Consider the following 69,710-nt stretch of genomic DNA (forward strand, 5'->3'; position numbering starts at 1 on the left):
GGCATTGGAGGCAAAGGCAATGAATCTTTTCCATGTGATGCAATTGATTTGGTGTCAAAGACACTTATCAATTCTTTTAAAAAATTGGATATAGGTTAGCCGGAATAAACTAGATTAGAAACGAATATTTGATTCCCCGAATGTTTTCACTCGCCCCTTCTGGCCAAGTGAATAGAGCGAGTGTGTCAGGCCGAGTGGATCAAGTCTAGTCAACTGCTTTGAACATCTATTTATACTTATCAAAAATATATGTTTATAATGGATCTGATAAGGCCCTTACAAATTAAAGAAAGGCTCACTGACCCAATAAAACAAAAGGCCCATACTAATATAAAAACGAGAGAGAGAGACAAAATTAGTGGAGCCAAACAGATATGTCGTAATTCAGGATTAGGTTTACTCTCTCTCCAAACTCTGCCCAATCTCTCTCCGCGCGTGCAACTGTAACCGGCTAACGGTACTCTGTTTCTTACTCTCATCTTCTTCTTTGTTGTACTTAGAGGAGAGAGCTAAGAAGATGAGTGGTCAAGAGGAGAAGAGAAACACAAGAAGTTGACCGCCTGACCGGTTTTCAAACACTCCCTCGAGTAGTGATGATGTTGAGGCAGATGCATCAGAGAGGCAAGAGGATGGAACCAATGGTGAGGTGAAAGAAATGAATGACGACACTAATAATCCTCAAACTTCAGAGTCCAATGCACGTCGTATTATAATCAGCTCTAATATAACCGATCCATGGAAGTCTGTGTCTGACGAGGTACTTGGACTAAATATTAACTTCCTTTTATTTCAAATCCTTTTCTCATACTAGTCTGTTGAAACCAAATATCGTACATTCAGGGTCGAATTTCTTCCAAGATCTCTTCTCCAAAGAGGTAGTACCGCAATGTTTTACATATCGAGAAGAACACGGAGAGGAGGAACAACAACAACAACAACAACAACAACAACAACAACAACAACAACAACAAATATACCCAATGGCACTTGATCTTAACTTCACAGCTCAGTTAACTCCTGTGATGATCAAGAGGAGAAGAGAAACACAGGATTTCTCAGAATCGGATTGGATGCTTCAAAGCTAATAAGTAGAGGAAGAACAACAGGTTTCAAACCATACAAAAGATGTTCCATGGAAGCCAAAGAAAGTGGAATCCTCAACAGCAATCCTATCATTCATGTGGAACAGAAAGACCCCAAACGGATGCGGCTGAAAACTCAAGCTTCGACATGAAACTCTATTTTCATCTCTTCTGTTTGTACTCTGTTTTTAAATTTTCAAGATCATTAGTACATTTTCTTTGTCTTTTGAGGCCTTTGTATTTGTTTCCTTGTCCATAGTCATCCTGAAACATGTGACTCTATTATCAACAAATCATAAACTGTTTAAACTTTTTGTCCAACTTTCTTTAAAATCTTTTGACACTAAAATCAAAATTTTGGTTGGTATATTGGGAAATGTGACACAATTCTATTCTTCTTGTTTTAGAGCTCTCCTAATCGCAACATGGAACTTCACTAAAAGGGCAGGAAAGGAGAAGACTTGTAGAAGTAAGAACTCATGTCGATATATGCAAATGACAGTATTCAAAATTATGATAATCAAATGCACCCAAAGTCAGATCTACAGTTTCACCCCTCATTAATTGATAAAGTGACAATCAGGAAAAGATTAGGTTAAATACTTTCTTGGAAAGTTGTAGACACTAAAGCATAGGGACAATAACAAACAAGGGCTTTTCTTTTCAATTGTTAACCCTCAAAACTAGGCCTGGGCATATGGGTAACCCGTTCGGGTTCGGGTAAAACCCGTTCGGGTTGAATGGGTAATGAATTTATGGTCCATTCGGGTATTCTTATGGTTTCGGTTCCGGTCCGGTTCGGGTATTGTCGGGTTCGGGTCGGTTTGGGTAATACCCGAAGTTTAAAATCACTTTACATACTCAAATGATCAAATAAAGAAAATAGAACATCAAACATGACATTTAAATACTAAATCCAATCCAAAATAACAAAGATGACTATTTCACTCTTAAGTGTTAAGAGTAGATTCTAATTATCTATATACATATATAAACATATGTGTATTGCATATATATAAGTATATATATAAGTATATAACTATATAAGACTATATATCTAATTATCTATATACATATATAAACTCAAATGTCAAAAGTCACAAAACCTAAAACCTAGGACATACATATAAGTATATAACTATATAAGACTATATATCTAATTATCTATATACATATATAAACATGTGTATTTCTTCGGATTTGTGGGTACCCTAAATGGGTAACGGGTAATCCCCGACCCGACCTGATACCCACGGGTAATCCAATACTCTACCCAATGAGGTAATTTTCTAATACCCTAACCCGCCCCAACCCGATTTTTTCGGTCCGGGTATCGGTTCGGGTATCGGGTCCGGGTTTTTTGCCCAGGCCTACTCAAAACAACGATAGTCATTAGGTTAGTTTCAAAAATCTACAGGGTAATTCACTCTGCTCGGGCATATCACTGATCAAATTAACTTCACCCTGCTTCTCTACAATATCCAACTTGTTCAAAGAATGAGAATGTATAACAAACCGCTTATAATGATCCTCACTATTGTTCCAAACGGTTAAACTCAAAAGGGAAGGCACATCAATGGTGAAAGTCTCCACATTGTCGTCCTTACAACAGTCTACCCACAAATCTTCAAGCACAGGGGAAGCGGAGATAAGCCTGATGAAAGATTCCTCGTCTGGGTACCTCACAGACATAAGCATCAACTTCTTGAGGGAATGAAAGCTAACACGAGAAGGAACTTCCAAAAAAGTCACATTGATGAGTTTCAAGGTCTCGAGTGTTTCACATCTAAACAGTATACTCGGCAATCTTATAAGGCAATGGTAATCGAGATAGCTAAAATCTATCTTCAGACAACGCACAAAACGATCAACTGCAAATCGAACCCAAAACTCGATCTGCAACAGCAACGTGGGAAAGATGAAATCCGAAGACAACGTGCGTAGAATTCTATTCGAATGGTGATCATCCACCCAGCGATCTTCAAAGTTAAGCCGTGGCAACAATGTCCAAAGAGACAGCCATCTTTTAGACAAAAGGCTCGTAGTAACGGCATCTTTGATTGGGACAAAGGACAAGATTTTGATGAGCAAATCATCAGTCAACTGAGTAAAGCTGTCGTCCATATGAATTTTCACAAAGAAGTTAAAAGCTTTGCTTTTTAACAAGTTTCACAAATCTGCAGGTGTAGATTTGAACAAGCAGAAGAAACAGAGATGGTAAGGAAGACAATGAGAAATAGCTATAGCATTCAGATTCCAAACTTGTAAACGAACGAAGAATCGAGAGAACCCCTAACCTTTCGAAGCCGAGAGAAATCTTCAGTAGAAGAAGAATCGCTCTCTCACTTCCTCTTTCGCTCTCTCACTCCTGCAGTGTTGTCTTTTCGGTATGAGGAAGAAAGACCTAGGTTGGTTTGATGGGCCTAAGCCCAAAATTGTTATGTTGCAATTTTTTCAATTGCTTTCCTTCTTAAAAAGTCAAAAACGAAATTTTTTAAAAAATTAACTTAACCAAAATGTTTGTAATTCAAGATTTTACCAACATAACTAGGATCGGACCCGCGGTCCACCGCGGGAGAATAGTGGTTTACATACATTGATTTTAATATTGTGCGTGTTTTAAGTAGAGCGAATCGTGTAGTGTACATATAAATATTCATAATAACGAATTATAGAGAAAATGTTAAATTGTTTATAATTAAACCGATCATATTAATTATGATTACAAAATGGAATTTTATGTTTTAGAATTCTAAAATTAGTCGATTCAGAGGAACTAGAGCAGTCAAAATAGGTCAAAAACCGTGGGTCGAGCCCAAATCATCTCACTATGGGACAGATTTGGGAAAATATATTAAACCCGTAAATAAACGGGCCACATGGATTGATTCGCAGTGGATCATAGGTTTTAATCGGTTTTCGTCCCCGGGTTGGCGGATCAGCCCGCATGTTAGTATTTATTGATAAAAATATAATTTATTCAATATTTGGTAATTTAAAAAACTTTTAATAAATGAAATTATAATATTTATAAATATAATGATATATAAAATTATTTTCTCTAAATTTTCTTTTATTTATTTATTTTAGTAGTATTTTAAATTTACGTTACTTTAAAATTAATTAAACAAAATCCACGGACAACCCCGCAAATCAGCATACATTTGCGGGACGGGTTTGTGTTTCATATATGCTACCCGCGGGTCGTGTGGACCGACTAACTATATGTCAAAATATATTTTGCCTATCACAAAACGGGCTTAACGGGACGAATCAACTCGCTTTGACAGCTCTAATGGGAATATTATTTAGTCATACAACAAAATAGAGTTTGGACATAGGAATAATAGAACCTGTATCTTATTTGTTAGATGAGAGATTGAAACTTTGAAAGGTGAAATATAATGATTAAAAATTAATTATTATTTTTGATGATTCACAAAATTTAATAAATATTTATCATCTTGTTGAATAATTCTAAAAATCATCTTAGCGAAATAGGTTTTGGAAAATATTGGTTTATATTGTTGGCAATATAAAATCCACATTATTAGTATCCATATTTAAAGATCTTACGGTAGATTTGCTTGTTAATGGTATAATTTAAAGGAATACTTTATTAGTATATGCATTTAATGGTTAATCAAGTAATTAAGAAGATACCATATAAGTCGAGATTGTTTTGATTGTTTAAATATTTAATTTTCTAATCGGTATCCGATTGTATTTATTGCGAAACAATAGTATCCGTTATTAGTCGAGGTTTAATTTTGGGTCAGTTTAAAAAAGTTAATTATACTCAAAGATCCATTTGCTTTAATTTCGGGTCAATTTGTGTTAATTTTTCAATTTAACCCGACCCAATTCAAAATGAATTCAATTTGTACTTCTCTTTTAATAGTATAGAGATTGAAGCTGTTGTATGAATCATGTAATCATCATCGGCTAAGGGGTACTATTTTATTAAACCGGAACTAAACCGGAATCTATAGCTCAAGTTGTTCATCGAAATCTCCAACAATATCTTGAACAATAAAAGTCATCTTCTCCCATATTAAATATATCATGAGAGATGGTTAATTTCTCTTTGTCTCATGTTCTAAAAGGCGGTCGCTTAGACCCCGCCTAGGCGCTAGACGCCCTTGTGACGCCTAGACGACTGTTTCGGATGTCTAAAATCGCATAAGTTTTGTTTCAGTGTATTTTTCTAATTTCCAACTACATAAATATTTAAATTATAAGTTTTAACTTCATATATATTGTTTGATATGAATTAAATAAATATTATTTTTTAACTTTTGTTTACAATTTAATATTTTTATTTTATAATAGATAGTTTTATATGATTTTTAGCTATAATATCATATTTCTAATGTGTTATGTTGTAAACGCCTAAACCGTCTAAAATTGCCTAGTCCCCGATTAAACGTTTTAGGCGCTAGGCATTGGTCACCGCCCGCTTAGCGCCAAACGCTTTCTTGAACACTCAACTGATGCATATTCTCTGTCTATTATTGAGTCTTTACACCAATGGCTTAATTATAGTAAGGAATCTAAGGATAGTAGGATACACATATTTTGATATTATTTTTTTTTATTTTTTTGGTGAGTTATTTTGATACTATTTATTCGTACATTGTTTAATTTAATTTATAATTTATAATTTTATTTTCAATTAAAAATATATGTTTAAAATGGATCTAATAAGGCCCTTATAAATTAAAGAAAGGCTCACTGACCCAATAAAACAAAAGGCCCATACTATATAAAAACCAGAAGTAGAGAGAGACGAAACAGTAAAGCCAAACAGATAATGTCGTAATTCAGGATTAGGTTTACTCTCTCTCCCAAACTCCGCCCAATCTCTCTCCCTCTCTCCGCCGCGTGCAACTGTAACCGCTAACGGTACTCTGTTTCTTACTCTCATCGTCTTCGTCTTCGTTTTGCTTAGAGGAGAGAGCTAAGAATAAGATGAGTGGTCAAATCACTTGCAATGATCGAACAAGAACGTATTGGACTCCAACAATGGAACGATTCTTTATAGATCTTATGTTAGAGCATTTACACAGAGGAAACAGAACCGGTCACACTTTCAACAAGCAAGCTTGGAACGAGATGCTTAGTGTTTTCAATTCTAAATTCGGGTCACAGTACGATAAAGACGTGTTGAAAAGCCGGTATACGAATCTTTGGAAACAGTATAATGATGTCAAGTGTCTTCTTGATCATGGTGGTTTTGTTTGGGATCAGACTCATCAAACTGTGATTGGTGATGAGAGCTTATGGAGTTTGTATCTTAAGGTTTAAAAAATCAGATTTTTCTATGTTTTAGTTTGGATTTGGTTTATATGATTTTGACTGGTGGTTTGTGGTTTTTATAGGCTCATCCGGAGGCGCGTGTTTATAAGACGAAACCGGTGTTGAATTTTAGTGATTTGTGTTTGATTTATGGGTATACGGTTGCTGATGGGAGATATAGTATGTCAAGTCATGATTTAGAGGTTGAAGATGAGATCAATGGTGTGTTTTTTTGTTCTTTTGTTTATGCATACTTAGTTGTTGGATTGGTTAGTTACAATGTGGGTTTTTTTTGTAGGTGAAAGTAGTGGAAGTGTTGTTATATCGGGTAAAGAAAGCTCGAAAACTGAGTGGACTACGGAAATGGATCAATACTTTATTGAGATTATGGTTGATCAAATTGGAAGAGGTAACAAGACTGGTAATGCTTTTAGTAAACAAGCATGGACAGATATGCTTGTTTTGTTTAATGCTAGATTTAGTGGTCAATATGGGAAAAGGGTTTTAAGGCACCGGTACAATAAGTTGTTGAAGTACTATAAGGATATGGAAGCTATTTTAAAAGAAGACGGGTTTTCGTGGGATGAAACTCAGCTAATGATAGCTGCGGATGATGCCTTTTGGGATTCTTACATCAAGGTTTGAATTCTTAGGCTATTAGTTCCTAACTTGAATAATCTTTTGATCTTCATTCCATTAGTTTGAATCTAGATGTGATGAGACAGGACCACCCACTTGCGAGAACGTATAGGATGAAATCTTTACCGAGTTACAACGATTTGGACACAATATTTGCCTGTCCAGCTGAGCAAGGGACTATGCCTCATCCAGTCCAAGGCAAAGATCACAGAGATGATGGTTCGGCTGCCCAAACAAGTGACTTAAATCGTTTTCGATTAATCCGATTCTGATAGATGCCTAAATTTTACTTCTGCAGGTGAGACTAAGGCCAACCAAGTGCATAATTCTGACCGGACAAGGACATTTTGGACTCCGCCAATGGACTACTATCTAATTGAGTTATTAGTGGACCAAGTGAACAATGGGAATAGAGTAGGGCAGACTTTCATAACGAGTGCTTGGAATGAAATGGTTACAGCTTTCAATACCAAATTCGGGTCTCAACACAACAAAGACGTTCTAAAGAATCGGTACAAACACTTGAGGAGGCTGTACAACGACATAAAGTTTCTTCTCGAGCAAAATGGCTTCTCATGGGATACAAGAAGAGATATGGTGCTTGCAGATGATGATACTTGGAATACCTATATACAGGCATGCCACATTCTTTTCTTTTAAAGATCTCAGTTATATGGTTATGCTTGCTTACAAATGAAGCATGTGCAGGCACATCCAGAAGCTAGATCATATCGAGTTAAAACTATTCCAAGCTATCCAAATCTTTGCTTCATTTTTGGGAAGGAAACGTCGGATGGGAGATACACACGTTTGGCTCAAGCTTTTGATCCCATACCGGCAGAAACTGTGCAGATGATCGGTAAGCTTCTCTTTAGCATTGTCTTTGAGATTCGATAAAAGGTAAAGCTAATCTGATTATATTGGCTCTATCTAAGTTTTATAGTTGTAACGTTGTGCTCTCCATCTCCTTTTGATTCATTAAGCTGTGAATGTGAGACTTGCGATATAGACGCGATTGACAAATGATCCTTTTGTATGTAATGAATCCTTCTCAGAAAGTGGAAGCACAGATGTATTTAAAGATACTCTGGGAGAAACTCACGGTATCCAGATGGTGGTTTATACCAGCAATGAGAAAAATGATTACACCTGTAGTAATATCGGTCCTCCCTGTATAGAATGGACACGGGTCATGGACCGCTGTCTTATTGATCTTATGCTAGAGCAGGTGAATAGAGGAAATAAGATTGGTGAGACATTCACAGAGCAAGCTTGGGCTGACATGGCAGAATCCTTCAATGCAAAGTTCGGGTTGGAGACTGACATGTTCATGTTGGAGAATCGTTACATATTGATGATGAAAGAGCGTGACGACATCAACAATATCCTCAACCTTGATGGCTTTACTTGGGATGAAGAGAAGCAAACCATTGTTGCAGAAGATGAATATTGGGAAGCATATATCAAGGTAAAAATATTAAACTGAACACTATACAGATGTTTTCTTATAAAGTCATTCTAAGTGATTAGTGTCTGATTTTGTAGGAGCATCCAGATGCAACCATATACAAAGGTAAAACATTGGATAGTTACGGCAATTTGTGCAAGCTAAATGACCATCTCTCCCAAGAAAGTTTCAATTGTGAGAATCTCATGATCGAGTTGGAAAATTATGGCAATGAGATGGAAATAGTTGATGACTTGAGTTCACTCCACAAGCAGCAGAATAAGCGAACCAACCCAATAACTCCACCTTTGGGGCTAGTTGTATGTAAGGCTCAGAAAACCGGAGTAGAGATGAGGAAGTCTTTGTGTGAAACAGATGGTGACAATGATTGTACCAAGCCCATGCCTCCGAACGAAATGTACTCAAGAATAGGAAGTGCCCTTGATGCATTGCAAGCTTTGCCTGACATGGATGATGAACTTCTACTGGATGCTTGTGATCTTTTGGAAGACGAGAGGAAAGCAAAGATATTCTTGGCTTTGGATGTCTCATTACGTAGGAAATGGCTTGTTAGAAAGCTCCGTCCTTCGGCTAATTTTTAAGCCAATGTGTCTCTCTTTCAAGCCAAACAAGACCAAGATAAAACCAAGTTTTTAGCACAATAGAAATATAGTTTCTGTAAGGGATTGTAAAATTATGTAATGATCTTAGATACAAAATCTAAAGCACAATTTCGATTTTATGCAGATTTTGGTCTGAACATAACCATAAACATGAACATCCTCAATTGGTATGAACAATAGCTGAGAAAAGCATCTTATTGATGTCTTCTTTATCTGCCTCCTCTATCTCTCCCACTGCATCAGAAACAAGAGAAGCATCATTTAGGAATATAACACAAACACTACAGCAGATTCAAGAGCTTGATCTGCAAGAATTGCAATACATATCACAGTTTCTTTTAAATGAGCAATACCTGCTCTGGATCTAACTTGCATTGTCCACTCGTCGATGATCTGTTGACAAACAAGAAACGAAAAGCTAAGGAAACACGGAAAGTGTTTTTTAAGACTCATTATCTCAATGTTCTTGCCATTATCTAAATAGTATCACTAGGATATTGCACTAGCTCGTCAAAGCACTGAACAATATGACAAACATTTCAAGCCAAAAAGACGCTAGATTGCATTACCAATGAAGAAAAAGAGCGCGAACCTGATTAAAATCAGCCAATGCATCATCGGCCTCACCATTTGTTGATTCTCCCAAAGATACATTCATTTTCTGAATAAGGTTGCAATTTCCAACAAGTGTAGTCTGTGCCTTATCTATCAAATCCTGTTACAACAAATACACAAATCACTTCTATAACTATCAGAATCAGATGTTACAAAACCTTAGCAGATCTAAACCCTTGATTGCAGTAACCTTTCTTCTTAGCAATCGATAAAAACTCATCCTTTGGTTCAAATTACAGAGATTTAACAACTTGGAATCATTAATCGATCTAAACCAAAGCTTATTCAAATAACCGTTTCGAGACACGAACCTGTTTGGCGGACAATAGCTCAAGACATTGGTCTTTAAGAAGAGTCACATCTTCCTGCAACTTCTTGATTCTCTGAATCAGCTTCATCGGATTCGCCTACGATTCAAAGTATTGAACTTTAAGAAATTCGTAATTTCAGATTTTAGACTGGAATCGAATTTTGCTTACATTATCAGGATAAAGCTGCTGAAACTCCTTGTCGAGCTTGGAATGAACAACAGTAAGATCATGAGAAGCTCTCGCGAAAACATTTATCAGATTATCAACAGCTTGATGATGATGATTATGACTCATCTCTTTCACTCTCTCCTTCTTCTCTCTCGCTCTCTCAATTCCAGTTCTTTATCTCTTTTAGGGTTTATCTAATTTTCCCGCCTCTTTTCTACCCAAAGAAGCGAGCGGCTTAAAACGGCAGGGAGTTCTTGCGTTAACTTAAATAACAACATGATGTGTGTGAGTGAAAACCGGACCGACCGAATTTCAATTTGGAAAACCAAACCGAAATTTAGATACAAAGTAAATTTTGTAAAAACGAATTAAATATAATAAATCAAATTTTAAAATTTTAAAAGTAATACTATGAAATTTTTATTAGTAATACTATGAAAATATTGAGTAATGACATGGCTTTATTTAATTAGATGTTTAACATGATGATGTGGACACATTAAGAGGAGAGAAAACTCTCCCATTATTAAAAGTGTGTAAAAATAAATTTCTAAAACTTAGAAAGATAATGCATATGACTAAGGTAAATTCTATGAGATCTCATTCATTATGTGAAACGAATGAGTTCTTAGAAAAATACATAATATACATTATGAAACAGATTATTAGATTCAAAGTTGGACTTTACCGTTTGATCATGTAATCATGGAAAGTGAGATAAGATAGACACATTGATAACTTAGGGCCTGACTGGTTTAAACGCAGCAGTTGCGGTTGCGGTTGCGGGAGTTTGCGGAAGCGGGCGGTTGCGGCTTCAAGCGTTATCAAGCGTTTTGAACGACTGGTTTAGCGTTTGAAAATGGGTGCGTTTGCGGGAGTTTTATGACTGGTAAACCAGCGGGTGCGATAGCAGTTAAATAAAAAAATGACCAAAATAAATAAAAAATATTACAAAAAAAAAGAAATAAAAACACCAATATATTATTATGATAATATTAGAAAAATTGAACATGCTTAATAATTAAAACCATAAATAAAGTACTAAATAATTATTCAAAAATAAATAAATTTTGTAACAAGATAGTACTTTATGCATCTCGTTTAACATCAAGTAATGGGACAAATTGTAAATAACGTTGAGTTCAATCAAAAAGCAAGTGAGTTTCTATTCGAGAAAACAAATCGAAACATATATTCAATCAAAAAGCAAAGCAATACGTAATGAAAAGAAAAAAAACGATGCCATGAAAAATATTCAAAAAGTTACACATGAGGTGATGAATGAATAAAAGGATATATGATACTTACGTTTGGTTATTGATTTTCATCAGTTTGGATGGAAGACATTGAGAGAAATAGGGTTTCAAAATATTATTAGGGTTTCTGATGAAAACGTGATACAAACATGAAAGATTTATATATGATAAATATATATTATAATAATTATAAGTAAACGTTTGATTTTTTTTTTTTTTAAATCCAACCTCATGCCTTTTGCGACCCCCAATCGAGTCCTTAAACGGTCGCTAATTGCTGTTTTGCGACTTCTTTGCGACTGCACACGTTGGTCGCTAAAAAATGGTCGCTAATTACAATGGTCGCATTGTCGTCGCAAATTTGTGACGCTGTTAAGACTGCTTGTGATGGTCGCAGATTAGTGACGCGATAGAGACGGACTGTAGGGGTCGTAAATTTACGACGTATTAGCTACACCTATTTCACTACAAGAAAACTGGGTTTTAGTGACTACACTTAAAGTCGCTAAATAGTTGTAAATGCGACCATGATTTTATTTATACAAATCACACAAAATGAAATTAAAACTAATTTTATTTTTCATATATATATTTATTTCGTGACAAGATTTTTTTTAAATTAATAAATATATATATATATTAATAAACCACCCAAACCGGGAATGGTTAAGAGTTACAATTGAATCAGTTACAAAATCCTGGTTGAACCGGATGCTAAAAACACACAAAAAAAAACCCTAAACACGTAACAGAGCCGCCGCCCAAGTCTTCAGCCGCCGCCCGAGTCTTCAGCCGGATTTCGTTTGCCGACGAGTCCAGTTGCCGGCTGCAACCTACCCGATGGAGGGTAAGAACCGGCAGTCCACTCGCGGTACAAGCCTTTTGCTCCGCCACCGTCTTCTTTAGAACTCTCCCGTCGCCGGATTTCTTTTTTCGTCTTCAACCCTAGTGGTGACTTTCACGGCATGTTTCGGCTAAGTAGTGGAGGCGGTCATGTGCGTCCGTCGATGTTCACCCTCGTCGTTGACACAAGGGATTGTTCTCCCACTCCTCCTGATTCCGGTAACAAGGCGAACATCCGCCGAGCATTGAATGAAGCCGATGGTAAAGATGCCATTCGAACGGAGAGAAACTGGACGACGAGAGGTATAAGTGAAAGCACTAAAGCAGCCATGGCTAAGAGAGAGGAGGGATACCAAAGATCTCGTAGAGATGTGTAATCTCGAGGAAGACGAGGAGATAAAGATGTTTAGAGGTAGAGAAGTGAGAGAAGTAAATCTGTCCGTTGATTTTACTGTTATCAACGGTGGATATCAAATGAGGTGAGATCCTCACCTTTAAGAATTAGCCAATCAGAAACAAGTCTGTTTATTTGTATTTTAATAGTTTTTTCTTCTGTTATTTTTTCTAATTAGTAAATTAATTTTTAGTATTAAGTGATAAAAGATAAACTAGAGTATATTCATATATCTATTTACAAATAATTTGATGATATATCTCATAATCAAATTCATTTGCAAAATAATTATATTTTGATTTTATAATTTTTCTTTTAATTTTTATGTATCAATGTCAAGTTTAAAGGTTATGATTCATAATTTAGGGGTTGGATTTTAGGTTTTAATCTTAGAGTTTTGAGTTTAGAATTTTGAAAGTGGTTAAATTCATTAGTAAATTTATATTTATATTCTTTAATAACACTAAAAATATATATGTATATATTAAATCATATACTCTTATACCCAATACCCTAAACTCTAAACTCTATACCCTAAATCTCAAACCTCAAACCCTATACCCTAAATGTTAAATTAAAGATCATGATTTTATTATTTTGTAAATTAAATCTTAGTTATTGGTTGTGTATTCTTTCTATTTTGTAAATCTAAATCTTATTTAATTTTTTTTTTTTTTTGGGGTTAAGTTTTGATTAAAACAAATAAGATTTTGAAAACTATAACGGGTTGCACAAACTATAACGGGTTGAAAAATAAGATTTTGAAAACTATAACGGGTTGCAAAAGTCGTCGCAAGTTAGTCACAAACAAGAACAAATGTAAAAAATAATAATGTTGTGGCAGAATGGTCGCAAAATACGTAACAAAGTTGTCACTAAAGAGTAGCACATTAGTTGTAAAATTAAACAGTGGCAAATTAATCGCAAAGAGATACGCTTTTGCGACGTTCGTGTATGAGTCACAAATCAACATTTAAGATTTTTGAACTTTAAGATCTAAATACATTGATATAAGGATTATGTAACACTCCATAGTCCATTTGTGAAGTAAATCATTCATTTTAAGAGGCAAAACAATGATTTGGTAAGTTTATTTTCAAACATACTTAGATTAAGATTAAAACTATATGTAACATCTTCCACATGATAGGTTTTTACAAAGATTAAGTTGTAAACATGTAAAATTAAAACATTAACAAGTAATCTTTCAATGTATTAGTTCAAATCAATGCAAAATATAGTTACTTAACATATTAAACATTCTATTTTATACAATTTCAATTTTAAAACAGAACGAGTCTCTAAAGAGTACCAGAACGGTCGCAAAATAGGTAACAAAGTCGTCACAAACGAGTAGCACATTAGTTGTAACATTAGACAGTGGCAAAGTAATCGCAAAGAGATACGCTTTTGCGACGTTCGCGTATGAGTCACAAATCAATATTTATGATTTGTGAACTTTAAGATATAAATACATTGGTATAAGGATTATGTTACACTCCATAGTCCATTTGTGAAGTATATCATTCATTTTAAGAGACAAAACAATGATTTGGTAAGTTTATTTTCAAACTTACTTAGATTAAGATTAAAACTATATGGAACATCTTCCACAAGATAGGTTTTTACAAAGATTTAGTTATAAACATGTAAAATTCAAACATTAACAACTAATCTTTCAATGTATTAGTTAAAATCAATGCAAAATATGGTTACTTAACATATTAAACATTCGATTTGATCTAATTACAATTTTTAAATCAGGACGAGTCTCCAAAGAGAGGCAAATTAGTTGTAAATTTACGACTCTTTTGTGACGATTAAGAAGTTTCACGAAACATTTTTTTGGATTTCGACAGGGTTGCATAAGTATCGTAAAAGGGTCGCTTATTTATGACCATTCTCTGACTAATTGTTGGCGTCGTAAATTGGCGATAAATATGCGTCTACTTTTAATGTAGTCGTTAAAGAGTCACTATCTGGTAACAATATCGTCGCAAATATTTGCGACCAACAAAAGAGTCACAAAAAGTAGTCGCAAAAGGCTTGTTTTCTTGTAGTTACTGCCCGCAACAGCAAACGCTTGCGGGAAGGAGCTTTTGAAATTTAGCGATTTCGAGCGGTTCGAAGCGGTACGGAGCGGTTTCTATGATTGGTACCAACCGCTAACAACCGCAACCGACCGCTAGTAACCGCTAGGAGGGTGCTAGCGGGAGAACCAATCAAACCCTTAATCGAGAATTATGCTTGCTGCACTTGCTTTGATGGGTAAAAGCAAAAAATAGATAAGAATATATAATTGTTCAACAAATGAAACTTAATTAAAACTCCTCAATCTAAAATTTGAATTTTTCGACAGAAACAAATATCGATATTAGCACTGTTTGTATCATATTTGTAAAGTGGTAGCAATAATAATATATTAAAAACAATGCAAAATATCAATAAATATAATCGTACAACAAATCAATCGATTTTAGCAGTAAAATCACGTTTATGATGATAGAGCATGCATTAAAAAAATTATCACTAAGAAAATAAAAAGATGGTAGAGAATGATTGTTTATATATAAACGATGTTTTTGTATTAACATGAACATGATTCTTATGGTTTTAGCAATAATAGAGATTCATATAAAACATTATCATCACTTTACATATAAATACTTAACTGCCATATAAAACATTATCATCACTTCACATATAAATACTTAACTGCTAAAGAAATGTGAAGAAAAATAATTAACTATTACAAAGAGAACTTTGGGTGATGAATTCCGACGTTAATAAATCTCCTATATATAGAGAAATATTGTAGAGATTGTTAGGTTCAGATGTCAAATATTTTGAAATATTTTGAAAAAATATTGTAAATCAAGGTTAATTGAAAATATTTGGAAATGTATATATATTTTTATCAAACACATTAATTAAAAGATGACTCCACGATTGGTTACTCAATCCGGAGTGAAAAAATTTACAAATGTGACCTCAGAAAACAGTAAACGAGAATATCGAGCTAAACAATCCTATTTAGAAATATTTTTTAATTATCGAATATTTGGTTTCTAAGATATATTGTTGTATTGCATATATTTTTGTTGATATTGTTTAATAATATTCATTATATCTTAGAAGATTTGTTGGAATAGTTAAGATTTTATAAATATTATACATCAAAATTATAGGGAAAACGATTTGGTTTACATTAAATTGTATCCATAGCGTATAATATAATAACAAAATCGGAATTTTGGTAAGAAAGAACAATATTTGATAGTAATTATTTGTGATTTGTTAGATCTCTATCACAAAATAGAGAATATAGTAACAAATTAGATCGTAACAAAGTCGAAAATCTACAAAGTTAATTAAATGCCACGATAAAATCAAAAACCTCTCAGGCGCAATAATAGAGGACAGCCGCATGAATCTATTTTCCAAAGCCGTTGGAGCCTTTGCTCGCCGGTCTCGGGATGTATCTAATCATCCCTCATTGTCTTGTCTCTGTTACGCTTTTCGCAAACTTTTGTAACCTTCCCGACCACCATGACACTTTTCCTTTGTTTTGGTTTCTGGTGGTCGGAGATCATTTTATCAAGCTTTCCAGAACCTTATCTCCCAGCTGGTCATCTAATCTGCTACATGCTTGCGATGAAACTTACCCCGCTTTCTTATTGGCGAGATCCCTCAAAGCCAAATTTGCAAAAATGCTTGAATTCGGGCTTAATCTTTCACATGCGTCTAGATCCATGGAGTCTTGTTGGTTCGCGAGCCTCGTCGACCACCGATCTCACCAGAATTTAGCAACGCTCGAACCGGAGATGAAGATGGCGGCGGAAGGGTTAACCCTAATCCATCAAGCCCTTTCCGTCTTGGTTCCCGTCACTCTCTCCAATTGGTACCGCAGTCTGTCGCCTTTGTCTTCTCCGGTGCCACAACCTTTGGCGATGTCTCTTTCAACTCCGATCATCTGCTCGCCGTCGCCCAGCCGCTACACACAACGCCTCATCGCCCCTGTCAAAAGGAAGGAAACTAGGGATTTCGGTTATGGGCTTTTCCCTTTACGGCCCATTATGTCTTCTCTCTTGGCACTTTCATGTGTTTGGCCCAATAAAGTGTTTTTGCAAAAGCCCAGGTCTGATCAAAACCCTTCTTTGTCCATTTTTAGCAAGCGTTGGTGTCGATTCATGGAACCAGTTGTTCAAGGATAACAATTAGAACATAGTCGACCATTGTTGCTTTGTTGGTACAATTATAACTTGAGAGCTCTGCCTTTAGAATCACCTAGGGAGAATATTCATAAAAGCAAAAGAGTGAAAAAGAACGGCATTATGATCCATGGATAAGTGGTTAGTGGTTACCAAAGCTTCTTCAACCTTCTATATCCAGCAGTCTCCTCCGTGGAGCACTTTTCTAAAAGTTTGTATGTGTTAATCGAGCGATCCGTCTATGACCACCCGTTTGTCGAGGATTTCGCGAAGCCCGTTTTCATGGTCGAATCCTCTATCGCCTCGACAGATTTTTCAAACATTGCAAACTTTTTAAAGGTGGGCCTCCCTTTGGAAAACTCATGGAGCTTGTATCTTTATTCTAATTGTATTATCTTAGTTTTAGATCCTAAGTGAATGAAAGTTTTGTTTGACAAAAAAAAAAAAAAATTAATTGCCACGATTTAGAAAATATTTTGAGAATAAGATAGTTTTAACATTGAAAGGAATGACATTCCATTGTAAATAATTTTGAAAGCTAAGAGTTTTTTTTTTCAAAAATATACTTTGAAAATGTATATATAGGTTCGAGAAAGTATCAAGCAAGATGATATATATTTTGGTCCAAAAAAACTACCTTGTTATTACTAATGAAAAAAAGAAAAAAAAAGTTGAAAGAAATTTAACCATTTCATGTTACATAAAAGAAAAGAATTTTAAGAAAAAATATATGAAAACAATCAAATTTTTATAAGAACCAATTATATATGTAGAGATAGCTGATTGTAATTTATTTGTTTAAGAAACGTTTTACCAAATTCTTGAAAAATATTACGTTTTCTTGAATATTTAATCATAATGTTATGAGTATTCGCATATATCTATTTCTGATGAAATTGTTTAGATAAAGAGAATATTTCAAACTCATAAACAGAGAAAATTATAATGTGAGATTTTGTTTCCAACATACAAGTACTTATCTGATATCGAATACTAGTTATAACGGGATTAAACAATATCTTTTTGCATTATAACGAAATTCATCATTTAATATTTTTATGTGTAGTTGATTACCGAAGAGTTCTAAGCCTTCTCAGTTCACAAATAGTTTTAATTGGTTATGGAAAAGAGATATGCGACATGAGATAATCAAAAGCATAAAATACTAGCCGTATGAAAATCAAATTTATTGTCGTACACAAGTTCCAATTCATTATATATATATACCAATTTTTGTTGGCCATGCATTACATTAATTTATTTATACATTCATATTTTACTTACATATTTCGTTTGAATAAATTTACTTACATATTTACTTATACATTTTTTTCTTCAATCAAGTAAATCACATTTTTGTTGGTTGGGTATATTTAATGAGAAGTAGCTAGGTTATGTACGTTCTGAATGGTTGGTGATATTTAATGCGAAGTATGTATTATGTACGTTCTAAATGGTTGGAGATATTTAATGAAGTATATTGTTAAGTGTTCGAAATACGCTATGGAGGTTGGAAATATTGAATATACATAATTCTTATTAGGTTATATTCATAATGATATTTTGAAGTACATCACGTGAAAATTTCTCTTTATGGTCGTTACTTAATCCTTACATTTGACGAAAACGAAAAGGAAAAAAACTTTTGGGCATTCTACAAATGTTCTTTTCATGATCTTCTTCTAGAACCTTGGGTGTTTAGATTTTTGTTGATGCAGCCATGGCAAGGAATAAGAAATATATATCGAATGGACTATCACCACCCGTCTTACCACCACCGGTCCTATCAACATCCGGCAACTTTCCTTTGACGATTATCAAGTGTGATTGGAAAACCAACAACGTGAACATTATAGATCATGTTCGTTTGCTCATTCAAATTGTTCATATGGATGAAAATGAGAAATGATGTTCGTTTAGTGCCAAAATGAGCAACATGGATTATCTGAATGAAAACTCATGAGTTCTACAACAAAATATATAAAAAAAATGATATGTAAGTCGTTAAAAAATTATATGTAATTTGTGTAGCATATTCTCAAGTACTGGAACTACAACTTTATAACATGATCAAAAAAAAAATTAGTTTAATACTTCATCAATAGAATCAAATGCTTTTAACCCAAAAAAATGAGTATTGAAAGATAGTAATTAAAGAGAAAATAGTTATGATAAGTTTTGAAAATCAATTCACAGTTCAATATATATTATATATGAGTCAATATGAGGTGAAAATAAAGTAGTTGTCGAGAGGCAATGAGTGGTTCATAGAAGTTGACGAAAGAATTAGTAATTAAAAGTGTTTGAAAATAAATTTCTAAAACTTAGAAAGATAATGCACATGACTAAGGTAAAATTTTTGAGATCTCATTCTTTGTGTGAAATGAATGGGTTCTTAGAAAAAGTACATGAGATACATTATTAATTATTAGATTTCAACTTGGGCTTAACCATTTGGCCATGTAATCATGGAAAGTAAGATAAGATAGACACATTGATGACTTAGTCGAAAATTCTCTTATGACACGCTGCATTAGCTTCGATGGGTATAACAAGCTCACTAAACCTGTTCTAGCAACATGATATTATAGATGTACCTTTATACTAAATAATATTCATGAAACTTGGTATATTTGCATTTTATATAGAATGATGTTATGTTTGTATCAACATTTAATCATAAAAAATATATACAATTAGGTCAACAATCGATAATTAATGTCAAAACTTTTTAAAAAATATCTTCATGGAATATGAATAAGAAAAAAACTATTTTAGAGATAAAGAATCATTAGATTGTCGTCGATACCATTTTTTCTTACCACGAATTTTCTAAGAGATCTTTGTTATCACGTGATATATATCAAACTATTTATTTGTCAAAGAAAATTTATCGTCGACAATATATATGTTGTATATCGCTTCGTAAATAAGTTTAGTGTTTATATAGATTTATCTTTTAAAATTAGAATGATTATATTTATGCTCAAATATTTATTTTTAAAATTTTAATGATTATATTTTATGCTCAAAAAATTAGATTAATAAAAGAGATTTTAAATTAAAATCTCGCGCATTGCGCGGGTACAATATCTAGTCTTACTTAATTAGCTAGGAAAACTTAACAACATAATAATAAGAAAAAAACCAACTATTTGAGAGATAAAAAACTAACACATAGTCATATATAATAACCGAATCTTACTTAATTAGCTAGCAATAACTTAAAAACCTAATAATAAGACTAAACATAAGTCAAATCATAAATTAACTTATGGGTGTGAAAAATGGCTCGGAAAACCTATTGGTCACCGTGGCAAGTAACGACCAGCAGGTCCATAACTGGGCTGGCCGGCAACGTGTGTTGAGTAAGGTTAACCGTAACAACGGCCGGAGGGTAAGAAAGGTTCATGCTGCGATTTGTTGCTTTGCGAGAGCTGGTGAAGCGAACCATGATGTCCACAAGCTTGTAGAGCTTATAGCATGATTGTGACGAACTTCGAAGTTTTATGAAACTTTATTTTCAATAATCGGATGAAAGATTACTTTATTGAAATTTAAGTTTGTTTCTTACTTTATGAACATTTTAAGTTTATTTCTATAATTATGAAACTTATATTATATTTCAGTTTATTATATATATTTTTTTCTTTTATATTTCTGTAGTTTACCATACTTTTATATTTCTGCACTTTTAATTCTGTAATTTATTATATTTTTTCTAAATATTTTCTGTAATTTCTTTATATGCAATTTTTTTATGCTATGCTTTTAATTTATTTTTTAAATCCTCTTCAGTTATTTTGTTCAATTTCTTACTTTTTGTGGAACGTTTCATGGTTTTTGTTATGTCCCCGACATAATCTGAAATGCACAGGTGGTATTAATTGTAATATGAAAAACAAACTAATGCGTACATGGATAAGATTCACAAGAAATATCTTTTGCTTAAAAGTTTTGTATATTTTACAAACTCTCTCACTATATATTAATGCAATTCAAATTCATATCCTAAAAACAAACAAACAAAATATTTGTATTTCGATCACGTAACAGATGTACGTTTACGTTGTTAATCTTCCACAACACATGATCTCCAACATTAAGAATAATCAAGTTAATAAAATGATGCATATTTTCTCATCTAACGCATCATTTATCTTATTCTCTTTTCTTAGCACAGATCTATCCTAATCACAACTTTAATTTCTCTTCTTTATCTTCATTTTGTTCCTTCCTTTTCACCTATATTCTTAGCTTTTTCTCCATCTTCTTGCTCTTTCTCTTCTATGAAGTGGTAGAATTTTTTTTATGCTAAAACATCATTGTTGATGGAGTATGTGTATCATTTCGGATACACATAGATTGTAGTATCTTCTTCAGTGTTGTCGGTGACATTCTTAAATGTGAAATAAGCATGTAGAAGATCTCTCCAATGGTTGTACTTAAGACAGCGAGCCTTGAGATATGGCAAAAAAAATTCTATTTGATAATCTATATCACCACGTTAAACGAGCATAAATCGTTGGAGTATAGGGAAAAGAGACCATCTTCTGATCTTTCCTTCGTAAAAACCTCATGAACATTCTTCTTTTGACATTTGGTGGTCAAAGATGTTTTCTTTGCAACTCCTAATTCCTTGAAAGAAACAACATTGGGAAATCCACATGCACTATACTTTAAAACCATAAAATAGTTATAATTTGATTAATTCATATAATAACAAATAACAATTCATACAATAACAAGTAACAATAATAAATCATCGGCAAATTATTGTGATTTATTTGTATGAAATACCAATTCATCAAATTTTTAGAAAATATTGTCATTTTCTTGAATACTTAAACATAATGTTATGAGTATTTGACATATTCAAGTAAAAAAACACAATGATAATTTAATCACTATCACTTATATAAATAAAGACAATTCTACCACACAAAAGTTTAATCACTACCACATATAAGTTTAATCACTACCACACAAAAAAACATACACAATAATAATTTATTCACTACCACATAAAAGTTTAATCACTACCACACAAAAAATATACACAATGATGATTTAATCACTACCATACAAAAGTTTTAAAATATATTTAAGTTGACAATTCTAAAAGTTAATAAAGACATACAGAGTTAGCCTTTCATTTTTCTTAAATAACCATAGCAGAAACGTCATACATCACCATACAAATATCTAATATTTTGACAATATTGTTTATAGATAGAGAATATTTCAAAATTATATGCATAAACGATGAAAAATCTAAGATGATATTTTATTTCCTATATGCGAGTACTTACATGGTAGATATTATCTCCAAATTAGCGAATGATTCTTGACAGTTTGTATGATAAAACTGAAGTTTCTATAAAACAAACATAATTAACATACCAATTCATCTCATCAATATATAATACTTTCTTAATATTTTTGTTTAATGTATATTCATGTCCTACAAATGTTTCAATATTTATTACATCTCTAATATATTGTAGAATTCGGCCATTCATGTTGCATCTATTCAATATCATAAAAACTTTTAAATAGAGAAATTATCAAGAGTCATCTTCACACATAATGCGTAAACTTTGTTTTAGTATGATATCATGATAAATTTCAAAACTTTATATTGAAAAAATTATATCGTTAATCAAACAATCAATCATAATCCAATAAAACTACATTTTGGTGAACTTATTTTTTTCTACCATTAATTCTTATTTCGAAAAAATATTTTTCGGTTGAATACAAAAGAATTATGAATTATATATATTGTGTAAAATGAAAAATATTTTATCCAAAAAAATTCCTCGCCATTAGTAATGAAAAAAATAAATAAAAAAAGTTGAAAGAAATTTAATCATTTCATGTAACATAAAATACAATAATTTTTTTAAACAATATATGAAAGCAATCGAATTTTTGTAAGAACCAATTATATATATATAGAGATTGTTTATTGTAATTTATTTGTATGAAAAACATTTTACAAAATTTTAGAAAAATATTACGTTTTCTTGAATATTTAAACATAATGTTATGAGTATTCGAGATATTCAAGAAAAGAAACATAGTAATCACCTTTAGAAATCAAAATATGAAAGATAAAAATGTTGTAAGATAAGTCTATGCTCATGAAGAGAAAACACACCAATTTTTTGAAATAGATGTAAGCTGACAATCATGATAGTTAATAAAAAAATATAGAGAGTTAAACTTGCATTTTTCTCAAATAACCCTAAAATACATGGTTACCTAGACGAGTATAGTTTCGAAGTATAGTTGACAATCAGACAGTACAAAAATATCACGCATCACCATGCACAAATCTATTTTTCATAAAATTGCTTAGATATAAAGAATATTTCAAATTCATATGCATAAACAGACAACTATAAGATGAAATTTTATTGCCTACATTCAAGTACTTATATGATATCTAATACTAGTTATAACGAGATGTAACAATAACTTTTTGCATTATAACGGCCAGAGCAAGAGCCAAAATCATCTATTGCAAAATGATAGAGTTTATTAGACAAGGTTTGTAAAAGTTTATTGGTCATAATCTTACAGCCCTAATGAAGAGGTAAGTTTGGGGTTAAGAGATCTGAAAGAAAGTTTTGGCTTGCTAAATCCTAATCTCTTCTTAAAAAATTTCAAATTTTTTTTGTTTTTTGTAATTTATTGCAGATTCTTTCATATTCTAATGATATAGAGATGATATTAAAAAAAAAATTCATTTGATACGATTTAAAAGGTCACATACAACTTACCCCAGCTTTCTTCGTCTTCATCAATTTAAAGTTTTTCACACTAAATATTATAAATATTTAACCTTTATAAGAGTTTTCATTATAATGATAAAAATATTATTGATAGTTAGAATTAGAATTAGCACGATGTAGTACGAGTTATGTAAAATTGTTAATCTCTTTGACACCTAAAAAAAATATAATTATAATACTAAACTAAACATGTACCACATGTTAAATCTAAAAACACCAAAAATTAAAATTATAGAATTTTAATACTAAATTAAAACTGTAAAAAGCTAACATTAATATATATATATAAATAAATATTTATCTACTTGTGTATTGCGGATCCAAATATAAGTTACACAAATGACTAAATTTGTACCATTCAGATTATTGATGAAACATATATTTCAAATTATTTAAACATAACATAATCATTACTGGATCGTTACTGGTTTTGAACTTAACCTTACTTTAACAAAATTCATCTCATGCTAAATATGGATTAATACCTACTTAAAAGTACTAGGATTTAACCCGCGGTATACCGCGGGGTCATATTTTATTTATTTACTTAGCAATATTAAATGTGTATAAAACTTTTAGTATTAAAATTATATGATTAATTAAATTTTTAATATCTTTAGATTTAACCCGTAGAATATAATATTGTAATATTTCAATTAGTCAATTACACATTTAGAGGTGTCAACGGAGGAGACGAAAAAAAAAAGAGGTGTCAAAGGAGATTAACACTTATTTTGATATATAAGAATGTTAGATTCTTACAATTTTTTTGTTTAGTAAGTTATACGATCAATCTTTTGGTGTTTTTACGATTAACCCGTTAAACATATATAATTTCATAATTTAATATTAAAATAATTTTTTGTCACGTTTAAATATTCTACAAATCTTTATAATTACCAATCCATAATATAGTTTTATTCACAAATCCAAAGCATGAAAGAAGAATATAGAATTTAAGAAAATATCTGATTTAGAGATTTGATTAAATAATCTCCAATCGAGATTATTGGAAAGATTTGAGTAACTATTTTGTAAGTATAAACTATTTCATTAAATATTTTCAAATCTTAAGAATTAAATTCAATGGCATACCACAGTACACCGCAAGACTATATTTTCCTAAAAAAAATCAAAATATTATTTGTTTAATAGATTATTTTGATTGTTAATTTGAGGATTTCACCCGTGTTATATATATATATATATACTGAATTTCTATAGAGTTTAAATATTATTAATATTACAAAAAACATTTATATAATTTAAATATTATAAATACTTTAAACGTTTTATAAAGTTTAAATATTTAGATGGATAAACTTTTTATAGAGTTTAAATATTTATAATATTTAAAAATTTTATAAAGTAAAAATATTTATAATATTTGAAACTTCATAAGAATTTTAATATTAAAAATATTATAAACGTTTATAAAGTTCAACTATTTAAATTTTTTAAAGAATTATAAATTTAAGAAAGAAAAGAAAGTCACTACTATGTTTATGACTAAACTTATATCAATTATTAAGAACTTACTTTTTCATTGGCCAACACCAATTCAACAGACTCTCAAGTATTGATTTTGTATTCGTGCACATGAGTGGTAGATCTTAACCTCTACTTGTCAAACGGTTTTTGTAAGGACATAAGTCCGGAATCCCTTGAAAAATTATAATGTAGCAGCCATTATAATATGTAAGTTGTTTTTCGTTGGTAAGAGAGGTAAAGTTTTTTTTTACTGCGTGATATTCCTGGATCTATTGAGAGGTAATTTATAGAGTTACTCGTAAATAGTAGGGTTTAGGGGTGATTCGTAATGGAGAAAATTTCGTGAGAAAATACAAAATCGCAAAAATTTAAAATTTACGATTTAATGCAACGGATTTAATATAAAAATAACGAATATGCCATAAATTCACTTTGCTTGTTGTTATTAGTTTCCATTTTCTTATTTTCTACGATTATATATTTCATTTTTTATAGAGAATATAGATGTTGTTTCGATTTCATGGTGATGTAAGCATTAAAGGAACTCGTATTATTGAAACTCGATTTGATTGGAGTAGAGGGATTATCGCAAATGCTAATTAGGTAGTAATTAAGAGAGATTTGGAAAAATATCATGGAGTTAATATGGAGAAATTTGGGGAATTATTGGTTAGTAGCTAATCATCTCGTTTTAGTTATTAAAGAGAGATTTTGGCAAGTTTGTTAAATGTTAAATCTTTAATTCAAATATTTAATGCTAATTTTCGAATTAAAAAATTAAATACCAATGGCATTCTTTGTAAATACTTAGCAACTTTAAGATTTATTTGGTAAGTATACTCCAAAAAAATCTTCTTCATCAGTTCATCGAATTGAAACCTTAGAAAAGCCAACCGAAACAAATGTCCGGTCTGGTTCAGTTTAAATGTCCAAATCCGTAAATGCAAGTCGAACTATAACCTAAAACGACGCCGTTCTGGTCTGAGTAAAGAAAAGGGTTTCGACTGGAGAATTCTTCTTCTTCTGATTCGCCGGTATTTCACCGTTTCCTCTTCAAAAAAAAAAAAAAAAAAAAAGTGATGGAGGAAGTAGTGGTAGCAGCAGAGCCACCACCGACGATTCCTCCGGTTGTGGAATACGAAGAGGAGATTGAAGAAGATGACGACGACGACGATCTCTCTCTTTCGTCAGATTCCGATATCGCTGAAGCTCTTGATTGGCTAGATGGTAAAGACGATGACGAGCTAATCGGTGGTGGCTTCTCTCTTCATGCTCGTCGTCCTAATGCTCACGGTGGACATGGTTCACGTCCTAACTCTAGTGCTCTTCAGCCTATATCAAATAAGGCACAAAAGCTTACTAGTCATGTTCGTGCTTCTCCTTTGGAGGTAACGTTTCTTATCGAATTTGAAAAAGCTTCATAGTCTCTGCTCAAATGAACATTGAGTTAGGTTTTGTACTTGTAAGATGGAGAACTATGTGGTTTGAGATAATTGTTGATGCAGGGATGGGAAGGAAGAGTTAACGTTGGGATGTCGAATTCTGTGACAACTGCGATTCGTGGAAGTCTTAGAGAGACAGAGATTGGGAGAAGTAGGAATACTGATAAAGCCGACCGGGCAACCGTTGAACAGGTGAGGTCTAACTGTTACGCAAAGATTCGGGTTTGATAATTTATCGAGTGTTTTCTGTTATGTGTTGATGTTGTTTTTGTTCTTTGTTCCAGGCTCTTGATCCAAGGACGCGTATGGTTTTGTTTAGAATGCTTAATCGGGGTGTGTTTAACGATGTTAATGGCTGTATTTCGACAGGCAAAGAAGTATGCGACATTCACTACTCTCATATTTGATAGTTTAGCTATTTAATCAACCAGTCAAGAAGATGATCTCTTTGTTAACAGCACTCTCTTTTATTGTCTTTCAGGCTAATGTTTATCATGCCACAAAATCTGACGGTTCGGAACTTGCAATAAAAGTGTACAAGACATCAGTTTTGGTTTTCAAGTGAGCTAATAGATGAATAAATGTTGTTTATTGTCTTCTTCGAAAAGTTTTAACTTGATGATTTTGTTTTTGACCCTGTTTTCAACTTTGATGATTTTAGGGATCGAGATCGATATGTACAAGGAGATTACCGTTTTAGATATGGCTACTGTCGCCACAATCCCCGGAAGATGGTTAAGACGTGGGCTGAAAAAGAACAGAGAAATCTTAAGAGGTAATACCTACAATTCTTTGTGGGTGTATTCTGGATAATAGAACTTAGAATAGCAGTCCTCTTCTCTCTGCTTACTAATCCGTCTAGTTGATGTAGGTTGATTTATCTTGTTTTTCAAACAGAAGCCGGAGATGTACTTACTTTTTTCAAATATGTAACAGTAATTCTGGTAATTTCTTAGTTGGTTATTTACATGTTTCATTGGCAGGCTTCATGCAGCAGGAATTAGGTGTCCAGCTGTTATACTTCTACGCCTTCATGTTCTAGTCATGGAGTTTATAGGTTCGCTCTGATGCATTATCTGCTGTTTTAATCACTGATTCCACCCAACTCTTCTCTTTTTACTCTCATTCATTAGCATATTTCATCGAAACAGAGAAATGATGAAGTAAAGATTTTTCAGCTACCTAGTCAAGTAGACTAAGATTGTTTTATTTGTTTATATTTGCAGGGAGGGATGGTTGGGCTGCACCGCGTCTCAAGGATGCCGCATTATCACTGGACAAGTTGCGGGAGTGTTACCTAGAGGTACGTCTTATTTTCTCATTTAGAGGGTTCTGAGTGTATTATTGCAATACTTTACTTAGACCTGTTGTCTTTGAAACTTATCAGGTGGCAATACCGCCACTATTAAACTCTTTATGGTCCCTTTAATATCTTATCGAGAATTCACTGAAACATCTTTGTTTTGCATTTCAGTTGATAATTCAAATGCGAGTATTATATCAGAAGTGCAAATTGGTCCATGGGGATCTCAGCGAGTATAACATACTTTATTTTGAGGTGAGTTTTGGTTTATCTCTTAAGGGATCTCTTCGGCTTTACAAGGGTCACTTATATAACGTTTCCTGGCAGCAAAACAAAAGCAAAAGCAAAATTTGAACAAACAAGAGAAGACAAATATAATGATATTATCTTGACTTTGTCAGGGGCACCTTTATATAATTGATGTTTCTCAATCTGTGGATCTGGACCATCCTCTTGCACTCAACTTTCTACGGGAAGATTGTGACCACGTCTCTGTAAGTGTTAATAGTAGCCTGTTTAATCAATGCTTAATTTGACTGGAAAAGGGTGTCTGATGTGTGGATTATAATCACACACAGGATTTTTTCAAGAAACATGGTGTGGCTGTCATGACAATACGGGAGCTATTTGACTTCATTGTTGACCCGACAATTTCAGACGAAAATGTTGATAGCTATTTGGAAGAGGTAATGCATTACTTTTATATGGAATTGTCAATCAGTGTGCAGCTTAAGGTTCAAAGGTGTAACTTTTTTGTATTGGCAAACTAATGAAGTTTGTGATAATAATGGGCAGGTCCAACGAAAAGTTATAGAGCGAGGAGAGATATCCGTAGAGGATGAAATCGCGGATTCAGTATTCATGAAGGTTAGTGAAGTGTTTTCAGTCGATAGAACTGATGTGTGAAGTTGTCTGTAGAATCATCTTATCTTATTGGCTTGTTATGATGATCACAGTCATACATACCAAAATCTCTGGATGCTGTGAACAACCCGGAGGCTGACGTGGCGAAGATAACAAGCGGGCAGGACACAGGAGACATGCTGTACCAAACGATAACGGGGCTAAAAGATGCTCTTCCCAAAGTAGAAGAGCAGCAAAAAGAGGTGAATGCTGCAGAGGAAGAAGAGGAGGAAGAAGAAGAAGAAGACGGAGAAAGCGAAGAAGAGAGTGAAGAGGAATTGGGTCCTGAAGACAAGAAAGCTGCAAGGAAAGAGCACAAGAAGAAAGTGAAAGAGGAGAAACGAGAGTCTAGGAAGACGAAAACACCCAAATCTGTCAAGAAGCGAAAGAAGAAAGTCTCTAAACCTCACAAGACTCGTTAATCGGAACGAGTTATCATGTTTTGACACCCCTACAGTAGTTGTATTTTCAATTTTAATTATATCAAAATTTTGTGTCAAATTCTGGGAAATTGAGTATGGACCCAAAGGCTCTATATTTGGTCTTCTTTATCCAAAAACAGTAAGTTCTTGTAATATCCATAGTATGACTTTGATCGAGCCAGAGATTGGTTTGCTGGTGTTTCGAGAGGACTAATATAATTTTGTTACTGATATGTGGTCACTTTTCAAAGCCAAAAAGATTTGTAACCAGTACACAAGAACGTTTTTTCATCAATTTTCAAGTCCTCTATCTCATGATTCTTTTCTTGACTATTGAGTCTTTCAATACACGAAGGAAGCAAAGTGGATCGATCACCAATCCTAGAAACAAGAGAATAACTAACAAAATAAGAACATGAAAACATGGAGATTGATCTAGCTAGACAAAAGTTAGTATCTAAATTTATCAACTCAAGCTTTGAGATTGTTGACCTATTATAGAAAAAAATCTAATATTGCAACTAGTTTCTTTACAACATTTTTTTGGTTTAGTTGAGGCTTTTCTTTTTAGGGTTTTCTAAGTAAAAAAAACCTTCCAAATCGCTATTTTTTTTACTTTTCATTTCCGAAAAATACAGATTAATTCCGCGAAGTCAAAAGTTATACGCAATACAGATGTGAGCTATTAATAAATAATATATCAAATCAAAATCTTTGCAACTAGGGGTCTAAATCCATATTTAAAATATTTAAAATTTAATGTATGTGATTGTAAAAATGTTTAGACGTATACATATTATATTGTGTACTATTTTTGACTTGGTCAAATTAATATGCAGTTTTTTTAAAAGAAAAGGTAAAGTTGCAAAAAATATTAATTTGAAAGGTTTTTTTTTTCCTTTAGCTGAAAACGTTTTCTTTAACACTTTGTTGTAGGCCTGGGAGTTCGGAATAAACCGATCAAACCGACCCGATCAAACCGACAATTACGGTTATCGGCGTAAACCGAAGAGAGAACTCCAAACCGTTCGGCGAAATTAATTTGGGGATTCGGAAGTCGGTTCGGATCGGTTCGGTATTCGGGCCGATCGGTTTTATTTAAACCGAGAATCTGCAGCCATATATAAGGCTAATGAGTCATTAACCCTAATTTAGTTTCATTTTCTTCTTTGGATCTGCCTCTGCGGCTCTACTTCTTCCAAAACTCAAACAGAGAGTTCATCTTCTTCTTCGACCTAATCCATAATCAGTATAACGTTTCTTCTTCTTCATCAATTCATCATCTTCTACATGCTTTATTATTCTCTTCTTTTTTCTCTTTAATCGTTTCTTCGTGTGATTCTTTGTTGTTTGCTCGCTAAGCTCTTCCATATCACCAAAATCTCAGCTGGATTTACGGATTTACGGGTAACTCTCTAGATCTTATTAATCTTCTTTGGAATTTCAATTCTTTATACTTTTATTTTCCTAATTTTCTCAATTTAGATGATAGATTGCATGTGGTTATAGTTATGATATCTAATTGATCTCGTCGGTGATGTATTTTTTTGCAGTCGGAGAGATCAGCCGTCGCCGTCCGTCTCCGCCCGTCGCTGCATCGTCACTGTCAACAGATGTGACGAAAACCCTAATTTTTAATGGGTTGGGCTGTAAATTTGTTAATTTTAATTGGGTTGTAATTTTTTTTAATGCTTTAAATAATTGTAATGGGTTTGGGCTTTGTTTTTAGCCCATTATTCATATATTTTTTGAATTCGGTTAAAATAAACCGAAATAGAAAAAAATTCAGTTTAATTCGGAATTATTTTTAAATCTTATAACCGAACCGAATAACCCGAGTACCGATTGACCCGAACCGAATTTAATTTCGGTTCAATTCGGGAAGATTTTCTAAAAACCGAATTTTCCCAAAACCGAATAACCTGACCCGAATAACCCGATTTCACCGAACTCCCAGGCCTACTTTGTTGTGAATTTCTTTCTAACTTAATGAACATAAAAAAATAGAAACGAAATCTCTTACCCTGCCTAGCTAGATATAATTAATGCAACGTAAGGTAGGATTAAATAAACAAAAATATGGGACAAATTATTTGAAAAATAAACATGCCAGCCTCAGAGCCATAGTCAATGGGTCAAGTCAAGCGAAAGTTCGTCTGGATCTTACAATGCGACTTAATGTGAAGTACTCATTTTTCTTCGACATGGGACATCCGCCGAAATTGTTGATTTTCGATCCATCTTTACACTTGTTTACTCCGATGACAACAAAATATAACAATTCGACAACGATTTAACACCTAACCCTTTCTAATTTTTAGGACAAGTATTTACGATTTTAAGCCAACGTATTAAATACAACTTGTTTTTTGTCGATGCGTATTAAATTTAATACTAGTTTTCCTGCAATTTTTATAGAATTGTACTGTATTATTTATCTATAAAATTAACTCGTATGGTTTATAGTTTTCATAGAAAATTCTCCAGAAAAAATTAAAACCCCTCACTTTCAACACAAATCGTCAACCTTTTCATAATTGATTAGTTATTACACTCTCTCCACTTACTAGTTACTATAAAGGGAAACCAAAGGAGACCAAATCTCTCAGCAATTATGAATTTGGTCTTCCCTATAATCTTAAGTCTCTCTCTCCCGTAACATTATTTATGGACTATGATCCCAATACCAACCCTTTCGACCTTCATTTCTCCGGCAAACTTCCGGTGAGTTTCAAATTTCGTCGAAATTTTCCTTCTTTCATAGTCCATCTGTGGGTTCATATGGTTTTTATTGGTTGATTCAGAAAAGAGAAGTCTCGGACTCAGCTTCTGTAGATGTAGAGAAGAAATGGTTAGTGAAAGATGAGGTTAGTTATTTCATCGAACACTTGGTGTGCAATACTTTGACCTCAAACTTTTGATGCTTTTAATCACAGTACATAGTTTGATTAGATCGGTGATGCTACTAAACAAATCAGAGCTTCTGTCTAGACTTAGTTTGGTAATGGTGATTTTTGAATTTTGAACAGAAGAGATATATGTTACAAGAGGAGATAAACCGGGTTAAATCGGAGAACATGAAGCTAAACGAAATGTTAGCAATAGTCTGTGAGAAGTACTATGCTCTTAATAAGCTTTTGGAGGAGTTGCAGAGTCGAAAGAGTCTTGAAAATGTTAACTTTCAGAACAAACAGTTAACGGGGAAACGAAAACAAGCGCGGGGTGACTTTGTTAGCTCCCCAATTGGACTCAGTCTCGGAACTATCGAGAATATCACTACCGATAAAGCGACGGTTTCAACCGCCTACTTTGCTGCTGAGAAGTCTGACACAAGCTTGGTAAGTGTTTGTGACTGTTTTTTCATAATTCAGAGTCTTGATCTTATTAATGAATGTTTTGTGGATATACTTACTTATAGACTGTGAAAGATGGATATCAATGGAGGAAATACGGGCAAAAGATTACGCGAGATAATCCATCACCTAGAGCTTACTTCAGATGTTCGTTTTCACCGTCTTGTCTAGTCAAGAAGAAGGTAATTTACATTGAACTTTGTTAAAGAGTTCTTTGATATCATCTTACTGTTTGATTAAAACCTCTACTGGTGTGTGTGATTGTTTCAGGTTCAACGAAGTGCAGAAGATCCATCTTTCTTGGTAGCCACTTACGAAGGGACACATAACCACACCGGCCCACATGCAAGTGCGTCGAGGACAGTGAAACTTGATCTAGTTCAAGGTGGTCTTGAACCAATTGAGGAAACGAAAGAGAGAGGAACGATTCAAGAGGTTTTGGTGCAACAAATGGCCTCTTCGTTGACCAAAGATCCTAAGTTCACTGCAGCTCTTGCGGCTGCTATTTCCGGGAGATTGATAGAGCATTCAAGAACATGAAATTTCTGTTGAACATGTATATTTTTGTTTTGTTCTATTCTATTGCTCATCCCTAGTAAAAGGTAAATGATTTTGGATTGGATCTTGATTAGGTGGCATAGACGTCAAGTTTAATGTGTATATAAATTACATCAAATCAAAGTATCCAAAAAGGACCAATGCGATTTTTCTTTATGTCAAAGGAGTTTTGTTATAGCCCGGCTTAAGAATGGTAGACGCTAGCTGCTTCGACAGTTATGTTATGTCACTTTCAATTTTTTCTTGTATGGTGCTGTTCGTTTGGCAGTCGCAAGCCTCCCGCGACTGCGACTGAAAATTGTTCGTTTGACAGTCGCAGGATCCTGCTACTAGTAGCGCGATCAATCGCAGCGACTTGGGACTGAAGTTTTTGATCGCAGGAAAAATTAGCGATGCGATTATTTAAATGGCGATTAGTCGCAGCGATTACCAAACGAACAACATCCCGCGATTTTAAAATCGCAGTCGCAATCGCAGCCGCAGTCGCAGTCGCTGGCGATTATGAAACGAACATGACGTATGTGTTAACTTCCATTAGAGAAGAATATATGATGCCATTAAAGACATAAGAAACAGTGAAACCGGGAAACAGAGCAAAACCACGAGACTAGAGATAATCTTCAACCTCAATTCTAGAACCACTTGGAAATGAGACTTCACGGATGCTATCCTTCAAGAACACTACCCTCACCCAAGCCTCGTTACTTAGATTCTCGAGCCACGACGACCCTCCAAGTGCCATATAGGTTTGAAACCGCCATCTCTAGTCAAACTCTTCGCAATCGCACAAGCAAAAGGAAAAAGTTGGGAAAATTGTTCATAGTATGATTCAAACAAAGTCTCCAAACAACCGTAAAATGTACGATCAGTTTTTTTATATGGTTTACGTACTCGGTTTAACATAACCAAACCAAAACCAAACCAAAATAACCGGTACAGATAAAATCCAAAAAGAAAATTTATGAACCGAGTCCAAATTAGGGTACAGTGAGCTTTCCACGCCCAACTTCTTCTTCATCTGGGTTTAGTCCCAAATTGATGAATCAAAGGTTCGTGTTTCGAGAAATTGTTTTACGTAATCGTAGTTTTCTCTGAATTTCTGAGTTAAAGTTGTCGCCATGGATATTGATGTCGGACCAGTTGATCCATCTGTCCTCTACGAACAAGACCTCCATGTTTCATCTGCTGTTTGGGAAGAACAGGTTTTTTTTCTCATCCCCTTACTAAATTTCAGATTTTGAATCTAGGGTTAATCTTATTTCCCCTTATTTTACCTTAGGAACGAGGTCTACTTCGTTGTCAAGAACACACTTCATTGCTACATCAATGGAAACTCACTGATGAACAAATTAAGCTTGTAGACAAAGCTGGTTTCGGCTTCTTTCGCAAAATTGGTCCAATGAGTTTAAACAATTCGCTAATCTCTGCACTTGTTGAGCGATGGAGAAGAGAAACCAATACTTTTCATCTTCCTTTAGGAGAAATGAGTATAACTTTAAACGAAGTTGCTTTAGTACTTGGACTTGAGATTGATGGAGATCCTATTGTTGGTTCTAAAGTTGGTGATGAGGTTGCTATGGATATGTGTGGTAGACTTTTAGGGAAGTTACCCTCTGCTGCTAATAAAGAAGTTAATTGTTCGAGGGTTAAGCTTAATTGGCTTAAAAGAACTTTCTCTGAGTGTCCTGAAGATGCTTCTTTCGATGTTGTTAAATGTCATACTCGAGCTTATCTTTTGTATCTTATTGGTAGTACGATTTTCGCTACTACTGATGGTGATAAAGTCTCTGTTAAGTATTTGCCTTTGTTTGAGGATTTTGATCAAGCTGGGAGATATGCTTGGGGAGCTGCTGCATTGGCTTGTCTTTACCGAGCGCTTGGTAATGCGTCGCTTAAATCTCAGAGCAACATTTGCGGCTGCTTGACTTTGCTACAGGTTGGTTGGCTGATATGTTAGTTTTGGTTTTATGTCCGTTTGAGATTTCTATATCTTTTGGAAAAGTAACATATGATTGTCTCGTGTATATAGTGTTGGAGTTATTTTCACCTGGATATTGGTAGACCAGAGAAATCCGAAGCGTGTTTCCCGCTTGCTCTTTTGTGGAAAGGTAAAGGCAGCCGATCCAAAACCGACCTATCTGAGTACCGTAGAGAACTGGACGATCTTGATCCAAGCAAGGTAAACCATTCAAGTTCATCCTTAAGAATTTGTTTATTGCTCTTCATGTTAATTGATGGTTGTGAAAATGCAGATCACTTGGTGTCCATATGAAAGATTTGAGAACTTGATCCCACCACACATTAAAGACAAGCTGATTCTAGGAAGATCGAAAACGACTCTTGTATGCTTTGAGAAAATAGAGCTACATTTTCCAGATAGGTGTCTGAGGCAGTTTGGGAAACGCCAGCCGATACCTCAGAAAGTAAAACGCCGCGACAGAAAGAACCGTCGGCTTGATGACTTAGACACGTCAATGAGTCTAGCATGCGAGGAATGGGCTGAACGTGGGGACCACATCGTGGACAGTCCTGGAGGTGGCAATGTGGTGGATGATGGAGCTTACATGGAATGGTATGCTAGGATCAGTATCACCAAACTATACCGAGAAGCGTTTCTCGAGTCCCAAGTCATGAATATGGTAAAATAAGTTTAATCTTTATCATTTTTGTTTTTAAAACATGTTATATTTGAAACCTGCAAAATCAATTTACGTTGGTTTTGTGTAGATTGCTTGTATGAGGGAATTTGAGGAAGCTGCTTCAGGGATTGCACTGGAGAGATTATCTCCAGTAGAGAGGGAAGTGATGGAGAGTGTCAAAGATACGTTCGCTAATAGTTTGACGTTTGGAGGATGGCAAGAGGTGGCGGTTAACAGTGGTTATGGGAAGCGCCGGCGTCGGAATGAACAAACTCCGACGCCAAACAATGGTGGTGGTAATGATCTTTCGTCTCTTCTGCTTCAAAAGGACGACGCATGAAGCCTTGTGTTAGTTTATTTTCATCTTTAAAATGTTGCAGTGTTTATGTATGTATATTATTGGCCATTTGGTTAGGACAATAGCAGAACTTCAATCAAACAATAATGCTCAACTCTAATACACAACACAAACCCGAAAATACAGCCAAAGGCGCATAGAACTGTGGTGATGGTTGTTCTTGCCAAGTCCTAAGGGAGTCAAATTTTGACCATTCTCATCTCCTCTGACACTGAAAACGTAATGGTGTGGAGGAGAGACAACAGAGCTGGAACAAATTAGAGAGGACAATATCAGACAGGACGGCATCACCATATAGTGGGTTTAGAGCGAGGGTTCCCGAAAGGCATCAACCCTAATATCATTCTCTTGTTGTTTTGCACGCGACTCTTCAGATCTTTCAACGCACGAAACCCTAGATGCATCTGGTGATTTCATCAAAAGATTGATGAAATGTATGTATGTTTTTTTTAATGTAGTGACTACAAATTTGGAGATAGTGTACAAAGATTGTGATTCTGTCTCAATTAGTGCTTTAATTTGATTTAAAACTCTTCTTCACCGGGTCTGGTGTGTTTTACTACTAGAATTTATTAAATTGTTGGTTTATTTGTAAATGTTTTATTTAAGATATTATCTTAGTCCTCTTCTTCTTCTCTCATTGAAGCAAATATTTCAAAATTGCATTAATGTAGTGGACACTAAACCGACGGACGGTCTCTTCCTAGACTACCGTTGTAAGTGAGGTAAAAGGCATTGTGCTTTGAGTGATACGTGAGCCATTGGCCTACTCACCACCACCATGAGTTTTGCTTGTTATGACCAACCCCGGCCCAACAGAAACAGAGACCCTTGGGCAAAAAATGTTTTTTTTGGTCCTTTATGTATTTTTATTTTTTTGGCTTTTTTTTTTTGTGTTTTTTTAGCAAAATGAATATATTTTCAAAATTTAAATAATTTTTACTATTATAACTAAAACTTAACCATTTTTTTATCAAATTTTCGGATTTAGTATTTTTTCTAAAAGTTTGGACCCTATTTATGTGTATTTTAAAAATTATTTGGGTCCTTCTATATGTACATTTTTCGAAAAAATCATTTAGACCCATGGGCCATTGTCCTTTTGCCCACCCCTTTGGACCGGGGCTGGTAATGATACAGTTAGGGTTTTACAAGAGTGGTCATTAGGCTTCAGTCTAATTAACTCTCCTACAAGCAATTTACAGCCAAACAACCTACATATACTTACACATATCAAACTCTTTAAACCGTTTAAGAAAAAACATTATAGATTTCACAAAGTCTTCAGTTTGTTAAAATACAACCTTGTAGCAGTATAACTCTGTAGCAGTATCAATGAAGTTTGATTTCAAAGAAACAAATCTGATAAGAATGAAGCTATGTATTAACCAATAACCCTAACAATGGAGATTTTTTCAAGAGAAGTTCTATAACTCTCCTCTAACAAACTCACCACGTTTGCTTTCACAACCTACAATAAATTCCCCTCCCTCTCTATTTAAAGACTCTCTTCACATAGATTATTATAATTATGGAGCTAACTTTTAGATGGAGAAGAAGCTCTGTGGTTTTGTGTGACTCAAGTAACCAACAAGTAACCATTGTCACAAGAGTCACCTTAAAAACACTCCTTGTGTCATATACAACCTTGGTTGACAACAGTCTTCACTTGGTTAAGTAACTAATTTTCTCACCGTAATATATACATTTGTGAAAAAACACTTCCTACAATTTATCAGAAAAGTAATCCTAAAATTCGTTGAAGGTTCAACAGTTTCAAAAATCAACATTTAATTTTGTTCCCAAATTTGTTATGCTTCATAAACTCGCATTAATGATGTTGAAAATCTCTCTTATAAAGTTTTGGTTAGTATTCTTGTGAATAAAAGTTTTTGTGACGTCTTTTGATACAAACAACAACTTTAAGAATGCTCATCTATCTCTTTTCATGGATAAGTTCATTTCTAAAAGATGACAAGTGAAAGGACATTTAAGATAATGTCTCTACAACCATCTCAAAGTTTATGTTACTAAATACCAAGTTGGAAAATTGCTTTGAGCATAAAAAAATAATTTTCCAGTTTGTGATCTATATTGCTTCAAAACCTTTAATTGCTAAGATCATGTATTCGTTTTTGCTGCGTAGAAGTCGAGCAATAGAATGTCACTGACCTTTAATCCATCAAACACTTTTTCCATAAGCTAAACATCTATTGTGGAAGTACAAATAGAAATTTACTATTTAAGTGTTTTGCAAAGTAATTTTAAATAAAACTGACAATCAAGAACTTTATTATTATTATTTTTTTTGATAATCCAGGTATCCAAAGCCCAGTGGGCCCTGACTAGCCCACTAACCCGAAGGCTTGGCGTGCGTCCCGAAGGCGGCAAGAGTGGTTCCTGGAGGCCGCATAGCCCAATGTTAAATTTTTCTGCGGTGGCCACTTAAGGTGTTTGCAGCCGTGGGGATTCGAACCCGTGAGTATTGGGAATCTCACCCTCAACCCAAAATCCTTCCTACCACTGGCCCACCTATGAGTGGTTCAAGAACTTTATTTCAAAATAAGAGTTTGAGTTAAAATGCAACCATTTGGGTTTATACACCAAAACTGTTGCAAACAAAATTGATATCTCGATGTAATGAGTTTTTATATAACCTTATGCAAAGGATGAGAAAATGCCAATTGCTGAAAACTCATTTTTAAGAAACTCGCAACTTTATAAAGTTGAGAGTCTCTAAGGATGAGTAACTAGCATTTTTCCTCAGCATTTGGATAAAAGTTATATGAAGCCTCATCACATCAAGATATACTCAACTTTCTATGCAACAACTTGGCTGTTGAAAATCCAAATGGATGCATTCTAGCTCAACCTCTTGTATTTGAAAAGATGTTCTTGATGATCAACTTCATCTATGGTTACCTTGAAAAGCACCCGAATAGTAAACATGTATTTGTGCTTCCAAAATGAATGTTTAACTATTGGAAGAAATAGTTTGATGACTAGAAAGTCATAAATTTAAATGTAAAAATGACATCATGTTGCTTGACTTCTACTCAGCCAAGGCGAATACTCGATCTTAGCAATTAGAGGTTTTAAAGCTATGGATCACAAACTTGGGTATTATTTTCTTGGGGGCAAGCAATTCTCCAACATGGTATTCGATTCCAATGTTACATAAGTATGAGATGATTGTAGGGACATTCTCTTAAATGTTCCTTCACTTGTTATCTTTGATAGAACCTATTCAAGGAACAAGATGATGATCTTTCTTAAGATTGTTGCTTGTATCAAGACGCCACATACACTAGTAAAAATATGGTGTATAGCTATGGAAAATTTTGTGACAAAGACCTATATTTCGTGGCTATATGACCAAACAGTCACGACCTGACACGAAAAAAAACCGTGTCTATACAATCGTGACTTAAAATATTTCGTGGCTTTTCGTGACATTATTGCCACGGTTTATACACGCATATTTCGTGTCTAATGAAGTCACGAATTATACATGTAAATGGTCGTGTCTTTTTTTGTCGTGGCCAAATTAAAACGTCACAAATATTTTTGTGATTAATCGTAGATTGGCAAAGAAAAAAAAAAATTGAAATCTGCAATCTGAAATTTTAAAACCTAATAACCAGAAATTTAAAATCCAAAATACACTATCATACATTGCCAAAAGTTTTACAAAAGATTCAAAGATTCCACGAGACTTACAAAAAGTCTATAGTCTTACAAAAGATGCAAATATTTTAAGAAACAAGCTTAAAATGAAAACAACAAACCAAGAGCATTAGACTACGTAACTAAGTGCTTGTAAAAGTTGGGTCACGAGTAGCACACCACACTTCATAGGCAGCTTGTTGAGCTTGAGTCATTGGTGGAGTTGAGGCAGTATTCGGCATTGTGGCATTCAGGACAGTGGGATTGGGAGACATTGCAGTATGAACATAAGGTTGAGTATGATTTACCTGTTGGGGAGTTGCAGCCTAGGCCACATGTAGTAGCCTTGCCACGTTGTTTGAATGAACTTGCGGACACAAGGGTCTATACTGAACCTGACATAAGAAAAATAAAAATCATAGACAAATAAGAGATATAGTTTCTATTTGTAGATGCATAGAAAGAAGACTATATACCTTTATAGATTTTTGCTAAGTTACCATAAGGCACCATTGAGCTTCCTTGGATGGAGGTGTGGTTGGGCTTCTCTAGAGGCAGCACGCAGCAATGCATCTTCGGTTCTTCAGAAAATCACATTATAAAAGTCTAACACATTTCAGATATTTCAGAAAATTACAATATAAAAGTCTAACAAACACAAATTTTAGAAATTCACACTAAAAGCAAACACAAATTTCAGAAAATCAAACAATTTCATAGGCTAAAGAGACTATACCCAAACCGTAAAAAACAAAATTACTTGATCAAAGTCACAATATCACAGTACAAAAGCTAGAAATCAAAAGTATGAAAAAGTGATATTGTTTTTTAATTTGAAATCAAAGTATCAATTAATTTGACTCACCCCAAGTTAAGGACTAAGACCTTGTTTCTATAACTTCTCATTATCAACGAAAACAATAAGACCAGTAATGAAAAGAAGAAGGTCTAGCCCGTGTATCCAATCAAGGAACAAAATCTCTCCTCAAACCCTAAAGAGACGATACCCAAAAAAGACTAAAATCAAACACAAATTTTAGAAAATTAATCATGCAATAGGATAATCAAACATAAATTTCATTTAACAAACCCAAAACCCTAAGCATTTATAAACTGAAAAAGAAGAAACGTTTATGGAGAAAGAGAAGAAGAAGATCTACCCGGCAGATTCAAATCGGAGGGTCTTGAGCGACGATGATACAGTTAACTCCAATTCTCACCAAATCCAACAAACACAATTCCAATTTCAATTCAATATTCAAATGGAGAAGATCCAATGTTCCTAAAACAAGGAATCTCCAGATTCATCTTGTAAGAACCCTAAGTTCTTCACAGAGGATGAATCAAATGTCAAATCCAGAAAACTCAAAGAGAAAGAACAACAAACTTCACAATTTTTCACGATATTTCTAATTCTGATCTTCATCTTCTTTTTAAATGCCAACACCCACTTGCTTATGATCATGACCGTTGATTCTTCCTGCCATCTCCACCGTCCACGTGTTCCTTTATTCATACTCCTCTTATACTATATCAAATCCTTCCTCCCCAAACAACCATGCCCTCATGGTTGATAAGAAAGATCTTGCTGCAACAATTCATATAGCTTCTCCATATTTGACCACAACAAGCTTTAGACCTCTTCATAAGCTTGGTGGTTGTGTATCATTATCCATATCAAAAGAAACACCAAGATCCATTAGTTCTTTGCATAGACCACGGAGTTGTTGAAGCTTCCCACTAGTTTCTTTGGTATTTTCATTACCTCCAGCTTCTTGCCAAGAGAGGTAGTCACGTTTCTTAACCCTTATCTTTCTCCCATTCTTTTTGTTTTCCAAGTAACGATCAGAGTAAACTGTTGGACAATCGTCTTTTTTTCTGAATTTGAACATCCAAGACTTAAGACATTCCCTTTGTTTCTTCGTACTCTGTAATCTAATAAAGAGATCCGTTGAATGCTGAAGCAACACATTTACAACAACACCATCGAAAACATGTAGCTGTTCATAGTAAGTAGCCACATCTAAGTCATGGTCAATTTTCTGCGAACACCGAGCCTTCCAACGATGCCAGACATGGTAACGAACCAATATCCTACTGCATAAGAGCTGCGTCCATTCGTCACTACGTTCCCAAAAAAATTCATATAGCATTATAGAACACCAGCTCTTCCATAACCATTGTAATAGGTGATGTTGCTTCAATCTCAGCTTAAATGGTCTTCCCGTCTCCACTAAATCACCCTGGATTAGTCTGTTTTTGTTGTGAAAGTTCCAAGATTTACCACACTTCAATTTGCAGTCTTCTGAGCTGCTTTTAAATTTGAACTTCCAGGATTTGGGACATTTTTGTTTTTGCATCATCCATAGTAAGATTCCTCTTACAATCTCTTGTAAGTCAGGTCTAAACAGTACACACAGTGTCTCTCTTCTGCTCCAGCTTTTAAACCACTCATCAAATTCCAAGTTGCACTTGTACTTCAACGGAATTTGTGGTCTCTTTATACCCTCTTCCACAGATTTGTACTTGAACCACCACCGCTTGGAAAATTTGATCTTTTTGTTTCTCATCGCTTGTTGAAGAACCAAACTGGTTTGCAACAACTGCTCAGTCACCATTAAAATCTGCTCATATACAGCTTGTTGTCCATGACCTGCATCACTCTCTGTTATCCCAAGCATTATACCGAGCAAACATCTCACATGAACAGTTCTGGCCGCAATGAACATCGCCTCATGTTCTCTCTTATCAGACATTAGCTTAAGGTGGCTTGTGTGTCCATGTTCTCTCATTATCTGCAAATTTCTGTTCATGAACTTGAATTTCCAGAACTTGTCTTCCATGAAACAATCATCTTTGAGCGTGGACCAAGATTCGGGAAGCTTGTTATGCTTCAGCAATGCAACTTTAGCACTTGAACAAAGATATTTGTACCTGAAATCCCCTCTGTAAATCCATTTATGTGCAATTCGTGGCCTGCCTTTATGTGGTCTCCTTTGTTTGAATTTGAACTTCCACCACTTGGCGCACTTAATATGTCTCTGCTTACTTTGTTCTCTATGAGGTAATGTCTCGAACACTTGGTGTGCAACTTGATTGTTAGTGACACTTTTTGACTTCTGAAGCAACACATCCCTTGCTTTTGTGTATGAAGCTTGTAATATCGTTTCTTGATGATCAAACAAGTCATCACAGCCAACAACATATTGCAAATCCTCACAAACAACTGGTGAAGCATTGTGAAATCGAAGGCTAGTTTCTAAGTTTGAAACTGGTACCTGAAATTGTGGAGTTGATGCTTCCTCCATGATTGCTCCATGTACTAAATTATCTTCTAAGACAATCGATTCCATCTCAATCTTAATTCCTTCTTCTTCGTTATCCACCTCAGCTTGCAGTTCACTATCTCTCTTAAGTGGAAGGATCCCAACGTTATCAATGTTGCTTCTGGGATGTGCATACTCATATAATCTTCCAATTGAGAAACATTGCTGAATCGTTTGAGGCTGAAACATCCTTACATTCACTTGAGTATCAGATCTCAGTCCTGTCAAATACAGACTAACCAAGTAATCTTCATCTAAGTTCACTTTAGTGCTAATCAGCTCAAACTGAGCATGATACTCCTCAATTCCATTTGTTTCCTGCAACTGATTCAATTCAACAATTGGATCAACCTCCAGCTCCTTAAATTTGCCTTGCAACAACATTTTATAAGTCATCCAATCGTGCATAACATGCTTCCAAAACACTGATTGCACCATCCATTGATGCCAAGTAGCAACAACATCATCAAAATGGTTAGAGACTAAACCAATTTTCATATCATCCGGTGTTCGATCTATTTCAAAGAATTGCTCGACCTTGAATAACCACTCCGTAATCTTATCACCGCTAAATCGTGGACAATCTAGCTTAGCAAGACGAGTTTCCCCAAAATAGTAGTTTGTGGTACCTGTTCTTGTTTGTGCTGTGGAATTCTGACTCGCCACAGATTCTTCCAAAGCATGGGTTCGCTCCATCATCATATCACTTCGCGATCTCCCTGCTTCTTCTAATTTGCGAACTGTCGCTCGTGATTCAGCCATAGATTCCGAGGTCGTTTGGCTCTGATACCTTTGATACAGTTAACTCCAATTCTCACCAAATCCAACAAACACAATTCCAATTTCAATTCAATATTCAAATGGAGAAGATCCAATGTTCCTAAAACAAGGAATCTCCAGATTCATCTTGTAAGAACCCTAAGTTCTTCACAGAGGATGAATCAAATGTCAAATCCAGAAAACTCAAAGAGAAAGAACAACAAACTTCACAATTTTTCACGATATTTCTAATTCTGATCTTCATCTTCTTTTTAAATGCCAACACCCACTTGCTTATGATCATGACCGTTGATTCTTCCTGCCATCTCCACCGTCCACGTGTTCCTTTATTCATACTCCTCTTATACTACATCAGACGACGGTCGGGGGCTTGGCCTGGCTTGAGGCTTGGCCGGAGAGAGACATCTTGATTCGAAGTGGAAGACAATTTGAAGTCTTTTTGCGAAGTTGGTTTGTCGGGAGAGAGAGACGAGAGGCGAGAGATGAGAGCAGAGAGTGAGTTATTTTAGATAAGTGTTAAAAATGAGGAAGAGATATTAGGGTTGGGATGAGGGTTCTGTCTTTTAAGTGGCTAAACCGGGAAACCAAATATTTTTGGTCTAAATATTTCAATTAACCCGGGAAAACCAAATAATTTTGATCACGGTTTGTCCACGGATGTTGTTCGTGAAATAAAAGTCACATAATTGGTGTGACCAAAACGTGGCTAGAATTGTCACGTTTTAACTATGGCTTTATCGTGGCAGTAAAAGCCACGATTATTCCACGAAACGGTCACGTATTTAAGAATTATTTTTTCCGTGGCAATCGGTGACATCTCCGTGACTTATTGAAAGCTAGACACGGAATGACCGTGACTGCGACGTGGCTATAGAATAAATTTCTACTAGTGATAATGTTTTACTCGCTGAGATACTATACCAAGAAAACATAAGGGAGGCATACTAACATTTTTCTGTTGTTTTCCTCGAGTGTATGGAGTATATCCTAGCTGGGAAAAACATCAAAAAAATTCTTGAACGTTGATGCCGACACTAATGGACCTTCAACGAATTTGAAGATGCCCTTGTTTGACAAATTAGAAGAAGCTTTTCTTACCCAAGATTCTAATCATGGAGACAAGATTGGTTAACCAAACCAAGAATGTTAAGAAAAGAAAAGTTTCTTCTTGAAGTTCCGAGAATGATGGACTTCATGGTGGTCTTAAAACCAACATTAAAGCAAAGGTCAACATGTGAGATTGAAATAATCTCGAGAGGAAAGAGTTTCATAAACCTAGTCTAACTAATAATGCTTCACGACTTACGAGCCACTATGTACTTTTTCAACCTGGGTAAAACCTAGTCTAATTTGAGCAGAATCAAGCTTCAGTAAAACATATTTTATGAAATATTGTAACTATCTTCGAAATTTTTTGAATTTTTCTATATATTTTAAATATTTACATTTGGAGTTGAATCAAATATCCGACAGAATATCCAATTTTTAACGGATATACAGACATCAAATATCCAGTAAATGCCAGAGAGGATATAGATCAGAAAAGTCATTATTTGTACAGAACAGATCACGAATAGCATATAAATCTTGAATATCTACTCAGTGTCCAGCCTTAATATATATTTGAAGCTTATATACAAAAATTGAAAGCATTGGCAATTGAAAGAAAAGAAGAATAACACTTTCTTTTGATATGTAAAATTTAAGTACTCAACCTTTCTGATAGAAGGAAAAAAAAAACTATTTTGCCAAAACTACAATACACTATTTTAAAAAGGCAAGAAAATATAATAAAATTTTAAGTTGATTGCATCAATTTTCCGGTGATTATTTTGGAGCAATTGTTTTCAAAAGTAGTGAGTATGAAACATCTAAATTTTTTAATTAAAAATTAATCTAATCAAAAAACCTATAATTTTTCATACACCGATTAAAAATAGCCCAATTAACAATATAAAAGATCAAAAATTAAACTAACCTTTAGTGTATGACATCGTTGTCACCCCTCATATCAGACTATTTCTGTTGATGTGGGCTGTGTTTCCCGTCAAACCAAATATCGGAAAGTATATCTTTTACGACGGTAATGCAATATTCCTTCTCAAGTCGTCACAAATTGGAAGAATATTTTTTGCTCTCGACTAATACGCCATCTCGAGTTTCTTTTCGAGCATTGCAACTGCCCTTAATGCATCGATGAGAGACTCTTCAATACAACCTTTGACGGAGAAAAAGAAGACTTGTTTAAATTGTTATCTATATCGGAAACGATGTATTTATAGAAAGAACGATAAAGAAAAAAACTAAAAAGGTATAAATTATAGAAAATGCCAGTTTTTTTTTTAAATTGAGGAAATAAACCATTTTTTATATCGGGTTTAGATTTTAGGGTTTAAATTAATTTTTGTTTTTGAGATTTGTTTAAGATTTTAGGTTAGAGTTAAGTACTTACGGTTTAGATTTCTTAACTAATAAAGAATTGATTACTCATCCATTGCAGTCAACAAATTATAATAGGAATTAGTCATTTTTGTTCTTTTTTTTGTTGACCAGCAAAAGTGGACTATTCTTTAGAGTACCCCACGGTATTGAGAACTTTCAAATTATAATTTTAAAAATGTATTTTTATCAAAATTTAAATTTTGTTTTCACTTCTAACTAATAAAACCTCCGTAGAAAAAAAAAGAAACTTTAATAGGACGTTTTTGTTATTATGTTTTAGTTATTCATATGTGTCATGTGAACTCATAATCAGTTTTGAAGTTTTAATTTGTATAGAAAAAGTGCTGGACAATAGCACATACATTGTTTATGCCAGCTAATAACAAATGCATTAGCCGTTTTATAGAAAATTGTAATTAAATAAATATTTTTATAAGCTTCCAATTTTGTCTTCATACACTGTTTATGCCAGCTAATTACAACATGCATTGGTTGTCTGAAAAAAAGAGAGAGATAAAACTGTATTAAATGTTGTGGTAAGCGTTAAATTTTGTCTTCTTTAAAAAAGATAAAATTGTAATTAAATGTTCCAATTGTGATAAGCGTTAAATTTTGGCTTTACTTCTTTTCTTCTAACTGCCAAATCAAGTACATAGTCAACATAGACACTTTGTTTCCTTGTAAACTGATACTCCCTCCGTTTTCGAATAGCTGTCATTTTAATGTTATTAGTTTTTCAATATAAAAATATCAATAATTATCTACCTAAACATAATTTAACCAATAGTAAATCAAGTTGCATAATAAAAATAAATACAAAAATAAAAAAGTAATAAATTTTGTATCGAAAACTGAAAACGACAACTAATTAAAAACAAAAAAATTTCTCTAAAACGACAACTATTCGAAAACGGAGGGAGCAATTGTTTTTAAATAGTTTACGTATATAAATCCTATTTTTTTTAACAAAAAGGAAAAAAAAATCCTAAATGTACTGATTACGCTATATACAAAATCTCTTAAAATTTAATATTTACTTTTGTATTATGTTTGTGTACAAAATGAATTATGAGCAGACCCAAATTTAAATTTGATTTACGTTAAAAAATCATCGATGAAGTCTTCATTTAACTAGACATTCAAAAATAAGTAAATTAACGGAATTTCAAATATTCGCGCTTAACAAAGTACTTATAACAAACAAATTTAACTTTGTAAAAAATATTTAGTCATAAAATAAATATATGAATTGTTAGGGGAAATAATACAATACTAACTACATTTTAAATGTTCGCGCCACTTTTTCAGATTTACACATTAAATATATATTGATAAAATTTGTCTTTTACTTTTTTTTTTTCTTATAAATTTATCTATTGATAGTCACAAAATAGAAATAAAAAGTGGCTTAAACATAATATCTATATTAAAATGTACCCATACTTACATTTTTCATGATATTTTTTACTTACACATCAACACCAAAATACTGTTATAAAAACTAAAGGAACAACTTTATATTTTCTTTATTCAATATTTTTTATTTGTCATTTTTGGTCAAAAAAACTTAATTAAATTTTCATATCCTTATTTTCTACACATATATATGTAAGTGAGTTGGGAGGATAAAATTCAGTTTACATACTAGAAATTTTTGCTCTCTCTAAATCATAGAAAAAAAAACTGAGAAACTATAGTTTGAGTTCTGATTCTCCATAACTTTTCAATGGATGCAAAGAGGAAATTATCACAAGAGAAAGGTATAAATATTTGTTTCTATGCCTATACAATTTATATTAAGGAAAATATTGTATGCTGCAAAATCACTTGCAGTTTATCAATGTCTTTATTTTTGTTCAAAACAGTTTATCAATGTCTAAATGTAGTTTTTGTCGCAGATATAACTATATATAAATTATTTTTACTTGTAAGTCTAGACTTTCTAGTATTCTAATATGGAAAGGTAGAAGAGGTAACATAAAAGTAATAAATAGTATATGTACATGCGTCTGAGGCCATCTTGATAAAATGATAGTGATTGATTCATAAGAGGAGAGTGTGAGGGTAACTAAATCTCCCTCCAGCGAAAATAACTTTAACTAAAATTTTGTTTTAATAATTTATGGTATTTAATTAACATTATGATATTTCAAATTTTACTTAAATATATCTTTGTAATATTTTTTACGAAGGGAAAATAATGTAATAATCACTCTATTTTATGTTTTCAGACCTACATCAAAACGATGATAAAAGAAAAAAGGTTATGACACTAGAAACTCAAGAAGCCAGTGGAAGTTGTGTCGATCAAAATGTGGCTCATTGGTTTTCGAAAACGGAGTTCAATGGGTTAATGGACGTACCAATTGTGTATTTGGCCTCGGAAGAAAATATAGTTAAGAATGATCATACAATCGGAAGCTCACTTAAAGATGTCAACATTGGCGGTAGCAGCAGAGGCAGTAACAGTGGTAAAGGGCTAGCCAACGATTTGTACTTAGATGTAAGTGTACATATTAAATAAGAAATGTGTGGTAGTAAAATATTTATGGTTGTTGTTGTTATGATCTTAGATCATAACATTTTTTCATGATGAGTTAATTTTTATTATGTGTAGGGAAATGAATTGGTCGGAGTTCATATGAGAAGTGATAAAGAAATCAATACGATGAAAGACAAAGGAAAAGCAATATTCGACCTTAACAAAGCTATTTGGCCAAAAGATGAACCAGTTTCAAACACATTTGAGGTTACCATTTGTCATTGACAAGTTGTGTAGTTAAACGCATAGTGGAGATTGTTACTAATGAGTTTTGTGACCTTTTTCTAGAAAAGTGGAGCATCACTGAAAAATTGTGAGCATTCTTGGATATGGAAGCAAGGTCTTGGTCATACTTGTTGGATATGTGGTATCATTGACAAGGTCAGTGATTATTTAATTACGTTGTAAATTAATATATTTTTCACTCAATATTTTAAAAAATGAACCGGAGGCAACTGGACAACACTTGAATCTCGGTTCAATCTAGTTTGACCGGATCAACCCGGACTCACAAAGAAGTTTATATATAAACCAAACATAAACTTCAAAAATAACTTGTAATCTAGTCTAGCACATCACAAATATCAAATATCATAATAAATTAATACGTCTTGATCAACAACTAAATATAAAGACAGATATGCTTTCATTTTTTTTATAAATTTTATCTATATATAAATTATATCAAACAAATATATGGAAAATAACATAATAAATATTCTTTAATATTTTAATATCAAAGTATTTTTAGTATTTAATTGTTTTTAATTAGATAAGTAATAAAAATATTTATAGGCACATAATTGAATTTTTTTTTTAAAGTTTAAGAAAGTTTTTATAGTCACCCGGTTGACAATTTTTTATGGTTTCAATCCTATTAACGTTCAAATTGGGTCTGACCGCCAACCTTGTCCACGTTAAAGATATTTGTCTGATCATAATCCAATTTGTTATATGATTAGGATCATCCATTGCCACCCGGATTCGGGTCGAATATCTGCAAAGATATCAAGTTGAGAGTTCCTAAAGATGGGTTTTTAGGAACTGGCATTTTCCCTCATCCTTTGCTTGAAAGTATTATGAAACCACATCACTACGAAATACTCAATTTTCTCTGCAAGAACTTGGTTGTGGAAAACTCAAACGGCTGCATCATAGCACAAATTCCTTTATCTGAAAAGACCTTCTTGATGATCAATTTCATATATGGTTACTTAGAAAAGCACCCAAATAGTAAACCTCTATTTGTGCTTCCTAAGTGGATGCTGAATTTTTGGAAAAAAGATTTTGGTGAATTGAAGGTCAATGACCTCGTGTTGCTAGACTTCTACTCGGCGAAGGCACATACCCGATATCAGCAGTTAGAAGTTCTAAAGCAATGGATCACAAACCGGAGTATTATCTTCTTAGGCACCAAGCAGTTCTCCAACATAGTATCTGATAACAGTGGTACAGAAGCTTCAGATTCTTGTAGGGAAATTCTCTTAAACATTCCTTCACTGGTTGTTTTCGACAGAGGAACTGATCCGAGGAACGAGATGATGAGCTTTCTTAAGGCTGTTGCTCGTATCAAGACGCCACGAAAGGTTTTACTCACTGGCACACTATACCAAAACAACATTAAGGAGGTTTTCAACATTCTTGATGTTGCTTTCCCTGAGTTTCTGAAGCATAACCAAATTGGTAAAAATATCAGCAAATTCTTGAATGTTGAAGCTGACGTTGATGGACCTTCAACGAATTTGAAGATGCCCCTATTTGATAAATTGGAAGAAGCTTTGCTTAGTCAAGATTCTGATCATGGGGACAAGATTGGTTACTTAACCGAACTAAGGATGTTGACAAACAAGGTTATCTACAATTACAAAGGAGAGTGTCTCCTTGATCTCCCGGGATTGCTGGACTTCACGGTGGTCTTAAACCCGACATTAAGCCAAAAGTCAGAATGGGAGACTGAAAGAAACTCCAAAGGGAAAGGTTTCAAAACGTACTCTACCTTGAGCGGAATCACGCTTCACCCACTGCTACGTGCTTTCTCAAACCGGGCAAAAGGTCTTCCTGCCCCTAACGAGGATGAGATGGATGAGATTATCAAAGAAATCGACGTAACAGATGGCGTTAAAACAAACTTCTTCATGGGTTTAGTGAAGTTATGCGATTACACGAATGAGAAGATTCTTGTAGTGAGCCAATATGTCATCCCATTGATATTCCTCCAAAGACTCGTGGCTAAGATTAAAGGTTGGAAAGATGGCAAAGAAACATTCATGATTAAAGGTGATACAAGTCTTTCTGCTCGAGAAATGTCGATTAATCAATTCAACAACTCGAATGATGCGAAAATCTTCTTTGTATCCATTAAAGCGTGTAATGAGCAGATCGGTCTTACGGGTGCAACAAGGGTTTTAATGCTCGACATCATCGCCAACCCTTGTATGGCTCGACAAGCCATAGAGCTGGCTTATCATCCAGGACAACAAAACAAAGTTTATTCCTATAGGCTGGTGGCTGCTGATACATCAGAAGAAGATGAAGAAATAATCGCAGCTAAAAAGGAGATAATTTCTGGAATATGGTTTGATGGGAAGACTTATCCTATAGATGGAAAATTTTGTATTCCGACCATTGATGGAGAGTACAGCAATGATTACTTCCTTGGAGCTTCATATATGAGGGAAGATATCAAAACCATATACAAAAGGTTGGTTAATTAATTTATTGTTATTGTTAATTCTGGTTTAATTTTTATCTATTTGGATGTTTTTAACCAATATTTTATGTGTTTGCTATTATTTGTTTCCAGGTAAAATGAGAGCGAGCTCCTTGATGAAACTGATACAAGTCAACAGTGACTATTTTTTTTTTTTTTCAACAATGACTCTTTTATAATTATGTATTTTATTTTGTTTCGAAAGTAGACGAAGTGTTGTATTTTTTGTCAGTGCAATTTTTTTTTCTTTTTATCAAATCGAGTAACAAACGAAAATGACTACTCACTTTTGTTTTGGTATTATGTTGTAATGGCTTAATTAATCATTTTGGAATTTCTATTTATTTATATGTATAAAAATATCATATATAATTCAACGTCATTTGCTGGAAGAAAACAAGAATAACATTGCATTTTGATATGTAAAATACTATACAACTATATTTTTGGTCAAAAATATAATACTACTTAAGAAAATACACATAAAAAGTTTAAGTTGAATGTAAGGCTACGTTAATTTTCTTGTAATCATTTATGTAGAAACTGTTTTAATCAAAAAAAAAAAAAATGAAGTATATACTGTATAAACTTACAGGAAAACTTTAGTACACGTAAGAGGAAATAATATCATTCATCCATCGAAATTTCTGAATCATCTTTGATATTATTTTACTCTGTTTGAGATTTTAACAAACTAGTTAACCATGTCAATTGTTAAATATATAGTGGGCGTAGCTCGGGCTAACCCCTAGTAATCAATAATATCTGCAAAAAAAGATGAACGAGGAGTTTCAAATTTAATCTGTTTTAGCGTTTGATAGAGAAAATTAAGAATGTTAGTCCACTGAATAGCCCATCAAACCCAATTTAGTACTTTAAATCTTTGACAATTTCGATAATTAAAATTCGTCGTTAAAACCCAATTTTTTTGGCCAAATTGGTTTCGAGTTCCATGATTTAGGTTGAAAGCGTACAACGACTCATCGAAGATAGAAGAAACACATCTTAGCTGGGGAAATACAGTTTCTTCGAGTGATGAGATTGCAAATTGATGCTGATCACAACAACAAATAAAGACTCATCAATCGCCTTCTTGCTCTGCCCAGGTGTTCAGCTAAGTTCCAAATCCAGTTCTTGTGAGATTCACATCCCCTCCTAGTAAAATAAAAAAAATGCCAAACCCGTTTCTTTGTTAAATGTTGACTATTTGACTACCCACTATGGACTATCGAGAGAGAAATACATGAAGCTTACGTAAATACATGAAGCTTACATGATTTATTACTTGTGGCATTCGCATGCTAATGTAATCGTCCAAATGGATATAGAAGATTTGTCAATGCTAGTGTACGTTGCAACAAATCAGACGGGACGGCATCATCGGTGCGATCTTACATAGATACAATACACTACAGAGTACAGAATATTAAATACAATGGCCTTGTTCTTTTGGAGATCGCCAGCGACCACAACCTGCGACAGAAAATTGCCCTCTCTTTTCTCTTTTTAGTCGCTGGAACCTTCAATCATGAATATATCTTAAACACAAATATACAATGAGACAATTTTTTTCTAGAGTATAACTTATTAAAAATCTTTTTTTTTTGAATGTTAAAATCAAAGAAAAATACCAAGTGTCGTTAGCTTAATTGGTAAAGACCCTAGGCGAAGCTTAGAGGTCGCCGGTTCGAGTGACGTTTGGGAAACTAATATTACATGATGTGGTTTCGGGCTTAGGGGAGCTTACGGGCTTTGGTCCAGAACCTCCTGGTATTCAAAAAAAAAAAAAAATCAAAGAAAAATTGTGTGTACATCCAAAAAAGGAGATTTACCATATACTTTTTCAAATCAAAAATAAATTTTGAAACAGTTATATATTAATTATTATCAAAATTGAAAAATAAGAGAAAAAGATTAGATGGTGCCAACAAATGAAATTTACCTGAGTCAAGTACTCATTCAGCATTTGAATATATAGCTTTGTGATGCATTCAGCAGGGTTTGTGTTGTTTTCTCTTAGAACACGTCTTGAAGAATGGTCAAGTAAAACGTTAATATTTGGATGACCAAAAAAGAAAACTTTTCCACCCGGTGAAAACACGATGATCGCAATTTCGACATCACATAACTTGCAAAGCTCACTGGCTTTCTTAAAAAGACCAGATCTTCTCTATGAAAATGTAACTTGAAGGTTTGATTGAAAATGTAAAATGAAAAATTAATCAAACCTTCAAGTTACATTTTCAAAGAGAAGATCAGGTCTTTTTAAGAAAGCTAGTGAACTTTGCACGTTATGTGATGTCGAAACTGTGATCATCATATTTTCACAAGGTGGAAATTTTTTCTCTTTTGGTCATCCAAATATTAACGTTTTACTTGACCACTCTAGAGGACGTGTTCTAAGAGACAACAACACAAACCTTGCTGAAAGCAATATGAAGCTATATATTCAAATGCTAAATGAGTCCTTGATTGAGGTAAATTTTAATTGTTAGCAAAATCTAATCTTTTTTCTCTTATTTTTCAATTTTGATAATAATTAATATATAACTGTTTCAAATTTTATTTTTGATTTGAAGAAGTATATGGGAAATCTCCTTTTCGGGTTGTATACAAAAATTTTCTTTGATTTTAACATTCTACAGAAAGATTTTTAATAAGTTATACACTAGAAAAAAAATCGTCTCGTTGTATATATGTGTTTAAGACATATTCATGTATTTTCTTTACACATTCATATTCGTGATTTTAAACCGTTTAAGAAAAACCATAATAGATTTCACAAAGTCTTTAGTTTGCTAATCAAGCTTCGGCCAAGATATAACTCTATAGCAGTATCAATGGAGTTCGATTTCAGGGATAAAAATCTGATAAGAATGAAGCTATGGATTAACCAATAACCCTGACAATGGAGATTTGTTCAAGAGATGTTCTATAACTTTCCTCTATCAAGCTCACCATGTTTGCTGTCACAACCTACAATAAAGTCCCCTCCCTCTCTATTTAAAGACTCTCTTCATATCGAATATTATAATTATGGACCTAACTTTTAGATGGAGAAGAAGCTTTGCGGTTTTGTGTGACTCAAGTAATCAACAAGTAAACATGGTCACAAGAGTCACCTTAAAAAGAAACACTCATTTGTGTTATATAGACAACCTTGGTTGACAACATTCTTAACTCGGTTAAGTAACTAATTTTCTCACAATAATATATACCTTTGTGAAGAAACATTTCCTCCAATTTATTAAAAAAAAAATCTTAAAATTCGTTGAAGGTTCAACAGTTTTGAAATCAACATTTTAGACTTTTTTTAAAAAAATTTGTTCCCAAGTTTGGTATGCTTCATAAATTGGCATTCATGATGTTGAAAATCTCTCTTATAATGTTTTGGTTAGTATCCTTGTGAATAAAACTTTATGTGACGTCTTTTGATACAAACAAAAACTTTAAGAATGCTCATCTATCTCTTTTCCCGGATTAGTTCATTTATCAAAGATGATAAGTGAAAGGACATTTAAGATAATGTCTCTGCAATCATCTCAAAGTTTCTGTTAAGAGATACCAAGTTGAAATATTGCTTTGAGCCCAAGAAAATAATTATCTTGTTTGTGATCTATACTGCTTCAAAACCTTTAAATGCTAAGATCATGTATTCGTTTTTGCTGAGTAGAAGTAGAGCAATAGAACGTCACTGACCTTTATTCCATCAAATACTTATTTCCATAAGCTAAACATCTATTGTGGAAACGCAAAGAGAGGTTTACTATTCAAGTGCTTTGCAAGGTAATCTTAAATAAAATTGACAATCAAGGAATTTCTTTTACATATAAAATTTTGAGTTCAAATGCAACCATTTAGGGTACACCCAAATTGTTGCAAACAAAATTGAATATCTCGATGTAATGAGTTTTCATATAATTGTTGTGCAAAAGATGAGAATATGCTATAAACTCATTTTAAAAAAACTCTCAACTTTATAAAATTTAGAGTCTCTAAAGATGAGTAACTAACATTTTTTCTTATCATTTGCATAAAAGTTATGTGAAGCCTCATCACATCGAGATACTCAACTTTCTATGCAACAACTTGGCTGTTGAAAACCCGAATGGATGCACTAGCTCAAGCTCTTGTATATGAAAGGACGTTCTTGATGATCAACTTCATCTATTGTTACCTTGAAAATAACCAGAATAGTAAACATATATTTGTGCTTCCAAAATGGATGTTTAACTTTTGGAAAAAAGAGTTTGATGAATATGTCATAAATTTAAATGTGTCAATGACGTTCTGTTGCTTGACTTCTACTCAGCCAAGGCGAATACCCGACCTTAGCAATTAGAGATTTTAAAACTGTAGATCACAATCTAGGGTATTATTTTCTTGGGGGCAAAGCAATTTTCCAACATGGTATTTGATTAAAATGTTACATAAGTATGAGATGATTGTAGGGACATTCTCTTAAATGTTCCTTCACTCGTTATCTTTGACAAAGGAACTGATCCAAGGAAGAAATGATGATCATTCTTAAGATTGTTGCTTGTATCAAGACGCCACAAAATTTTTTACTCACTAGGAAACTATACCAAAAAAAGTAAGAGAGTTTCTTATTTAACACTATTGATGTTGTTTTCCCTGAGTTTCTGCAGCATTTCCTAGCTGGGATAAACATCAGAAAATTCTTGAACGTTGATGCCGACGCTGTTGGACCTTCAACGAATTTGAAGATGACCTTGTTTGAAAAATTGGAAGAAGGTTTTCTTTGCCAAGGTTCTAATCATGGGGACAAGATTGGTTACTTAACCGAACTAAGAATGTTAACTTACAAGTTTATCGATAATCATAAAGGAAAGTTTCTTCTTGAAGTCTAGGGATTGATGGACTTAACAGTGGTCTTAAAACCAACATTAAACCAAAGGTCAACATGTGAGATTGAAATAATCTAGAGAGGAAAGAGTTTCATAAACCTAGTCTAACTTGAAGAAAATAACGCTTCACCAGCCGCTATGTGCTTTTTCAACCTGGGTAAAACCTAGTCTAATTCGAGCTTGACCAGAATCAAGCTTCAATAAAATTTATTTTATGAAATATTGTTACTATCTTGTGAAAATTTTGATTTTCTATATATTTTATATATTTATATTTGGAACAGATCAAATATTTTATCGAATATCCGAATATCTTACCGGACATCAAATATCTAGTAATTGGCAAAATGATACGGATCAGAAAAGTCAATATCCGTATGGAAAGGATCAAAAATAGCATTTAAATCTTGAATATCCAATCTGCGTCCACCCTTAATATATATCTAAAGCTTATATACAATAATTGAAAATATTGGCAATTAGAAGAAAAGAAGACTAACAATTTCTTTTGATATGTAAAATTTAAGACTCAACCTTTATGGTAGAAGGAAAAAAAAAAAACATTTTACCAAAAAATACACTATTTTAAAAAGACAAGAAAATATAAAAAATTTAAGTTGATTGATAAGTTGCATCAATTTTCTGGTGATTGTTTTGGAGCAATTGTTTTCCAAAGTAGTGAATATGAAATATAATTAATTTACAATTTGTTAGCTTAATCGATTTATCTAATTAAAAAGCCTATAATTGTTCATGCACTTATTGAAAACAACCCAGTTAAAAAAAAATCAACAATATTAAGACTAACCTTTAGTGTATGACATCATTGTTACCCCGCATATACGAAGATATAAGGTAGTAATCATCGCACCATTTTTGTTGACCTCGGCTATGTTTTCCGTCAAAGAAACTATCTCTTTAGCAACGGTATTGCAATATTCCTTTTCAAGAGTAGTCGTCACAAACACAAATTTGTAGAATAGTTTTTGCTCTCGACTAATACGCCATATCAATTTTTTTTTTGAGCACTGCGACCCTTAATGCACCGATGAAAGAACTCTTCAATAGAAGTTTTGACGGAGAAAACAAAGACTTGTTTTTAGTTCTTATCTATATCGTATACGATGTATTTATATAAAGAACGAGAAATTTAGAAAAAAAAAACTAAAAAGGTATAAATTATAGAAAAGGCCAATTCTTTTGAAATTGAGGAAATTAGCCATTTTGGTATATCGGGTTTAGATTTTGGGTTTAAATTGAATTATTATTTTTTCTTGGGGTTTGTTTAAGATTTTAGGTTAGAGGTAAGTAACTATGGTTTAGGGTTTTAGGTTAGAGTTAAGTACTTATGGTCTATAGTTTTGGGTTCCATTTAGACTATTTTAATATGTTTGTTGAAACTATTTTGTTAACTTTAGTATAAAATATTACATATTTTCATAAGAGTCTCTTTATATAATTGAGTTGTAGTTCTAATATCATAAACTTAAAAATCCAAATTAAGCTATTTATTTTCTTAAGCAATAAAGAAAACTTTATTACCAGTCTGTATATTTAAATTGATTACACATCCATTGCTGTCAACAAATTATAATAGGAATTAGTCATTTTTGTTCTTTTTTTTGTTGACCAGCAAAATGAACTATTCTTTAGAGAATGAAATATATTTTATCAAAATTTAAATTTTGTTTTTACTTCTAACAAATAAAAGCTCACTAGGAAAAAAACACCAAGAAAGAAACTTTAATATGACGTTTTAGTCATTCATATGTTTCATGTGAACTCATAATCAGTTTTAAAGTTTTAACTTGTATAGAAAAAGTGCTGGAGCTGGAAAAATGCATACTTTGTCTGCATACTTTGTTTATGCCAGCTAATTATAACATGCACTGGTCGTTTGAAAAAAAAAGATATAAAACTGTAACTAAATGTCTGTTTTTGATAAGCGTTACATTTTGTCTTCTTTTAAAAGATAAAATTGAAATTTAATGTTCCTATGGTGATAAGCGTTAAATTTTGTCTTCACTTCTTTTCTTCTAACTGCAAAGTCGACATAGACACTTTTTTCCTTGTAAAATAATAATTATTTTGTAAGCAATTTACTTATATAAATCCTAATTTCTTTAGCACAAAGGAGAAAATTATAAATATACTTTTTTTTGTGAAAGGGTTTTACTTATATAAAATCAAATAAAAAGTTTACAAAGAAACAAACAAGAACCAACTAGCACTAGATGTGAGAAGAACACCAACAAAGATACCTAACAAAAGAGGTAACAAAGCATACCCTCATGACCTTGAGCGTAACCAACAGTGAAGAATAGGTAAAGCACTCTTTGATCCGCGTTGGTGTAACGCAGTACACTTGTTTTCCATGGTGGAAATAACAAGGTTTGCAACCTTAGTCGGGGGTAAAGTGAGACCATCATGATATATAAATATACTTAATTACACTATAAACATAATCTCTAAAATGTAATATTTACTTGTATTATGTTTGTGTCCAAAATAAAATATATGTAGACCCAAACTTAAATTTGATTTACATTAAAAGTCTTCATTTAGGTAGTCATTAAAAAATAAGTATACTAATGGTATTTCAAATATTCGCGTTTAAAAGTTTTCTTTTGGTTAGTTGGGAACCAAGTGATCATGATCAATACAAAGAGAAATAGAAGACACATATGCGGCTCGGACATTTGTCAGGTATGTAAAGGTGGTGTGGAGAACATATTACATATCCTGAGAGATTGCCCGGCTAGCATGGGAAAAACAAATACCCATAGTGGAGTTGGAAGTAGACTCATCAACGATGGTTGGGTTTTTTAAGATAGTAATAAGTGATCAACATCCAGTGTCATTCTTGATACGATTGTGTCATGGCTTCTTATCAAAAGACTGGATTATCCAGATTTCTCATGTGTATAAGGAAGTTAATCATCTTGCCGATGAATTAGCTAACTATGTGTTTTCTTTATCGTTAGGTTTTCTTTCGTTTGATTTTGTTGATGTTCTGAGTAACGAGTCAGAATTTTAATATTTATATTCTTTTTTTTTGTCATCTTAATATTTATATTCTATTTCATACATTTCTTTGTTTCAAATATATAATTTTATATACTGCAATAAAAATTTTAAATATTTCAAATATTTTAACTCGATATTTTTAAAAAATATCATCAATATATAATAAATCAAAAATTTTACAATTATAAATGCTGTAATTTGATTTTTTAAGCAGATATATTTAAAATATTTATAGTAGGTGGTGGGTTAAATGAAGGACATTTGCAAAAATACCCTTTTTCCTATGAACTTTTTCAAAAATACCATTTTCTATTGTCCATTTTTAAAAATACTCACTCATAAATGACTAAATTATTTTTCTTTCAATATAAGTAGATAATGAAAAAGTGAAAATTTCCTACCAAAATACATACTGATATATACAAATGACTTGATTACCCTTATTTTAATATGACTAATGAGAAAGTGAAAATTGTCTGCCAAAAACAATTTTTGGGCCAAAAAGTTTTCTGCCAAATTTGAAATTTAAAACCCTTTTGTAGAATGTTTTAAAAACCCTTTTAAAGTCCTTGTAAATATTTTTAAAACCCTTAGAAAATCATTATAAATCCTTTAAAACTCTTGTAAACCCCTTCTAAAACCATTGTAAATCCTTAAAAAAAACTTGTAGATCCTTTAAAACTCTTGTAAATCTTTGTAAACCCTTATAAAACCCTTGTATAAAATCCTTTAAAAACCCTTATAAATCCTTTAAAAATGTTTTAAAACCCTTTCAAACCCCTTTTAAATCTTTTTAAAACCTTTTTAAAACTCTTGTAAATCTTTATAACCATTTAAAACCCTTATAAAATCCTTTAAAAACCTTTGTAAATCTCTTTAAAACTCCTGTAAATCTTTTTAAAACCCTTTTAAATCCTTTCAAAACATTTCTAAAGCACATGTAAATCCTATTAAACTTTTTCCCGCAAAAATTCCCTGTATCAAGTTTCCCACCAAAATATTTTGTCGAGAATTTTTTGTCGAAAAATATTTTTAGCGGAAAAACTGTTGTCGAAAAACTTTTTGGCGGGAAAATTGACTTTTTCATTTTGTTGATTTAAATATTTTTCAAATAGGGGTAAAATGGTCATATAAAATTAAAAGAAGCATAAATGAAAAATGCCAAAAAGAGAGGTAGTTTTGAAAAGATATATCAAATAAAGTGTCTTTCTGGCAATCTTTCTCAAGTGTAGTATATTATATGATGGAATAACTTACGATCCTGATAACTATCTATATTCAATTTCATATAATTCTTTTTTTTTTGAAATTTATAATTTTATATACTACAATAAACTTTTTAAATATTTTAATTTGGAACATTTAAAAATTGTTTAACTTCATATTTTTAAAGAATATCATTTAATAGATCAAAAAGTTAAAAATTATAAATATTCTAATTTGATTTTCTTGAACATATATATTTAAAATATTTATAGCGGACGGTAGATTAAATATAATGTATTATATGATAGAAAGAGTTATGATCCATATAATATATGGCGGGTTAAGATTATATGATGAGATGTTTAAATAAGGTAAAACTCTAACTCTATATATATAATAGGAGAGTTGTCTCTCCATCTAGGGTGTACACATCATCATCCAAGTCATCCTAGTTTAAATTTATAACACAAAATAAATTTTTGAATAGAGATTGGATAAATATAAAATTAGATAATTGTAGTAAATATTCCTAAATGACTAAAGATATGAAACAAAAACTTATCATATATTTTAATAATAGAATAATCATTTTTAAGAGTTATAATTATTTAGTAGAATAAAGAAAAATAAGACTTTAAAATATACTAAATTTAAAGGTTTTTACTGAAAATAAAAGCAATTTATTTATGAAAAATACACATTTGAAATTAAAAATGTTTAAAATATATTTTTAATGTTAAAGCATCAATTTATGATACTGTTGAAAATAAAAAGGATTGAGTACATATTATTATTTATAAATATAATATAATGTAAATAGTTACATTAATAAAAAATTTCTATATTATTAGTACTTTCTAAATTAAAAAGTGGTTGTTTTTTTATTAAAATCAAATGAATACCTAAAAAAGAAAAACTAAATATTAATCAGTGTTTATGAAATTTTAACATAGATCAAAAACTTTTAAGGTGATTTTAAATAAAACAAAAATATACTAAACATCACAAATAAAAATAAAATAATCCAATCGAATAAGAAACCGTGTAATAATAATATTTGTGAATGCTATTTGGAAATTAGAATAGTAATGGTATATTGAAGAGTTTTTAATTATAAGTAAAAATTAAAGATTAAAAATTGTATTTTAAAATTAGAATGATTTATATGAGTTTGTAAGTTACGAATTTTACAAAAATCATCATTATTAAGAATACTATATAGAATCATAATATACGCCAAATAATATATGTGAATTTGTTTTTTTGTATTTTTCAAACGGTCAAGATAAAATACAAAATTTGATGTTGAAATCCGATGTTTGTGAATATGAATGAGTCTGTATATGAGATATGTTGTCTATAAAGCAATTTACATGCACCAAACATGGTCAAAGAAACTTTATGACAAATATCTCCCGAGATTTTCTAATGTTCACTTTACTAAAAAGATCATGCAACTTATGAAAAAAAAAATTTGAGTATTAAAATATATGAATAAGAAAATATATACGATCTATCTTGAGAACTAATTTATAGTCGAGTATATTATATGTGAGTCACTATAAGGTGAAAAGAGAGTAGATGTCGGGAGACAACGAGTGAATCATAGAAGATAACATGAAAAATTGTAGTAAAAAGTGTAAAACATTGTGGGAAATTGTTAAAAATACCCCTTTTGGTGTGTCCCTTTTCAAAAATGCCCCTTTTAGATGTCTATTTTCAAAAATGCCCCTTTTTAAATCTGAAATTTTTATAAAGTTTTATTAGGTTTATAAGGTACTTATGGATTGTAACTACTACTTGAAGACTCGATCCAAGTATTTATAAAGTTTTATAAGGTGTTTTTAAAAGTTTTACAAGTTATTTTAAAAGATTTTTAAGGTTTTTCAAAGGTTTTACAATATATTTTAAAGGTTTTTAAAGGTATTTAAAATGCATTTATAAGGTATTTATAAAGTATTTATAAGATTTTAGATACATAGAAATGTAGTTTGTGTATGTTTTAATAATATTACATACATATTTGGGTAAATCTGATATTTTTAAGAGCATTTTTTATAAGGTTTTAAAAAAGGGTATTTTTGAAAAGTGGCATTGAAAAAGTGGCATTTTTGCAAAAGCCCCAAACATTATTTACTACTATGGAAAGATATTGAACAAGAGTAAAGTAAATTTTTTTAAAATTCAAATAATTCAAAGATTCGCATTGATAAAAAAAATCAAATTAAAATTCCGCGCAACGCGCGGGTACATAATCTAGTATTTGAAAATTTTATTCTGCAAGCAACTTTTCATTGAGATTCTAAAATAAAAATATAGACTCCAGCCACGAATTAAATTTTAGTATTAATATATAACAAACATATGTTCTTAATATATTCGATTATGCGAATAATTGCTAAATTCCGTAATTAGCTCAAACAAATCTCCAATTAAAAAACCGAAGAATTATTAAAAAAAACTTTCTAAATTAATTAAAAATAATAGCTAACTTTCTTAATTAATTCAAAATAATATATTTTAGATGCGGATCATTTACATTATTTTAATTTTGATTTACCGAATTATATGCAATTTCATTTTGTGGTTGTTAACATAAATAAACTCATCGTTCAAATAATATTAAGTTTTTAAAATAAAATTAATTTTCGTTTCCATATCTTAAAAACAATAAACATAATTAAGTATAAATATAAAATATATTCATTCTAATATTATATAGGGACTAACGAAAAAAATTTCACTTACTACTATAATATATCAAAACTTTATTCTAAAATCTATAATAGATAAAATTGGTACTAAATAAAATTTAACCCGTTCATGATCTAGTTCAAATTTACATCACACTAACCATATATTTTACATTTATCTAACAAAACGAAAATTTCTTTAGTATCAAAACAGCAAAAATCATAAAAAAAAATAAAATAAAAAAAAAAAAAAAAAAAAAAACAATTTCCTGCGCAGGTAGTATATATATAATCAACAAACATCTTTGCCTCTTCTCCAAGTATCCTAAAGTAAATCCTAAAGTAAACCCTAAACCAAACCCATGGCGTCCAGGAGATTATCCAAGTCTGCTTCGGTAGCCATCAAGACTCAATATACTTTTTCAAGACCCTCTCGAGCTATCTCTACCTGTGCTCACTTCAGCTCACGTTCCTCTTCCAATTCCTTTCTTTTCCGACCAAATTCCTTCATCCGAAACGGCTTCCCTTCGGTCACTCAAATCGAAGCTCATGGCCAACTGTTCCCTATTTCTTTTCAGTTCCCTTCTCCGCGCCACTTCGCATCTTTGGTTAGTGGCTAGTTACATGTGGATTCTCAGTTTCTTTTAGTGCTACTGTGTCAAATTTTATCTAGTATGTTCATTGATGATTATCACATGAGTGTTACAAATTTTGGTGTTTTCTTTTTCTATATGTAGACTAATCAAAATGGAGCACTTGATAACTATGGAACTGATTTAACTGAATTGGCTAGACAAGAGAAATTCGATCCTGTCATTGGACGGAATGACGAAATTAGGCGCTGCATCCGGATATTATGCAGGAGAACAAAAAGCAACCCTGTTATTGTTGGTGAACCTGGTGTAGGCAAAACTGCTATTGCAGAAGGGTAAGGCTAATTGCAATTATATCTAGAAAACTTTACTGAGAGATTTTTGACCTAGTGTCTCTTTAGGTTGGCCCAACGAATTGTAAGCGGGGATGTCCCTGAACATCTCTTGAATCAGAAGGTTCTTTCTAAGAATTTTAATATTGCTCTAGTTTTCTTTTCGGCCTACGAAAGATTTTAACATTCTTGGCTTGGTTACTAAATATGATGTAGTTGGTATCTCTCGACATGGGTTCATTGCTTGCTGGTACAAAATATCGCGGAGAATTTGAGGAAAAGTTGAAAGTAGTACTGAAGGAAGTAACTGCTTCCAATGGGAAGACAATCTTGTTCATTGATGAAATCCACACTCTTGTTGGTGCAGGTGCTTTTTAATTCGTAAACGATATTTATAAAATGCTCTTTTTGTATCCCAAAGGAGACTAATGCCTGATAATATTGCGGTTTTGTAGGACGTATTGAAGGTAGTGCAATGGATGCGAGCAACATCTTGAAACCAATGCTTGCTCGAGGTGAACTGCAATGCATTGGTGCAACTACGCTGACCGAATACCGTAACTACATAGAGAAAGACCCTGCTCTTGAACGTAGGTTTCATCAAGTGTTATGTGATTAACCATCTGTTGAAGCTACGATTTCGATTCTTCGTGGGTTAAGAAAGCGGTATGAGTTACACCATGGTGTTAAGATATCAGATGGTGCCCTTGTTTCAGCAGCGGTTCTTGCAGACCGTTACATCCCTGAACGCTTTCTTCCCGATAAAGGTACCTAACTTGCACCTTCTCATGATTCTTTACCAGTCTATTTCTCGAGGAATTGGCCAAAAGAAACCTCAAGAATGGCTTTGTTTTTAAAAATGAAAGTTTTTTGTTTTCAGCTATTGATCTTGTTGACGAAGCTGCTGCAAATCTTAAGATGGAAACCACTTCTAAACCCGCAGAACTCGATGAAATAGACAGATCTTTGATCACACTGGAGATGGAAAAGCTTTCTTTGAATATGGAAACCAATAAAGCTTCAAAAGAACGGCTACAGAAGATTGAGAATGATTTGAGCACGCTCAAAGATAAACAGATAAAATTTAATGAGCAATGGCAAATAGAAAAGTCTCTCATTGCTAGAATACGTTCATTTAAAGAAGAGGTACAATTTAACTTCCTAAACAAGTTTTATGTTTCATATATAAACCCTAATGTCCTCCTAAACATGTTTTATGTTTTACAGATCGATGAAGTAAACCAGGAAATTGAATACGCGGTATGGGAATCTGATCTAAAACGTGTTGATGAACTTAAGTATGGAACCCTTGTATCCCTCCAACGCCAGTTAGAAGAAGCTAAAAAGAACCTCACAAATTCTAGTTCACTAGTCCGAGAAGAGGTCACCGATCTTAACATAGCGGATATAGTAAGCAAGTCGACCGGTATTCCACTGTCCAATCTTCGGCAATCAGAGAAAGAAAAGCTTGTCATATTGGAGCAAATGCTCCACAAGAGAGTGATTGGTCAAGACTTGGCTGTAGAATCAGTTGCAGATGCTATCCGTTGTTCAAAAGCCGGTCTTTCAGATCCTAACCGCCCTATAGCCAGTTTTATGTTCATGGGTCCAACAGGTGTTGGGAAAACCGAGCTTGCAAAAGCTCTAGCTGGATACCTTTTCAACAATGAAAACGCGATAGTGAGGATCGATATGAGTGAGTACATGGAAAAACAGTCAGTCTCACGGCTCGTTGGTGCAGCACCTGGTTATATCGGTTACGAAGAAGGAGGGCAATTAACTGAAGCTGTTCGGAGGAGACCTTATTCAGTGGTTCTGTTTGATGAGATAGAGAAAGCTCACCATGATGTCTTTAATATCTTGCTACAACTACTAGATGATGGAAGAATAACAGATTCTCATGGGAGGACAGTAAGTTTCACAAACTGCTTTGTAATAATGACGTCTAATATAGGATCTCAACACATACTTGAAACGATCCGCAACAATGAAGATAGTAAAGAAGAAGTTTATGAGATGATGAAGCAACAAGTTGTGGAGTTAGCAAGAAAAACTTTCAAGCCAGAGTTCATGAACAGAATTGATGAATACATAGTTTTCCAGCCTTTGGATTCAAGAGAACTATCGAAAATCGTGGAGTTGCAGGTAATTTACCTTTTTACACCTACTTTTGTTTTTCGTGTTTGGCTCTGGTTTTGTATAAATTTATTGGTTACCATTTGGTGGTGCAGATGATACGAGTGAAGAATAGGTTGGAACATAAGAAGATAACACTTGAGTACACAAAAGAAGCAGTGGATCTACTTGCTCATCAGCTTGGGTTTGATCCCAACAATGGGGCAAGACCAGTGAAGAGAGTGATTGAGAAGATTGTGAAGAAGGAGATCGCCTTCAAAGTTTTGACAGGAGATTTTGCAGAGGGAGACACCATTCTTCTTGAAGTTGACCAGACAAGTAACAAACTGGTCATCAAGAAGCTCGAGAATAATGCTCCCATTGAAGAAATGACAGCTTGATCATACAAACAAGATTAAACTAACTCTGTTAGCGTTTATAACTCTTTGTTCTATGTATTGTAGATTCTTAACTTTAGTGCTCTGTTATTTCGATTAAGAACTATCCGTTTATAATAGTTTGAAATGAAAATAATTTACACATTAAAAATCACAAGATCAGAAGCTTCGCTAACAAGTTTAGTTTTTTCCTTGCAGATCAAGAAACTATCCCCTTTTGGGTTAAATATCAAGAGAGATGTATATAATAAGACATGATACTAAAATAGACGAAATCGTTATGTGGGCTAAAGATTTTTCACAATGCAAACAACCTATAATGCGCAATTAAAAGACGAAGCAATTTTTGGGAAAACGATCTATTCTCCTACAAACTATGTTACTTTATCGTATTTATACACAGAAATATAGAACTTTAAGTCGTGCTTATAATTACATGCAAGGGCGGACCCACTTGCATAGTAGGATAGACAGCTGACCTGCCCAATTTTTCAATTTTTTTTAAGTATATATATAAGTCTGCATAAGATTTAATGAATTAAATGGCTTAAATATATAAGTTGACCTGCCTACTTTGACTTAATGACCCAATACGTAAAAAGCCCACAACACAAAAAAGTAATGTCGAGCAAAAATTTAATGGCCCACAAATTTGATATTTATGTAGATTTCTCCAAAATCTTTCCAAATGTACCACATTTGGGAACTCCTTTCCAATCCTACCACATTTGGAAAGTGGAGTTACGATTTTACCCCTCCCTTGTTGGGGCAGTTTTCGCGCTTCACGATGCAACGATTTGACTTCTCTTAACTGTTTTGTTTTTCTATTTATCTCTCATCCCTCGAGAGATGTGCGTTTTAACAGAGAAACATTATCATGAGACTAAACAATTAACTTTCGTTTTTGTCTCGAGATCTTGTCTTCGATTGGAAATTCTCTGTTGCGTCTAGATCTTGTCCCCGATTTCATCATCCTGCTCTATTATCATGAATCTCACATCTTATCCACCATTGTTCTCGTTTAAAAGTTTTGAATTTTATATAGATTTCACATCATCTATTTTGGGCTACAGATTAGTTGAGCACTATTGTCTTCACCTACACGGATTATTGATTTTTTTTTCCTTCTATTGCGGAATAACAGAAAGATCCAGTTGTCCCCGAGTAAATCCAGATCTTTGGCGGACAAAACCACACCACCTGGCGATGGACAATAAAGAGAATTAGATGATAAAAATCATCATGCTCATTTTTTGATCTAATCATATTACTCATTCGATTTGAACTTGTCCCCGATCTAATTATATTATCCATTCGATCTGAACTTGTCCCCGATCTAATTCTATTACTCATTCCATATGAACTTGTCCCCGATATGATTATATTACTCATTCGATCTGAACTTGTCCATGATCTACTTTTATTACTCATTCGATATGAACTTCTCCTTGATCTAATTATACTACTTATTCGATATAAACTTATCCCCGATCTAATTCAATTACTCATTCGATCTGAAATTGTCCCCGATCTAATTATATTACTCATTCCATATGAACTTGTCCCTGATATAATTATATTACTCATTCGATCTGAACTTGTCCTCGATCTAATTCTATTACTCATTCCATATGAACTTGTCCCTGATTTACTTCTATTACTTATTCGATATGAATTTGTCCTTTATCTAATTCTATTACTCATTCGATATGAACTTGTCCCCAATCTAATTCTATTACTCATTTCATATGAACTTGTCCCTGATCTAGTTCTATTACCCATTCGATCTAAATTTATCCCCGAGCTTAATTTATTTTCTCTTCATATGTCCCCGAGTATTTGTTGGATCTTGCTGAAGACCTTGAAGGATCTAACCCTACTCTATTAATATATTATTTAATTATAATTATAAGTAATTGTAAACGTACATCATTTATTGCAGCCTGGTCCCTCTTCTCCAGTCAGTGCCAACTTGTCCTTTTATCTGACACAGCTTTATGTCACCATCAAGGACAATTTCGTCCGCTATTTCGCATGTGGCAGAGAAATGTGGTAGCTTTGTAAAGCTTTTTCAGAATGTGGTAGATTTGGAATGCCACATCTCTAGAAGTGGTAGATTTGGAAAGATTCCCTTATTTTAAATTATAATTAAAAACAAAGTGACCTTTTAACCTAATTGTTTTTATCAGTTTTTAAACAAAGTGGCCATCAAACGTGTTTCGTTGTTATCTTCAATTATCAGTTTTCTTCTTCACGTTACGGGTGTGTTCTGTACCGGTCTACTTTTTCAAAATCAAGTAAGTACATAACTTAGAAAAAAATAGTTTTTTTGTATAATTGTAATCATTAGTTTTTTATTCAAGTTTCAATTATACTTAGAAATACAATACAATCTGTGAGATCTAAGAGATGAAAAATTTGTAATTGTGATCCAATTTTAATGATTATGATTAATAAATTAAATTTTTTCTTATAAACATGTAATAGTGTGATTTTTTATATTTAATAACAGTTTTTTTTAAAAACTAATATGAATAGTTGTCGATTCTTCATTGTTTGATCATGTCTAAAAATTTGGTAAAAATAAAAGTATTAATATTGGAGAAAATATTGTTTTAATTGTTTAATCATGTGATCAATGTTCGTTTGTTTATAGTTATTTAAAAGTCATCTTTTTAGAAATATATTTATCAAACCACACTAAAAAAAAAACTCAAATATATAATGTTCTAAATTGGAATGAATCTTTTGGAAGAAAAATTATTAGTCGCGCGTAGACAATTACCAGCGTTATATGTTTATTTAATGTTGACATTTTTTTAATCGTAATTTATTTTCAGACGAAGCGATGAAAAT

General features: G+C 32.9%; 10 protein-coding genes, 1 long non-coding RNA gene and 2 pseudogenes across 13 annotated transcripts; 10 read left to right on the top strand and 3 right to left on the bottom strand.

Moving 5' to 3' along the window:
* Window positions 1-2,267: 2,267 nt before the first annotated feature.
* On the bottom strand, window positions 2,268-3,461 carry LOC110229408 (F-box/FBD/LRR-repeat protein At5g56420-like). Its single transcript, XM_021029502.1, has 2 exons — window positions 3,380-3,461; window positions 2,268-3,259 (listed from the first exon to the last, which is right to left on the bottom strand). Exon 2 carries the CDS (start codon window positions 3,204-3,206, stop codon window positions 2,475-2,477), a length of 732 nt encoding a protein of 243 aa, XP_020885161.1. The 5' UTR covers window positions 3,207-3,259; window positions 3,380-3,461; the 3' UTR covers window positions 2,268-2,474.
* A 2,409-nt stretch (window positions 3,462-5,870) lies between these two features.
* On the top strand, window positions 5,871-9,290 carry LOC110229476 (L10-interacting MYB domain-containing protein). 2 transcript variants are annotated; one of them, XM_021029758.1, is made up of 8 exons: window positions 5,871-6,383; window positions 6,464-6,602; window positions 6,679-7,019; window positions 7,106-7,256; window positions 7,318-7,655; window positions 7,728-7,878; window positions 8,075-8,487; window positions 8,565-9,290. In XM_021029758.1, the coding sequence occupies exons 1-8, from the start codon at window positions 6,054-6,056 to the stop codon at window positions 9,066-9,068; spliced, it is 2,367 nt and encodes a 788-aa protein (XP_020885417.1). In that variant the 5' UTR covers window positions 5,871-6,053; the 3' UTR covers window positions 9,069-9,290. The 2 variants fall into 2 exon arrangements, with proteins under 2 accessions (XP_020885417.1, XP_020885418.1); XM_021029759.1 differs by having other exon boundaries at window positions 7,106-7,238.
* On the bottom strand, window positions 9,105-10,372 carry LOC9314880. Its single transcript, XM_021029760.1, has 5 exons — window positions 10,184-10,372; window positions 10,016-10,111; window positions 9,682-9,804; window positions 9,443-9,482; window positions 9,105-9,323 (listed from the first exon to the last, which is right to left on the bottom strand). Exons 1-5 carry the CDS (start codon window positions 10,307-10,309, stop codon window positions 9,250-9,252), a joined length of 459 nt encoding a protein of 152 aa, XP_020885419.1. The 5' UTR covers window positions 10,310-10,372; the 3' UTR covers window positions 9,105-9,249.
* A 5,741-nt stretch (window positions 10,373-16,113) lies between these two features.
* On the top strand, window positions 16,114-17,392 carry LOC9316712. The gene has a single exon (XM_002878767.2). The coding sequence runs from the start codon at window positions 16,153-16,155 to the stop codon at window positions 16,888-16,890; it is 738 nt and encodes a 245-aa protein (XP_002878813.2). The 5' UTR covers window positions 16,114-16,152; the 3' UTR covers window positions 16,891-17,392.
* An 8,799-nt stretch (window positions 17,393-26,191) lies between these two features.
* Window positions 26,192-29,481, top strand: LOC9314882 (serine/threonine-protein kinase RIO1). Its single transcript, XM_002878769.2, has 12 exons — window positions 26,192-26,566; window positions 26,684-26,812; window positions 26,905-26,997; window positions 27,102-27,181; window positions 27,282-27,395; window positions 27,604-27,677; window positions 27,847-27,923; window positions 28,095-28,178; window positions 28,325-28,417; window positions 28,502-28,609; window positions 28,719-28,790; window positions 28,880-29,481. The coding sequence occupies exons 1-12, from the start codon at window positions 26,258-26,260 to the stop codon at window positions 29,246-29,248; spliced, it is 1,602 nt and encodes a 533-aa protein (XP_002878815.1). The 5' UTR covers window positions 26,192-26,257; the 3' UTR covers window positions 29,249-29,481.
* An 850-nt stretch (window positions 29,482-30,331) lies between these two features.
* LOC110229451 lies at window positions 30,332-31,032 on the top strand. Its single transcript, XR_002332849.1, has 2 exons — window positions 30,332-30,655; window positions 30,802-31,032. It is a non-coding gene; the product is annotated as an uncharacterized LOC110229451 (long non-coding RNA).
* A 713-nt stretch (window positions 31,033-31,745) lies between these two features.
* Window positions 31,746-33,334, top strand: LOC9314883 (probable WRKY transcription factor 60). Its single transcript, XM_021028759.1, has 5 exons — window positions 31,746-31,972; window positions 32,053-32,115; window positions 32,278-32,586; window positions 32,667-32,783; window positions 32,872-33,334. Exons 1-5 carry the CDS (start codon window positions 31,916-31,918, stop codon window positions 33,139-33,141), a joined length of 816 nt encoding a protein of 271 aa, XP_020884418.1. The 5' UTR covers window positions 31,746-31,915; the 3' UTR covers window positions 33,142-33,334.
* An 800-nt stretch (window positions 33,335-34,134) lies between these two features.
* On the top strand, window positions 34,135-36,263 carry LOC110229201 (protein MAIN-LIKE 1). The gene is made up of 5 exons (XM_021028758.1): window positions 34,135-34,361; window positions 34,439-35,095; window positions 35,189-35,338; window positions 35,412-35,798; window positions 35,887-36,263. Exons 1-5 carry the CDS (start codon window positions 34,278-34,280, stop codon window positions 36,136-36,138), a joined length of 1,530 nt encoding a protein of 509 aa, XP_020884417.1. The 5' UTR covers window positions 34,135-34,277; the 3' UTR covers window positions 36,139-36,263.
* Window positions 36,264-39,803: 3,540 nt separating this feature from the next.
* On the bottom strand, window positions 39,804-45,862 carry LOC9314884. Of its 2 annotated transcripts, none has more exons than XM_021028017.1 (3): window positions 40,983-45,862; window positions 40,299-40,403; window positions 39,804-40,217 (listed from the first exon to the last, which is right to left on the bottom strand). In XM_021028017.1, exon 1 carries the CDS (start codon window positions 43,908-43,910, stop codon window positions 41,466-41,468), a length of 2,445 nt encoding a protein of 814 aa, XP_020883676.1. In that variant the 5' UTR covers window positions 43,911-45,862; the 3' UTR covers window positions 39,804-40,217; window positions 40,299-40,403; window positions 40,983-41,465. The 2 variants fall into 2 exon arrangements, with proteins under 2 accessions (XP_020883676.1, XP_020883677.1); XM_021028018.1 differs by having other exon boundaries at window positions 40,299-40,428.
* Window positions 45,863-48,034: 2,172 nt separating this feature from the next.
* On the top strand, window positions 48,035-51,908 carry LOC9316713 (protein CHROMATIN REMODELING 35). Its single transcript, XM_021028020.1, has 6 exons — window positions 48,035-48,130; window positions 48,602-48,873; window positions 48,988-49,119; window positions 49,201-49,293; window positions 49,875-51,613; window positions 51,716-51,908. Exons 1-6 carry the CDS (start codon window positions 48,097-48,099, stop codon window positions 51,717-51,719), a joined length of 2,274 nt encoding a protein of 757 aa, XP_020883679.1. The 5' UTR covers window positions 48,035-48,096; the 3' UTR covers window positions 51,720-51,908.
* Window positions 51,909-55,730: 3,822 nt separating this feature from the next.
* LOC110229063 lies at window positions 55,731-57,010 on the top strand (annotated as a pseudogene).
* Window positions 57,011-63,665: 6,655 nt separating this feature from the next.
* On the top strand, window positions 63,666-64,563 carry LOC110229375 (chaperone protein ClpB4, mitochondrial-like). The gene is made up of 2 exons (XM_021029359.1): window positions 63,666-64,024; window positions 64,154-64,563. The coding sequence occupies exons 1-2, from the start codon at window positions 63,779-63,781 to the stop codon at window positions 64,346-64,348; spliced, it is 441 nt and encodes a 146-aa protein (XP_020885018.1). The 5' UTR covers window positions 63,666-63,778; the 3' UTR covers window positions 64,349-64,563.
* On the top strand, window positions 64,427-66,978 carry LOC9314886 (annotated as a pseudogene).
* The last annotated feature ends 2,732 nt before the right edge of the window (window positions 66,979-69,710 follow it).

This window comes from Arabidopsis lyrata (genome assembly GCF_000004255.2).
Source record: "Arabidopsis lyrata subsp. lyrata unplaced genomic scaffold ARALYscaffold_4, whole genome shotgun sequence".
NCBI classification, from domain to species: domain Eukaryota; kingdom Viridiplantae; phylum Streptophyta; class Magnoliopsida; order Brassicales; family Brassicaceae; genus Arabidopsis; species Arabidopsis lyrata.

Coding starts and splice junctions, on each gene's coding strand:
- LOC110229476 (XM_021029758.1), top strand. CDS start 6,054: ATGAGTGGTCAAATCACTTGCAATGATCGAACAAGAACGTATTGGACT. Junction 7,656..7,727: donor CTTGGAATACCTATATACAG/GCATGCCACATT, acceptor AAGCATGTGCAG/GCACATCCAGAAGCTAGATC. Junction 7,879..8,074: donor AGAAACTGTGCAGATGATCG/GTAAGCTTCTCT, acceptor AATCCTTCTCAG/AAAGTGGAAGCACAGATGTA.
- LOC9314880 (XM_021029760.1), bottom strand. CDS start 10,309: ATGAGTCATAATCATCATCATCAAGCTGTTGATAATCTGATAAATGTT. Junction 10,112..10,183: donor AGCAGCTTTATCCTGATAAT/GTAAGCAAAATT, acceptor TTTGAATCGTAG/GCGAATCCGATGAAGCTGAT. Junction 9,805..10,015: donor AGCTATTGTCCGCCAAACAG/GTTCGTGTCTCG, acceptor TTGTTGTAACAG/GATTTGATAGATAAGGCACA.
- LOC110229408 (XM_021029502.1), bottom strand. CDS start 3,206: ATGGACGACAGCTTTACTCAGTTGACTGATGATTTGCTCATCAAAATC.
- LOC9314882 (XM_002878769.2), top strand. CDS start 26,258: ATGGAGGAAGTAGTGGTAGCAGCAGAGCCACCACCGACGATTCCTCCG. Junction 26,998..27,101: donor GTATTTCGACAGGCAAAGAA/GTATGCGACATT, acceptor ATTGTCTTTCAG/GCTAATGTTTATCATGCCAC. Junction 28,610..28,718: donor TTGATAGCTATTTGGAAGAG/GTAATGCATTAC, acceptor AATAATGGGCAG/GTCCAACGAAAAGTTATAGA.
- LOC9316713 (XM_021028020.1), top strand. CDS start 48,097: ATGGATGCAAAGAGGAAATTATCACAAGAGAAAG. Junction 48,131..48,601: donor GAAATTATCACAAGAGAAAG/GTATAAATATTT, acceptor TTATGTTTTCAG/ACCTACATCAAAACGATGAT. Junction 49,120..49,200: donor CAGTTTCAAACACATTTGAG/GTTACCATTTGT, acceptor ACCTTTTTCTAG/AAAAGTGGAGCATCACTGAA.
- LOC110229201 (XM_021028758.1), top strand. CDS start 34,278: ATGGATATTGATGTCGGACCAGTTGATCCATCTGTCCTCTACGAACAA. Junction 34,362..34,438: donor CTGCTGTTTGGGAAGAACAG/GTTTTTTTTCTC, acceptor ATTTTACCTTAG/GAACGAGGTCTACTTCGTTG. Junction 35,339..35,411: donor ACGATCTTGATCCAAGCAAG/GTAAACCATTCA, acceptor GTGAAAATGCAG/ATCACTTGGTGTCCATATGA.
- LOC9314883 (XM_021028759.1), top strand. CDS start 31,916: ATGGACTATGATCCCAATACCAACCCTTTCGACCTTCATTTCTCCGGC. Junction 32,116..32,277: donor AATGGTTAGTGAAAGATGAG/GTTAGTTATTTC, acceptor AATTTTGAACAG/AAGAGATATATGTTACAAGA. Junction 32,784..32,871: donor CTTGTCTAGTCAAGAAGAAG/GTAATTTACATT, acceptor TGATTGTTTCAG/GTTCAACGAAGTGCAGAAGA.
- LOC9316712 (XM_002878767.2), top strand. CDS start 16,153: ATGTATCTAATCATCCCTCATTGTCTTGTCTCTGTTACGCTTTTCGCA.
- LOC9314884 (XM_021028017.1), bottom strand. CDS start 43,910: ATGGCTGAATCACGAGCGACAGTTCGCAAATTAGAAGAAGCAGGGAGA.
- LOC110229375 (XM_021029359.1), top strand. CDS start 63,779: ATGGCGTCCAGGAGATTATCCAAGTCTGCTTCGGTAGCCATCAAGACT. Junction 64,025..64,153: donor CGCGCCACTTCGCATCTTTG/GTTAGTGGCTAG, acceptor TTCTATATGTAG/ACTAATCAAAATGGAGCACT.